A 72,089-nucleotide genomic window follows, 5' to 3' on the forward strand; every position below is an offset into this window, starting at 1 on the left:
AAAGCAAACACTTTCCTGAACAACACAGAAACTAAATGGAAGCAACTGTTTGTTGTGTGTGACATTTCAGTTAACAGCTACCAAAATGCAAAACTTTAAACTCATTTTAAAAAAAAAAAACAGTAGATTTTTGTACAATCTGGTGATCACAGACAAAAATCTGCTAACTGCCTTAGGCAGATGATCTGGTTATGACAGGTCAGAGAAAAAGTCCGTATAGCCCAGTATCCAGCCACAGATTCTCTGAAGAACAGTCTAAGACACAAGACAAGCAAGAAACTTTCTTTAACACAACCCTTTTGGCAAAGTGTGAGTTAGAGGTTCTAGACTTGGCAGTATATCTTTGTGTTTAAAAACCTAAGATTTATCTGCCTTCCTTTAAGTTACAAAGTAGCCTTTGGAAAGTGTTTTATTTTGGGCATCTAGAAGAACCTGTAGCAGTGAGTTCTCCAGCTTAATTACACATTGTCTGAAGAAATACTTCTAAGGATTGTTTTAAACTTGCCAGACGATCATTTCATTAAGTGCTGCAAAGTACTTGTGTTACAAAAAGTAATTAATGTCTTTGCAATATGCCATCCATATTATTATTCCTCCTAGTATCTCACCAAGCAAAAGTAATACTATGCCTGTAGCTGTTCTGTTGCACCACTGTACCTCTTCAGTTCACTTTTTATTCTGGGCTTTTGTTGCACTATTGGGGCTATTCAAGGTGTATACATAAAATACATTTGCATAATAAAAATCAGTGATTTATTTTTTTATTTTCTGTTTCTTTTAGAATAGTTTCTAACACTTTATTTAATTTTTTTGACCAAAAAAAAAAAAGAAATTAAATGGACAAGCAAGGAGATATTGCCAAAAATGACACAAAGCTTTCTGAAGATTACTCATATGTAAATGCATTTAAAAATATAATGCTTCTGTATTCTTCTGTGGCTTAGTATTAATTATTTGAATTATAGCAGGTCCTAGTAATCTTTGCAATATATTTCAGACTTTGGCCAATGACTTTACATTTAGTAACTTCTGTAGAGTCTATTACAAATGTGAGTGTTATATATTGCATTTCATGATGTCTAGTACTACTTTATGTTGCCTTTTTCCCAAAAAACAAATCTTCAAACACTAAAATGGCTATGGATTATTAATACTTTTGCCTATGTGATAAGAACTCTAGCCTGTAAGAGCTGGAAGACATCTAGAATAGTCACAGGTGTCAATACAGTCAGTGTAATACTGGTAGCTATATAATTTCAAAAGAAGCTTGCTTGATAAGCAAACTAATATAATTTTACAGGTTGAGTTTACACAGGGATAGTTGCAGTTGAGACGCACTCTGCCTGTTTTCTGCTGTCCTAATTATTTTATCTTTTCCACAGTATCGTTCCCTCTAGTGATTCTTGTAAGGAAAGAAGCTACCTGATCCCTTAATCCAGATAACATTTTACAAAAGAAGATCCAAATTAGTTTTGCTTACACCAGATGCTTTATGTGCAATTGGGTATCAGACAATAGTGCCTGAAATACGAAACAGGTAAATTCAATGATCTCCTTTGAAAGAATCTCTTACCTGGGGGAACTAAAGTGAAATGAGTTGTTTGCATACTTACTGCCACTCTGCAGTCCTGCCACCTCCCCTCATGCAAACCAATGAATGTGTAAGCTGATTGCCAGATATCCCCAGTGTCAGAGTAACAAGAACTGCAATAAGTATTTGATGGAAGAGAAGCAAAATCAGATTTAGCAGACTGGTTATGGCAGGCAAATATGTTAGAAAATGAACATATTATGCCTACAAGCTTGAACTCATTATGGTAAGCGAGAAGTTTGTATGGATAACAGTTAACAGAAACTGCAGCAAGTACAGTTAGAAAAATATTCCAATAATTAGCTGTATCACTGACTTGCTACATGGCCCTCTTCAAGTTATGCAACTTCTTACTATGTTTCTGTTTAAAATACTGTATTTGCCTACAGTACCACAGAAAAGATTTTAATGTCTAATTTTTTATAGAAAATGGTATGCTTCTATATTTAAAGACCACACTTGTGAACATGTCCTGTGAATCAGCAAGTGTATGGTGATTAGTCAGACTTTGGTAACCTGATCCCAGCTTAAAGAAAATAAAACTGTTGCATATACTGCTACTTTTCAGGCAGCTTATTTTACATATCTACATATGTTTCATAAAAGTACCTAAAATAAATGTTTTAATCATCTGAACATTTTTAGGTTATTTCTATCTTACAGAAATTTTGTATGCTGAATGTGGGAGATACAGATCTGCACAACTTGGCTGATGCAGAAAGCACTGTTCCCTAAAGATACCACATCCTTTAATCCAGCTAGAATTCCCTGGTACATTTGGAAAGTTAGCCAGGTACCATTCCCGGGAAGAAATTTTCATGCAGACACCCTGTTTTGAAGGATAAGAGCATTGAATAGCATGACTGAAGCACTTCCATGCCAGTCACCCTCAGTACTGGAGAACAGTCAGTGGTGTATTCAAGTTACTGTTACGCAGTCAGAGCCTGTAGGAAAAAATGAGGTGTAGCAAGAAGAGAGAAGTGTTACCCTGATTAAAGTTTCTGTAAACAATTCCTAGGTATCCACAAATAGTCAGGAGGTAATGACTCAAGAGACATTACTATCTCCCCCAGATAATCCATAAAATGCAACCTAGATATCCAGGCCCACATGCCAACTGAAATAGCTCATCTCAGTGTCCTTATCCAACTATTATCACCATTTCAGAGGCTGCTGAACACTAAGCACACTTTGGCAATCAAATAATTATTCTTATGAGACAGTCAATTTCAAATTCTCAAGGCTGTTGCTAGAGTCATAACAGAAGCTCCAACCAGATTCCTCCTGATAACTTTTCCTCCCACTCTGCACTCTTCCTGGATGCTGGAGACAGCCATAAGTCCTGAGAACTAGAAAGTAGATAGATTTCATTATTCTACTGTTTTTATGTTTTGTCTATCATAAATCTCCTACAAAGCGCTTTTCTTGCTACAGTTATACCCCATGGGATCTGTTCCCTGCTGGTCAAAGCACTTCACTCATTCTCTGCCTGGTGATCACATCTGTTGAGGGGCCTTCTGCAATCACAGCTTGTGATTTCTTCACTCCAGCCAACAAGCTGCCCACTTCTAAGTTGATTAACAGGTGTGGACCCAATCTTGCATATAGAAGTGAACCTTGTCTTCAAAATCTTCCTTTAGGACTTTCTTCATCAGTTACAGGTACTGTCCTCACCTCACCATGCTTCAGGTAATAGCAGAGTCAAGCAGAAATGGAGAAAAAAACACTTCATCTTTGAGATGTCACAGGTCTTCTGTGCTATGAAGCAGGAACAGAAAGGGCTTTAATCATGGGTTGCTCCTCAGAGGCACAAGAGAAAGCACAAGGGAAGAAACATGATTCCTGTGAAGAAAAGTAAGAGAGAAGAGAGAAAATCAAGAAGAGGGTTGGGTTTTAGTTCGGTTTTTCTTTTTTTCTTTTTTCTTTTTCTTTTTTTTCTTTTCCTTAGACTCATAAATACAGAGGAATAAGAGAGAAAAGGCCAGAAGGAGCACTTGTCCTTAATGCTGAGGGGCATGTAGGAAAAAAGTTTGTTTGGTGAAAGGTACTTTCAATGAACGTGCCTACTGAGTGAGCAGCCAGCTCCCAGGAGTTACCTATAGAGAACCACACAACTCTGTGGCTAGATTGGGATCAGACATTCATATCCTAGACTGAGCCCTGGAATCTGGCACATCTCTTACAGACCAGATGCTGAGATGTGCACACTACTGTCACAGACATGGCATTCAGAATTTGAATTATGTTCTGTTCACAGAGCCTTGCATTTTGCTGGAAAACTAATGAAGATTTTTATGTATTCACAAACACCAACATTTCCAGGATCCTGGAATCTGTCAACCTGCTAATGCCAGGCAATAATCTGGCTAAGTGCTGAAAAAAATTGAGACAAGGATGACTGTGACAATATCTCTATGCACTTTGAATGAAGTGAGTGTGTGCTAAGAATATGCAGAGGAGCAGATATGTCTTAAGAGAGCTTGGAAGATCTCTGCATGGTTATGAAGTTCAGCCTGGAATTTTCAATGCAGGCCTCTGCATTAGATAACTGCAAATCAGAACGTACACTACATGAGAGCTGGGCCCGTGTCAGATGTTGAAAACCTCAGGGATAAGTATAATGGTGAAGCAAAAGGAATACCTTAGAACTTTTAGCCACCAGATGTAGTATACACATCAAGTGAGTGGCAGGACTAAAGTTAGAGAGAGAAAATGCAAGACAAACCACTGAAGCCTTACAGTTCAAGACTCCTAAAATAAGAAATGAAACTCAGTTAAACTGATCTAATTAGTGAACTACTAACACAGCATGGCACAGTGAGCCATACAGCATAGAAGTTACTGGCTTTAATGCAAAAAGTCACTCTGAGAATGTGTTGGTTTGGAAACAGGCAGTATTATTGCATTCCTGGTGCTGCCATTGTCTTTCATAAAGATGAAAACATTTCTGTTATGGATAAAGTGAGCCCTGTTTAATCTGTACCTGTCACAAAGAGATTTTGTGAGGCTTAATTTTTATGTTTGTAAAATACTTCAAATCTCCAGATGAAAGGACACTAAACACAAACCATTATGTTAATAATGATCCTATTTTAACATATCAAAATGATATTACTCAGTTGTAGCACAGTAGAACCTGGAGACTCCAAGAAAAATCATAGGTCCCTTAAGTTGACACTAAGAAGACATAGTAAGAGCTTGTCTGATATCTTAAGCAGTTACAGTGTAAATAGTAAGAGTGGATAAAGGTATAGTGCTACAAGCACATTTCATAAAGCAAGTATACAAGTCAACAGAAAGACTGGAGAAAGATTGCAGATTTTGAAGTCCACAGCCGCTGATCTACTCAGTAGAAAAATGTAACTCTCATTCAAGGAATTTCTTTTAGTACAAGAACACACTAATTATTTACAGAGGTCACAAAAGGAAACACTCCATCTAGGTTCCTCCTCAAAGTTCTTTGCTCCTGCTATTGATACTTTTTCTCCATATTCCACACAGTTCAATATATTAGAATAGTAACTTATTTAAAATAGAAAATTCTTGTGTTGGAAAATCCTCTATTGGAAATACTCTCAAATTTCACAGAACACTTACTAGAATTGTTTCTTCATGCCTACAATTGTGTGGTAATTATTTTTTCTCAATCTTTAAAAAATATTTAAAGTGCTTAGCTCTTCCAATGTATTCTCTTCATGTTACCTGTACCTGATAAATCTTGCAAACCTGGCTAGGGATATCTAAAGCTGAACATTCTTCTGTCTACTATTGGAAAAAAAGGTACCTCAATGATCCTATCACACTGTCAAATATAATTACTAAAATGCAGTCTTAAGCAATCCCTGTTCAAAGAGTGGTGTCTCCTTTTCTTATTATCGTACATCATCACTTTTTCAGATAGCCCTCTAGCAGCTGTGAACAAAGCTTTCCAGCCTCTTATCTATTTCAATCACAATAGGCTGAATCATCATCATCTCTAGCTAGTTTTAGCTGTGCACATGACAGATAATACAAGAGTTTCCTAGAAAAATGATGATTTTTCATCCTAATTTTTTTGATTTGTCCTATGGAATTGAAAATAGTGAGCTTGTTTGGGACTTTGCATTAAAATATTCTCTTGTCTTTAGTAATTGGAAAGTTGTTTAGCTTTTTGTTTTTTTCTCTAAATAGATGATACTAAAAAAGCCACTTCAACCCGCATTCAAATTATTTGGAAATAAGAATAGCCATGTAAGAAGACCATTTCTCATTGGGTTTTCCATGTTTCCAACAATAACTTAATGAATTCTAAGACAGGGCACAATTAAATCTTTCTATTTCTGTTGTGATTTAGGGTATGTGTTTAAAATATTGATGCCATCATAGACGTCACATAGGCAAGGACAAATCACAAGATGCAATTATTTTTCTTATTTTCTGTATTTGCTACTTCCGTCATTAAGAAAGTCTTAGAGGAATTGAGGGAAGAATCTCTTGTACTTAAAGTGTTGAGGCCCTTGGATGAACTTATTCTGCAACAGAAATTCTGAAAGGTTAAGCAAAGCAACAACATGAAATATTTTTTTTCTTTAAAGAATGAAATTGAGATACTACAAAGAATTTGTAATACTCTGGGCCACAAGGTATGGTTGAAGTTTAAATGGGAATTCTAAACCACTTTATTTATGGTCATTGTTTGGCAAGACAAAGGAATCAGTGTTTGAAGAATTCACTGAGAAGTTACCTGGAGCCTGTAGCAGTCCTGCTGTAGGTTTTGGTACTGACCATATATCTCTTCAGGTGGCATGAAGTGTTTAGTTTTCATTTGTCCCCATGTGAATCAGTAATAGAGACCTCGTTCTCCTTGATTCAGAGAATTTTTGTTCCAGGCAATGGTTTGTAATGACTTTTCCTCCATCTTATCTTCAGCCTTAGATGTAAGCTTGCTCCTTATAACTTGATATGTGTACACAAGGTGGAATGCCATTACCAGTTTTTTCTGTAGGAGGTTTGAAAATAGGCAGCAGCTCTGGGGCTGCAAATGCAATTGTCCACCCTGAAGTAGCAGATGTCAATAGGCAGAGGACTTGACAAACATCAGAGTGTCAGGGCTGAGATCAGTTCAGATGTCACCCTCTTTGACACTTGGACTGCCTTCTCCAAAAGTATTCTGAGTACTTTTTGATTGATTTTATCACAATGCCTGCTATGAGGGCCAAATGTATGTATTCAGTGTTCAGTAGCCACAGTGTGATCTGAACAACCCTACACTTCTGATTTCTAACAAAAAGGATTTGCACACACACCTCCTAATTGCAGTGTGACTCCCTCCCAGGCATATTTTTATTATATATATGCCTCTTCCTATCTGTTAATTTGTTGCTGGACAAGAAAAAAATAACACCTGGTATTCCGTGATTATCAGGCAGTGATGTGTACAGTTCCTTGCTTTGTTGTAGTAGTTGCAGTTTGTTTCTTGTTCTTTTTATTTGGAAAAAATAATAATTAAAAAAAAAAAAAAAGAGAGAGAGACAAAGAAAATGGAGCATTTTGAATGAGATAGGGAGGGTAAACAATCTTTATCAGAAAAGATGAAAAAGGGCAACTGAGGATTTCTGAAGAGAACTGAGGTTCACCCTTGCATGAAAACACAGAGAAGCACAAGATGAACAGTCTCAGCAACCAGTGATATACTGTGCCAAGAAGAAATAAGGATTTTATAGATGTGTTTGTTGGCACAAAAAAAAAAATAAATAAATAGTTGAACCCCTAGTTCTACCCACCAAAACCTCACCTGGATAAGTCATAATATCCCTACTCTAGTCTGTATACCAATCTCCTTTATAAATTAATTATTTAACACATCTGCCTTTCTAAATATGTTCTGTGGCCTCCACTTGCTCATTTGTGCAGAGGAAAAAAACATGACACTGAGATTTCAAGTGTTGCAGCAATTAATAAAATGAGAAAGATGCTGTTCTAGGATTTTCAGGGACATTGTACTTCACAGTCTTCAGTTTTACAATCAGGATAACTTAAAATGCATTTATAGTCTTAAGAATGTCAACATGTTTCCATTATCTACTGTGTACATATTATTTTGAACCGACTTCACACAGCAGAATATATTAATGTATTTATTTAGATTCTGATAGAGTGGTCCTTCAGACACTGTTAAGGACTTAAAGCCCTCATAGAAGACATGTAGTGATAAGTATTAAAAAATATTGAAAAAAATCTTCACTTGTTAAAGAAGATTTTCCATGTATTTTCTTTGCTTCATTAGCATTTATTGATTAAGAAAGACAAGAGAAAGAGATAAGACATATCAAACTTATGAAGAGAACACTAAAAGGCATATTTTTGTATATTTCTAAAAAAAAAAAAAAAGTAACAGAATAGAAGGAAAACAAAAAGCTTAGAAGTAAAAGGGAGAAAGAAATATATTTTATCCTGCTTTGAACTCGGTGGGCAGACATGATAGATGACAGATCTTGTACCTTCACTGTTTCTGTCTGAGAGAAGGGTCAGTCTCAAAAAGTGACCTACTACGTGGGGATCTGAAAAATGGATCTTATGGGAGTCATGCCCTTTTACATTATTATGAAAGCGTCCAACGACTAGTACCCAGTCTCTCTCCCTTCAGCTTTCAAATGACTTCAAAGTTGATGTGGCTGGCCCCAGGCAGGCACTCGTTAAGCCATGCCTGTAAAACTGCCTGAAGTACAAGGCTCTTCTGAAAAGGAATTACGTAAAAATGGCATCTTGCTTTTCAGTTGCTCTCTTTTTGCACTCAAAGCCATGCTGTATACTTCTGAAAAAAAATCCTTCCTTCTTTCTTTCCTTCCTTCCTTCCTTCCTTCCTTCCTTCCTTCCTTCCTTCCTTCCTTCCTTCCTTCCTTCCTTCCTTCCTTCCTTCCTTCCTTCCTTCCTTCCTTCCTTCCTTCCTTCCTTCCTTCCTTCCTTCCTTCCTTCCTTCCTTCCTTCCTTCCTTCCTTCCTTCCTTCCTTCCTTCCTTCCTTCCTTCCTTCCTTCCTTCCTTCCTTCCTTCCTTCCTTCCTTCCCTCCTTCCTTCCCTCCTTCCTTCCCTCCTTCCTTCCCTCCTTCCTTCCCTCCTTCCTTCCTTCCTTCCTTCCTTCCTTCCTTCCTTCCTTCCTTTTATTTTCTTAATGGCTTTACCACTAGTGCACAAAGTAAAAAAAAGGGATTACCTTGAACAACAACAATTATTTTATGGCAGAGAGTCACAAGTGGGCAATTAATTCCATTGCCATCATAGTGCAAAGATCAGATATGCTGTAGCATATGATATGACCTGTATAATTCTTTCAGTCATACATTCTCTGTCTATTCCAAATTTAAATGCTCAGATCCCACCTGCTTGCAGGTATATAGTCCCCAGGCCTCTCTCTGCCAGAGATTTTCATCACATTGCCTTTTATCCCTCATTTCAAGGGGAAGGAAATCACTGATTCATTGGGGCAATTTCTTTGTATGTCCTGAAAGTGACAGGACAGAGGAAGTTTACAAGCACTCACAAGAAAATAGAAGCAAATCAAACACCACTTTATTTGCAAGCTGAGGACGTTCGATATGAAAATGAGAAAACTTGTCACTACACAGTATCAAGCTTCTAAGTCTTGTATCACAATATAGCTATCATGTGACTTAATAGGTGTGATTTGACACTCACAAAATCCAAAACATTGCCAAAATTTTATGTAATAAAGTTCTATAAATGTAAAGTCTAGTGAATGATCTACTAAAAATAAGTTATCAAATATCTTTCTTACTTTGTTAAAAAAAAACTTAAATCTTTCTTTTACCTGAAATTATTTTTCAGCTTTTTTGGCCAAGAATTTTCCCTCTGGAGAAAGGAAAAACTGCACATTCTTGTGCAATTAGTCAGAAACTTGTCAGATCCACATAAATAATATCACTTGCAGTATTTTTCTATGCAGTAAGTAGTAGGGTGGGAGGTGAAGAGAAACATAGTGGGAAATGAGAGTGCTCACCTGATTCTTTTGGTATAAGTTTTACTTTGCAGAACCAACACCAGTTGAGAGCCCATATAGAATAAAGTTATTTGTGGAAAATTCTGTCATCCGTAAAGTCAGCAGTAAATGTCTTTTTCCAATTAGCTCAAGTGGCATAGATTTTAAAATTTCTGAAATGTACCAGTGAAAACCTTCAACCTAATGTTATGCAGTATTGTGAAGGTGTTTTTTTCTGTTTCTTAATAATTTGAAATGAATTACCAGCTTTCAAAGAATCACTTTTATGCTGACAAAGTTGAAGCAGTACTGAAAACCTTAAGAAAAAAACAGACATAGTATTTTCTGCGTGTTTCAAATATCTCCTTATGTAGGCTACTTGATTCATGTACAACTTAAAGCTCATGAGTAATTCCATTCAGTGTATAGTATTACTCATACCCTTTAATGAAGATACACATGTAAGTATCTTGATGGCTGTTAAGATTATACAGGGTCAATATAGAGAATTAGGGACTTTTCATGTGGGCTGATCACCAGCTTCCCCTTTTCTTCCCCTCCCTCTAAAGTCAATTTTTGAGTCATTGAAGCCTCTTAGAATTTTAACTCATAGAACAAAAAAAAAATAGTATAAGACAAGGAAGAGAAGGAGTTCTAAAACTGAACCCTTGAATGTTGCTGGACTGTGTGGCAGACTCTGTCGGACAGTGTAACAGGAAAACTAGGCAGACTGACTTACCTTTTCCTATAAAATCTACCCCGCCTTGAATCTGTGTGCTCAAGTTCCTCTGGAGTTTTAAGACTGCGATGCATAACTAATTTTAAAACTAAACAAAATTACCATGTCTTTTTTGGAATGTTATTTGAGTGAACACTTGTGTAAGTCTGGGGCTGTTTAGTTTATATGGCAAATGGAAGAGGGACCCATACTGACACCATGAAACACAAGAGTAATCCCCTGGGAAAGGCCCAGCACAGGTCATTACACCCACTGTCCCTCCATCTGGCTAAACAGAAGCAAAGAAGTTTTCTAGTCTGCCACCTAATTAATAAGAACACAATTCCAGAATTCATTTGCAGCTCAGTACTAATGAGTATATATTGACAGCAAGAGTTTCTATTTTAGACATATTAGTGAATATAATTGTATTCCATTCTCAGTGATTGGCATTTTGGATCACACATCATAAAGAGGGTGGAGATAAAGTTTTCCTCTCTGAAGAAATTCAGTGTTGGATACCAGGGTTCCACAATAACAGCCAAATCAAATTGTTGAAACTTAACACTGTGAAGCACTTTTCTTTCAAATCACTTGATGATTTTGAAAACCTGAATCCATCTCTTACTTTCTGCTTTTTAATCCATATGGAGCATCAGTCCAAACTATGATCTAGAATTAAAACTACTAAAGCACATTGGAAAATCTTCGAACAAAAAGAATGGACAAGAACTAAAGTTAAATATTTATATATATATTTAAAATAGTGTCATCTTTTCTCTTTGTATTTATAGGAATCCAGATGTATAAGCTGTAGTTTCCCACAGGTCTATTAAATTTTTCATTTTTTACCAAACTGGGATGAATTTAGACCATGTAATTTCTTAAGTTGCTCCTAATTATAAAATAGCAGGCAGTGTTTGACTGCATTTTACATTAACAAGTTTTTTTTAAAATACAAACATTCTGGTACTTTTAAATAAAGGGCCTTTACCAATTTCTGTGTTACAGTAGCTCTTCTCTACTTCTGTGTATTGCCTTCAGATGTAGCAACACTGAAGGACAGGGAAATATCATTGCAACTTGGGTGATGCTCTTTAACAAGAGTGTTAAATCCCTCACTAAAGGTGGCATTCTAGAGAACTGCATCACATTATAGTGCAATATCAACACAACATCCAGAGGCTCATATAAACATCAATGAGGGCAACACCAGACATTTTAAAGGCAACAATTCCTTTCAAGTTTCCTACAAGTTTCCAGACTACCTTAAAACCCTAAGCCCTCTGATATGGTGGAATGATTATCTGTGATGAAGCATATGTGTGTATCGCTTCACAAGTGGCAAAGTTGGACAAAATGACATACAAGACAGATGAATATTTTAAAGCATATTCAGGAAGGAAGATTAGTTAGGGAAACAGAATATATATATGTGTTATGAGTAATAACATCCCTCCCTCTGACAATTTACAAATTCACAGTACTGGTCCTCAAATTCTATAAAATTGCTCCTTATAAATACTGTAATGAAATATCAAACCATTACCACAGTATTTTCTCGACTTTTCTAGGTTAATTTACAAATGGTAAACATAAAGTTGTACAGATGTGGCCTCTGTAATTGGAAATACACATTGCAATTCACAGAAATGCACCTTTACCAGAAAGAAGTACACTATCTAAAATATTTTTTTTTTCTGGAAGATCATCCAGAGTCTCTGATTGAGATCTGAGAGTGTTGCATCCTTGTTTGTACTTGCATGCAGCAAGATAATTTTCACTGAATTTGCAATTCCAAGACAAAAGGTGTCAGGAAAATGTCCTTATCACTTATCATGGTGGAATAGACAGATGAATCATCTTGCCTTATGCATGAGCAAAATGAGGAGTTGATGAGAGCAGCAGACTTCCATGGGACATCCCAATAAACACAGTGCCAGAACTCACACTGCCTACAGCAGCATTTGACATCAGGTATCAGCATCAGTCTGCAGTTGATGGTAAAGGGGTTGCTAAAAGTAGGACAAGGCCTAAATTTCACTTTAAGCTACTAAATCAATGTATGCAAATTATATTTAGTAGAATGTCAAAATAGCTTGCTCTGCTCTCTAAGAGCTGGGATTTCCTGAAGCTAGTTTTAGTTCTATACAGTATGATACAATACATGAAATTACAGCAAATAGAGTCACAAATAAATTTTTCATCAAGTTTAGGTCCTGATTCTGTTTCAACCTTACCTGTTCAGTACACAGACATCTATAATCTCAACAGAACACTATATTCCAACATAATATTATACCCTCTAAGCTAAGCTTCTTCATTATCCCCTGATATATCACATCAAAACAATGATACTTGCACATGTAAGTATGAGCATATTGCAGTATTTGATGATTTCATTACACGTTTGCCAGCATGAAAATACATTAATTTACATGCTAGGAGACATTATAGCAAAGATAATCAAGGGTATAGAAATATGGATTCAACCAGCAATCCCCCTTCAACATAGGTATTTTTTTAACAAAATGAGGGCACATTAGTATCTTAGAACTGGAGTTCCCTATACTGAAGAAAATGTCAGTCTACATGGCTAAAGAACAAACCTAATGTAGGTTTGCTAGTTCCAGCATTTGCAACCAAAGAAAAAAATCAATTTGTTTGATGCAGCATGTCCCTTTTATCTTTCAAGTAAATAAAGAAATTTTGATAGTTATTTTTTTAAAAAAGTTATTAATTTATAAAATAACTGCACATACACTTACTGATCTGTTTAAAACAAAATATTCAAATTATATTTGTGTAGGAAAAATGAAACCCTATGAACTCAGCATTTTAAAAAAGCATTTTATCTAACTGTAAAAATAGTAAAACATTTAGAAGAGAATATTGAAAAAAACAGCATTGGTGAAAGCTGCAGTTTGTAATTGCAAAGTTAATTATCTTTCCTAAACCATCAGTTGTCACTTAGATAGACCAGATTCTAGCAGGCTCTCAGGGGACTGACTTTATTTCATTCCTAATGGCTTGGGACCCACCATTTTGCTGTCTCTGAACATTTGGTCACTGAATGCACCATTTATGGAGTATTGTTTAATTAAGGACAAATTAAGAGAACTGTGCACAGAATTTAATTTCATATCCTGTGTAAATTCTTTTAAAGAGGGTACTAACTATAGGCATTATAACTTTTCATTATCTACTGCTTCTACAAGGTATTGACAATTTATTGTTTGCAACAGTTAAGAGTTTTGTTTACCCTTTGGGGAATTCTTCTGGTGCTACAGTTTTTTGCCTCAACATTCCCTTAACCCCCTATATGCCACTTTCACTATTTTGTCATGAGTCTTGTATTAGAAACACACCTTTTTCACATATATTCAAAGACACTTCCACAACAAAACAAAACAAGGTTAGAAGATAAGATGTACTATATAAGTGTGCAGTCAACAGGAATTCCTATGGGACTAGCATAGACTATGTTGTAGGCAGTCAAAATTCACAGAATCTCCTTATGTTTGTGTCTCTGAACAGAAAGTGAGAATATACATAGAGCTAGAGTATTGCTGTGCAGAACTTCCCTCTCTCTCGGCAGAGATGCTTGCACAGTTTGGACGTAGTTTCCATTAACTGGCTCTTCAGCTACTGCATGTCACCTGAGCAAGGTTCCTTTTTCTTCTCCCTCACGCTCACTGAGTCCTTCAGCTTGAGCTTCACAATTGGTTTGGACTTTAATGCAGCACAATTGCTGGAATTTCACCAGCATAAAGAAATACATATTTATTGAAATAAACTATATGATGTCTAGCTATATTTATATTTACTAAGTATAAAATTATTGCATCAGGAGTGAAGAACCAATTCTGTTTTATAATCATAAAAGCATATAGCTTGAAAGCAGATATTGCTAGTCTTTGAAAGAAACAATCTGTCTCCAAACAGAAAACCGTGTTTCTAGAATGTTTTAAAAATCAGAGAAGCACACTCCAGAACAAAGGAATTTCAGACAGTACAAAGCACAGCTTATGTCCTGTAAAAATATTTCTAACCTCTGTCTAGAGCACAATAATTAAGCACAAGTAACTGCCAAACATACTTGGTGCATTTTACAGGATGAGTAGAAGAAATAAAAATGAAGGCTCTTCTCAGCAAAGAAGTCTTCTATGTGAGGCAGAAACAGTTACAAAAGCTCAAATACAATCATTGTCCTTATGCTAAACCAATGACAGTATCTGATTTGTTCAGGAAGGTTGTATAAGTATAATCAGAGACATTAAGTCAGCAAAGAATGTTGCTGTTATGAAGAAAGGAAGATTGTGCTTTCGTTCCACGGTAGGTATCTTTGCTTTGCTTCGGGTTACCTGCTATTGCTTCAGCCCGTGGCTGTTTTGTCTGAAGAACTTGGATATTCACCTTGTCTCTCTCTTCATAGTTTTGGTACTTCCAAGAGGAGAACAGTAAATTGCAAGGACTAAAAAGTGACAACAGCTGTAGGAAATACCAACCAGGTTCACCAGTAGACAAATATTCCAGTTTAAATTGCTTTCATACCCATATTCCAATAAAATGGCCTTAACCACTGCCCTAGGATTTAGATGTGGCAGAGGACAGCAGAAGAGTCTGCTCTCTGTCTTACACAATTAAACCTGTTCTAATATTTCACTCACTCCCTTAAAGATACAAGATGCTTGATGTATACCAATACTGCAAAGCAAATTAGTTTAGAATCCTAATAAAATTAATGCTGTTTTCACATCTTTACTTCCTAATTTATTTTTTATAATGGTGCCAAAGCTGATACTGTAAAACATTAGTATATATTTAAAAGCTCAGAGCATAAAGCACTGTTGTGTTTTTTCTCTCTAGATATAGCTGCCTATTGCTGAGGAAACTGGATCTTGAAAAAAACGTGTCTTGGCAGAGAATGAAGCATTTAATTTTTTTTTTTTAAGGAAGCTCATTTGTCTGCTCAGAAAAAGCATATGAAATTTCACTGCAAAAGCAATTATAAGACAAAATTAGCACTAAGAATGAAAGGACTATCTTAATGATGACTGTAGTACCACTGGCGTGACATTATAACACCATAAGAATTATACAGCATCCCAAACCTGTCAAATGAGATTTAGGAATATAGTTCAGAAGTTATCCTCCATTGAGTTACTGTCCATAATCCTGATACAAATCCTGTAAATTGTTCGTGTGAGGTAGTCCATATGCTAAGGGTAACATATAATTTCGAAGCTGTCAGTTTTAATTTCTGTTTTATTAATTTTCCCATAAGTCTACAGACATACATTTCAGAGGATATATATCAGGTAGGTTGTATCCACACAAAGGAGCAGTACAGCTATGGCTTATTCTGATACACTTCACCATGAAGAGTTCACACACTGGAAGGATTAAGGGCAAATGTTATGTCTTGAACAACAGGTTGGAAGATTTTAAAAACCTGGAGGACCAGCGATGTAGGACAAGGGTGTAAAGCATAGAATTAAGAGGGAGACATGGATTTTTATGAGTATGCTGAGGAGGAACAGAGGGCTGTGTATTTGAATAACAGGACTGACCCTGCTCCAGCTTCTCAGTCCTACCATTACAATCCCTCCCTTAAAGAAAAATTGTGACAGTTAGTTTATTCATTTCTTTGACAAAGCAGCTATGAGCACTCTATCTGGAAGAAAGAGAATACCTAGATATCTTGTTAAAATACAGTCTGTGACTGACTGATTTGTTGAAAGAAGAATGATATAAGAAATTATATAGAAGAAATGGCGCAATACTTGTCCTACAGTTTAAAGCAATCCAGTAAACATAAAAGTCTGTAGGAACCAATTGCCATTTGTTTTCTTTTCCAATATGGTGGTTTCAGAGGATTGTCATCCGCTGCAACAAGGCTGTGAGTACCTGAGCTAACACATGTAAAACAAAATCAGTTCTTTTTCCACTATGCTCCATTTTGCATTGTAAAGCCTTACATCTAAGATGCAAGATTAATCAGACTCACTGAACCCTGAATTTCCACATGTTCTAAGAGAAACAGCTTGACAGGAAAGCTGAGTTGGTGGCTGACCCCATGTAGGCTTTCTTTACCTTTGATGTGCCTTTCCCATCTTTAATTCTCATGGGAAAGACAAGGGTACTCTGACACAGGCTCACTAGGTGCATCTACACTTCCAAATGGAATAGGACAAGTGACTAAAAACGGGAATCTTGATTCTTCACACTGCTTAATTACTCTCTGACCTTTGATTGTGATGGACTTCACCTAGATTCAGATATCATCCTGTACATAGTTCATTCTCAATACAGCTTCCAAAAGACATATGATGACAATACCAGGTGTGCTTCTCTCTACACTGCATTATAAGCCACTTTTCCACGTGTACTCTTTTCAGCAATTCCACATCCCCTCACAACAAAAAAACAAACCAAAATAAAAACACCAAACTGCAGAAGTCATATATAAGGCTTCATAATGGTGTAGGATACTATTAATGGTAACATTATAGTATTAGCCCCTACTATGACTTATAAGTTCTTTTTTATTTGAACTAACTTGGCAACACAGAAACTGAAGAAAGGAATTTTTTCCAATAGCATCACTTGGTTTCTATTGACCATTTCTGATATGAATCACTGAAACAGACTAACAGTAGAATCAAACTAATTTTTAGATAACAGTCAATGTAACAGAGACAATTAAATAATGATTGCTTTTAAAATTTGCTGGCACCATGGATTAAATTTACTAAAATGTTTGTATTTAGGTGAACAATGCAGTATGTAAAATACTACTGTAAAATAAATTAATATATTAAAGATAATTATGTTACAATGAAAATGGGACTTGATAATTTACTAAAAATTACTATGAATAAATCTATTTTTTTTCAAGAGCAACTCAAAGTCCAAGGTTCTTTAATCTTTCCTGTCTTTCACTCTCCCTCAGATAATTCTTCTATAGAATAATTGAGTAGTACTTATGTCTACATGTCAGCTCTCAGACTCCAAACATGCTTTAGACCATCTTGTGACCAGAAACATAAACCTTGAAACTTTCATCCAGTGGTTTAGCTCTAGATTTCTACGAACACTGAGCTACTGCTTAAGATCAAAGCACTGGCTCTCTATAAAGTAGCATCTGGGCTCCGCAGCTAAGTTTTAAACCTTGGATATTTCACTATCACATGAAAATCAATCACATGGAGAGCTGCTGTCATTTTGTTTCTCCCACGTACTAAGCTTGCTTACAAGTAGAACTGCCCTCTCCCTGTCTTTGCATCTAAGGCAGGCAGACACAATGAATGAGAGCAATTTCAATTAACACAATTTTATTTCAAGAATATCAGCATTTTCTGTTAATGATCTTGCAAACCACTTTCTCTAAAACTCTAATATTTTCAAATAATTTGTACAGATTTTTCCGTCTTCTAAAACACTACCAGGAAGACTTGTCAACAATTCACTGTAGGCATAGAGACTTGCATTCTGAATGTCAGAATTCCTCTGCAACTAAAATTTGGATACTTGATCCTGCAGTTCCAGCTCCATCACTTAAAAAAATATCAAACAGACATAAATGTTTTGAGTAGGAGTACATTAAAAAAAAAAATAATTATAAGGACATTTCACAAGGATGGTGGAGATCTTTCTCCCAGGTTCTACAACTCACCTTTCCCAAGGTATAGGTTAGAATGCCAAACTTGTGAGGTGAAGAAAAGAACTGCTCTCTCATGACCTTTAGGAAAAAGATTACTTGGGTCTAGGCTTAAGATTCACAACTGAGACTCCCAAGTAAAAGAGAAGCCATTCTGCTGCTGCTATATAACTTGGCTATCTCTCCAAATATTTACGCCTTGAAATTAATTTTTTTAATTAACACTTCTAGCTTAGAAACTGAAGAGATTCATCATTCAACACATTTTTATTTTTTTTTCTAAATTCTGGCATCCTCCTTTAATAGAGGAACTACATTCTCAAATCTGGGTGGAAAGGCATCTCAGTTTAGCCATGATAGTCACAATCATTCTGAGGCTGCAGTCTTTCAACGGCATGTCAAACTAAGGCTTGTTAATTTTAAAAAAGACTAAATTTAATGTTGTTATTATACTGATAGTGTCTCCTTTGCTGCAGAAAAAAATACAGTACAGCATTCCTTGAAACAAGTGGAGGTATGGAGGATTTTTAATTCAACTAAAACAACAGTTTACCTGACTGTGTTCTCAGCCACAAACTGTGGGAATGCTTCCCTACAGCTTGGCAGGTGTGATTTGGAGATAATTGCAGCAAAGGGAGGGGGGCATCACAGGCTCGTAATTCTCCTAGAGAGACTGCAGATCTTTTTTCCTTTTGTGTAACCTTGTATGATAATTAGTTCAATTCCACCTTTCTGCTAAAGTAGTTCTTACAGTTGGGTGTCTGTGGTTAATTGATACTGTTCTGGATTGATGCAGGTTCTGTACTAGTTACAAGGAACAGGCAGAAATAATTTTTAAAGTTGAAACTAAATCTGGATTCACTACAATCTTGGCATTTTGTTTTGATGATTTGCTAAATGGTTAATCTGTCTGCTGTCCTCTTCAAAGAGTTCAGATGTGATGGAACTTTAAAATTGAAAACCTCTTCTCAAGAAGAAATATAGATTTACACACTGCAAAATTTAAAGCAGAACTGAAAAACTGAGTGAAAAAAATAAATTTCCAGTAATCTCTCAACTGCTATAAATAAAGATATGATAAAATAGTCAGGGTGACCTTGACAGTTTAGTGCAAAAACTTGCTCTCAGCATTCATTACATGGATTCGGAAGCAAAGCTCTATCATCAATAGCCCTAAATATGTCCACAGACTAGAATGAAGTTGAATCTCAGATACAGATCCTATAACTAACCATCTGGATATTAGTTCCTCTGTTTTGCAAGGAACTTTAGCAGGTGCCTAAATTTATCTTTTAAGTATTCATGGACAAAAAGTTAAGCATGTTCATAGGAACTTTGGCTGAACTGCTGGCTGCATATCCAGACAATAAATCTATTTATAGACACATACGTATATAGGACATATGACACCAATAATCCATATTGTATATGCTAACTCAGCTGAAGTCTTCTCAGCAGTGTAGGCAGAATCAGTTTTATGGAGGCAGCAATATGGGTCACACCAGATGGGAGAAAGAGGCTAAAAAGATTCAGTGAAGGTTTCAGCGGACAGAACAGACGGGTTGTGGGGGTAGAGAATGGGATTTCTGGAGTAAGACTGCAGTTTGCAACTCAAAGGTCAATAAAGGTCCATGATATTCTGGGTGCAAAGTGATTGAGAAGGCTAAAAAGGCTGGAGAAGCTATGGGAGGCTTTAGTGGGGCCATGGATCACAGTAGTGACAGCTCTTCTCTCCTTCTGCTGTTCTGAAAGCTTGCCCCTTTTCACGGTTCATCTTCTTTTTCCTCACTTTTCTGAAGCACGGGATTTCCACCTGCCACCCTCCACTTGTCACCCACAGACCCGTCCTCATCTACAACCCTTTCCCTGATTGGAAGGCGTGCAGTATCCTGTCCTGCCACAGAGGCCAAGCCCTGCTTCCACTGAGCTAAGCAGCATCAGAACATTGAAAAAGATGGGTGCCAGAGAGGTTTTTTCTCCTTTCTGAAGGAAAGACAGACAGAAAAGTGACTCATTTCTTTAAGAAGCTGTACATCCCTAGGTTACGTCCTGTTTGTTCACTGTTAGCAACAGCAGGAGAGGAAGACGGCTGTATAATGCGGGAAACAAAGACCTGCTGTTCAGCCTGGAAAGCCAGGCCCCATCTTTGGCATAGATGAAGCACACAGTCTGCTGCCTAAGCTGCTGCCTACCTTGTCTTTTGGCTTAATACAACTCCGTATGTGAGTGTGAGTGTTGTGTATATATACATATGTGTGTATGTATATAGTTTAATCCAAGAAATAATGATAAAAACACAATAATGAGCTTCCAAGTATTATCAAGCCTATTAAGCTCCAAATAGTTCATTGAGGACCAATTTCTAAGTGCTAAATAGTACAGCTAGATTTTGCTTTTATGCAAAAATCAATGCAAACACATGAATCATTTGAGAAGTGTGCTGCAGCCTTCCAAAGTCAGTTTCTAATTAGCAATCCATTGATCCAAATAGTTAGTACTACAAATAACACAAGGGAAAAAAATTGTTCTACTAAATGTATGGAAAAAGAGTCAATTCTTTTGCCCTTTACCATTAATTTCACTTCTTTCCAGCACTGAAGAAAGTGTCAAAGGTTTATTTTCACTGTTTTCAGCAATGATCCTCCTTTCATTCTGTCTCATCAGTTACAAAACTTACTTGGATTGTGCATGAGAATAAACATACTAAAGAAAGTAGATCAGAGAAAACTAGACTTTGCAGGAATATCTTTCTTACTACAAGAGTTCTTCCCCTCTTGGAGAGGGGAATTGACCTAGACTGTATTATCCCACTACAAAAATGTACATTTGTCCTGTTGTTTCCACAGACATTTACAATGGTGGAAATCTGGAATTAAAACCAACAAAAGCTCAGACTTTAACAGGTTTTACTTATTTTCCCCTCAGTATAAAGGACATTAATATGTGTAAATCTTTTATATATGACTGTCAGTCACTTGTAGAAATGTTTAACTCCTTCCTATAGGAAGCTAGGGTCCATTGCATCTGAAAGACCTGAATGTCTTCCAGAAGTAAAGGAGATTGCAGATTTCACCACGGATATTATTTCAATATGAGAACACAAATCCTAAAAACTTTTCTTGTTGAGATCCCCTTTTTAGATTTTCTGCACTTTCTGGGAAAACACAGGGGTTTTCTAAGACTGAACTGAATCCTATAAAATGCCTGAAGACAGTCAGCATATAGTTAAATACTGCACAGTAGCAGCTCTGTAAGTCTTGCACTTTTTCTGGTTAAATAATGAATGGTCCAGTATTGGTTAAAATTGAGGTCTGCTACAAAGGAACCATTATTCAGTCTGTCTTCAGTGACCTATGGGGCCACCACCAGTTTGTGTAGTGTATTATACATTTGACATTGTTCAATCCCTGACTTTTATTCACCTACAAATTGCAAATTATACAAAGGCTTAAAAGTAATTGCTACATTTTGGGGCAAATGGAACTATTTTAAAAATGCAATGAAACTGTGATTTTTATTCTGTAAAGAAAGCCAGACTTAACTTCTGTATTCACAGAAAAGCATAAAACCATGCAGCATTAGTCTCAAAACTCAGTGAAACATACCATTTAAAGGACAGCTTGAGATACTTTTTTAATTCATAACTTCAATGCATGCAGCAAAAAGCTGAGATTTCCCTCTTTATTAGTATCTGGACATTCAGTTATTTGCTTAGAAAGAAATGGCTTATTTGAGAATTTAGTGGAGTATTTCCGTCGAAATACTGAGCTTATTAGAATCACAATCTTAATCATCAAACAATATTTTCATAACTTCAAAATCATATGGCTTCTCAAGGAATTTGGAAAAGTATTTTAAAAATATTTTTTGCTGGCCCTTTTAAGTGCTAAATAACTCTCATTTTTTACATGACTCCATGTGTCTGCTCACAATCAAATTCCAAAACTTAGCTGAACAGAATTTTCACATAATTAATTGTAGCTCTAAGGAAACTGATCAACTAATTAACTAACATGAATATATAGCTGAAATTAAGGAGAAGTCCCTGAGCTTAGCAGAAAATACTAACAGTAATCCTATCCCTGAATCTTTATTATGACTTTTTATCTAGTGTTGATAATATTGGTTTTATCCTGAAACAAGGTATAATCACATAGGTTGAAAATGAAATCAAAGTTTGATAGAAGGTACAACATGACATAAGGAATCTTAGTTGTGCTGTAACTTCTTTGCTCTCAAGACTGCTTGCCCTAAACTAAGTCAGATTGATCAAAAGCCATCGCTGTGTTTCTGTGCTACATCTTGTAGCACATCTCATAGACACTGAACACAGTACATGGTGTTCAGAAATTGTATTATTATGTTGAAATTCTACAAACCCCACAGAAATCCCTGGAAAAAATGTAATTTTCTATTAAATTCCATGACATTTACTACAATTTCTGTTCACTCTAGCGTCCCTCTTTTGCTCTGTATAACTTTTCTAATGATGAAACCAATAACTGTAATTTTTATCTGGCTTTAGTGAAAATAACTATTTTAAGCATTTTCTAACACAACTTTCTTACACTGTCATTCCTCTGAAAAAAATGTTGATTACTTAGTAGGAAATAAAGGAAAAAGAAATTTGTCCCTCTGTTTTCAATTCAACTTATACACCCTCAAAGACAGAAAAATGAGCTGCAATGAAAAAAAACCAAAACAAAATAAAAAATAAAAAAAGTTCCAGCAGTCTGATCTCAGCAGTGATGAAAACATATCCTGTTTCTGTATTTAGAGATCATCAGAAAAATGATCAGACTTATTAATGTGTATAATTCAAAATAACACTTGTAAATTTTCTCTGTATTATTGTAACACAGGTATGTACATAACATTTCTTTCTGAATTCATCTTCTGCTCAGTGACAATATAGAAAAATATCCTTTGCATCTTGATTTACTGTAAAATCTACCAAGGCAATAAACTTAAGTTTACTTCCCTCAGTTATTTTGATACAGAATTCCCTAAACTTCTGATATGCCTGCAGGATTCATGCATTTTTTCTAGTATTCAGGAAGGCACAGCAGAAAGTGTTTTAGGAAACAGCCTGTTGGTCTAATGAGATATTTTGTACCAGGATGTCTCTAAGCCAAACATTAGGTTGACATTTCTATTGAAACACAGAATTTCTGTTCTGTTTCCTCAGCTATGAACTGTAAGATTGAGGCACAAATGCAATTAAGGCTGAAAATCTGCCCAGCAAGTAGCATTCCTATGAATTCTTGAGAAGCCAACAGAATCTTTTGATAGCAGAATTTCAGTGGCCATCTTTTAAAGCTCAGCATTTGACCAGAATTGCATAACTGCAGAGTAACTCAGTTGAAAGGGACTCATAAGGATCATCAATTGTCATGCAACTATCTACAATTAAGTAGTGGAAGCAACAAGAATCAAAAGGTTTTAATTTCTGAAAATGTAAAAGAATACTTCTGAAATCTCTAAGAAAATTACTATTTCTTGTTTTAAACACACAGAGAACCTTGAGGGTCTCAATTACTAAGCCAATTGTCAGTATTATCACGTTCAACAGTGTGTGGATACTTGTTTACTTATATAATATATATGCCTGTAGTGCCTTTAAGTATTTTGACAATTACTTCAAGTGTAAATAAAAAATAAAAATAAAAAAAAGAAACCTAAACAGAGTTTTCTTTAGAGACTTTGAAACATTAAGATCAAAGAAACCACCTGGTACTGTTGTCAAATTACAGGGAGCCAAGACTGTTTTACAAGCACAATATTCATAACAAAATTTCTGATACTTTTTTCCATGACGCAATGCTCTAAGAAGCCCGTTAGTTCACATTTTAGCTGCAGAGAAGTTATGTGAGGTTTAGGCTGGCACTGATAATTAACAAAAAAACTTAGAAGCACATTACTACAGATTCTTCTTATAGTAAGATATTTGATAACATGGAACAAATAAAACTCTTAAGGGATTCCTGCCTTTGACATCTTTAACCATCCAAAGGTGAGAGGAAAAGAAAAAAAACTGAACAACTTTTTAAAAAAATCGTATTTTAAAATGTCTCATGCGTAAGAGACTTAGCATTATAACCTTCCCCTCTGCTTCTGCAGTCACAAGGGAATAGAAGCAAGCAGCTCAGAAGTGGGGAAATACAAGTTGTGGTATATGATTTGTTTTCCAAACCTAAGGAAGCATTATAACAACTGTAGCATAAGTGAATATTCTCTGTCCAGCTCAGGTAAGGAATGAAAAAATAGTGCTGTCCTTTAATAGGGACATTAGCCAAAAATCCTCAAAATGTCAGTGTTTTAAATCATTGTACACTCTACACAGTACAACCTTTCTTAAATTTGTATTGTTGATGTAACCAGACAAACTACTTCTGTGCTAGATCTTCTAATATATTATTTTGGAATTATACTTTATTGAATAGCAATACTCAACAAGATTTTGGGAACACATAGAGACGACATTTGAGTATTTTCCATTATTTAATTCAACAAAAACAAGAACAGAAACTGAGTTTTTCAAAAGGTTTAAATATCATCATAAAAAGGTTTGAATCTATAATGCGAGGCCCCTCCAAAATACTAACATGTTATCAGTGAAACCAGGAGTAGCAACAACATTTTGCTTTGTTTCTGTAAAATTTCAGCGGACAAAACCTCTAGGAATCTGTAAAAACCAAGTGTTTCCGTCTCATTTCTTTTACATTTTGACTGGGCAATTATCAATGTATTTTATATGAGCCCATCAAGACATTTAGTATTTGCCTTCACAGTTATATGAAGAGTAAAAGAACATCAACCTTATAAAGCAGCCAAGGAAAGTTAAATGTAAAGTGAAGGTGTTAAAGTCAAGGTATTTCCAGGAGAGACAGGTAAGTGATTATACATTGGTAAGACCTTATCTGTAATACCATATACAACTATGCCCACTAAGAACCTCAGACTATAAAAGGTGAAAAACAGCTATGTGATATACAAGAAATATGTGAGAATGCTAGAAAGGATTTCTTTGCTTATCCTAATAAAACAAAGGCTGAAATAGGGTACATACTGCCATCCGTAAACACAACATTGGGAAACACCTAACATTGAATGTTAAACTTGATGTTGTCAGAAGAATAAACTCTTATGTTTTGGCCAGGAACAAAATCCTTTCAGTAATTAAAAGATATTTCACAGGGTTACATAAAGTAGCATCTGGAACTATCCTTCAAGTAGAGCAATGATTGCAAAAATATCCTTGATAGATCTCAATCCTTTTAGTAAGGCATGATGTGCTGTGTTCCCCCTAATAGCAGGGCAGTGGTCCCAGTGACTCAACTTTTCTTCCTTTCTGCCTCTACCTTTCCTTAATTTAATTCAGCTGAAATGTACAACAGCAGCCCAAATAACACCTGAGCAGCTGTGTTTGTCACTGCTTCCTCAGCGGTGTTTCGTGAACAGAGTGAAACAGAAATAGTGGAGGCAGTTATTACAACACAAAAGTTAAAATAAATGTAGAGTTGTTCTGTTATTAACATGCCTCACTAAGGAAACACTGTAGCACTGACAAATAGGAGGTAGTTGACCTTTATGTAGTTATACTATATTTTTTTTAAGTGCATATATATACATATATGCACACAAGATTTTAGTAAGCATCAGTTGGCAATTCTATTTTGTTATTCAAATAGATTTTATCTCACAATGTTGATTTCTCACGTTTATTTCTACTCACTGTGCATAGAATTGACTGCATTATGCCAGCGTTTGCCATGTTAACTGTTTCTAAAGGTTACTGAATACGTAATCATTTATGATACAAAAAAGTACTTGCATTTCACTCCCCAAGAAACTGAGTTCTGAGTCACTGGTACCTCCTTCTGCTGTAATCTAGAAGTAAAAAATAACCCCCAAATGTACAGGCTAGAAAAAGAGGAATCAACTAGATCTGCCATTCTTCTTGATTTGTGTATCAAAGAGCTGTGAAGATGTTACTCCCTTGCAGTTGCAAGACAGTGCTCATATGCCCTTCTGCAAAAACTTTACAGAAACATCCTGACCTCTTCAGATGCATTTTGTTTAACTGTTTTCAGTTGAATAATGAAAGCCAAAGGCTTCTAATGCATCTCCTAATTAAGACAAACAGCATTAATTTCCATTTTTAAATGTTATGTATTATTTTGCCTCCATCTTTCTTCTTTTTTTGCTTTTCACTGTATCCCAACCATCAAATATAAGACTTCTGATTCTCCTACAAACAAAGGCCTGCACAGCTGTTACTTTGCAATAAGCACATTGTGGGCCCCATCCAAAGCTCATTGAAGTCACAGTCTTTCAATTGACTTCAAAAGGCTTTGGATAGACTCTTTTTTCAAGCTATATCTTAATCTGTGATGCATTTTCAAAGCTGAAAACCTTTACTGCAGTGATGTTTCTGCAGTTTAGTCTAACAGGAGATACTAGAAAGATGTGCAACCAAAAATGAACAGAGTTAACTTTTCACAAAGAGTTAATATGAACTGTACTTTTATGATACTGCTGCCAACTACTTTTAATATCCTAATAATGTTTTGTTACTCTATGACAATACAGAATAATTTTAAATCCCCATTCATAAGGACTCCAATTATAATCTAATTCAGCTCAGATTAACTATGCTTTGATGGCAATTTCCTTACAAAAAAAAAATAGCCTAAGATAATGTGCTGCAAACATAGTTTCAATGTTAATAAGAGGCAGTTTAAGAGCCTAGAGAAGTTAATTCTGACTAGATTTTCATTGCAGTGATAAACAGAACATAAAGCACCTCAATTACATATTTAATATAAAAAATGAAGTTGTAACATACGATATTAATTGTTGACTGTTATTATACTATTGTTAACTTCACTTTAGATATCCTACTCTTTCAATAAGCAAAATTCTGATTTTGCTACTTCTGCACAACTGTGACACAGTTGAAATCAGTGTTAGCTGTGTCACGACAGACACATCTGCTTCATACCATGATTTCTTTGCTATGAAAAACTACAGTAGCTTTCATTGTTTAAAACTGCAGCAGCTGTAAGTCGGACATTTTAGTTCACTAAGGCTTCAGCTGAGCTTTGCACTGAAAATTATTCAAGTAAACTTTCATGACAGCTTTTGATCTGTACTATATCTTACAACATTCTTTTATAGCCATAAGTTGTTTTCTTGCAAAAAAATTGTAAAAGTATATGGAGCTACATTGCTTATGCCAGCTGAATATTTGATCCAAAAGTTCTGACATTGAGGCCCTGGCACAAGGGCAAACCATAAATCTAAATGAAAAATCAGAATAAAGATATCTGCTGAAGGCTTTAATCTCAGTGAAATCACTAAGTCAAACCCTTTCACTAGAGCACAAGGATTATTGTGTATCTTTAATATTAATGTCTACTTAACATATTTTTCATACCTCTGAAAAATAGTAATTATTTTCTAAACTTTATACTTTCTTTTAACTTACTCGAGAAGAAACTCATGAATGAGTGAAATCTTCTGACTGGTACATCACAGTGACAACCAGAATTTCATTTCTTGAAAAATTCTGTCAATTTGGCTTTTGCTTTCCAGAGGAATAAATTTTTAAAAAAAAGAAAAAAAAAAGGAATTCTTCTAAAATTCTTTTATGCGAAAGAGTGACCAGAAAGTAGCCTGGTTATGATTGACAGCCATGGTTAAAGAGACCCACATGGAATTTTGATCTGTTTTGTATAAAGCAGAGACTAGTGCATTCGTCTCCCTTACCCCCAAGTAGGCTGGATAACTAATTGCAGGGAAAAAAGTCTCCTCTAAAAGGCTTCTAGTAGTTTTCAGAAATAAATATTGATTAAACCAAATTAATTCAATAATGGTTGTAAAGTGGATCAAATTCTCCAAGATACAGAAGACCTAGACCTGAATTCCCATTCAGAATCAGACATGGAGTAGAATTTTCATCTTGTATCTTCTCTAAAAAGCATCTTAACCACTCCAGTTAAGACAAATGAGTTTTCTCTGACTCCACAAATTCAGCCATTGACAGAAGAAATCTATTTAAACATACTTCAATATAATACTTTTTGCTTTTGATGATCCAAACCAATCCAAACACAAACACAATTCTGTTCCAGGTGAACAACTCCTAGTTGTATCTCAGATTGCGCTTATGCTCTGCTCAAGATATCTTTACATATCTCTTCTTATCAATAGCTCTACCAAATACCTTCATCTGCACAATCCAATCCACTCTACTGAAACTATCACATTTTGAATAAACATTGAGTTTATTTCATCTTTCCAAATCGTTGATTGTGCATTTACTTTTCAAACACATTCCTTTCTCAGTGGCATTACTGAAATTAAACGTTGCCATTTTATCCAAATTTGAATCAACAAGTGACTTCTATAACTTTTTTTTCAAAATAGTAGAAATCTAATCCATTTTGAAAGGAAAATGTGGATGCTGATGAACCAGATTTTAAAATAACAGAATAAAAGGGCTTATTTATGCTGTAAACTATGAAGTATGTCCCTTTTTTTCCTGTCATTTTCAAAGTCCTTTTAGTATTGAGAATAAGGTTTTTCAAAAGAATTATTCATTGGTGATAAAAGAGAGAACAAAAGCCTTCCGAGCTTTGGTTGCTAGGCCCCAACTCCTGGGAGGGAGAGGGTTATATGGCTGGCCAGCAGATGGAGACACAGTATTTTTCTTGAAAGAAGAATTCCTGTTCGAGGTCCAGGTAAAGTCCTACTGACTGATTTGGCAATTCATCAGTTTAACAGGTTAGCTCAATCCAAACGCAAATCCATCCTCCGGGTTTTCTCAACCATAGGTTTTTCTGGATTGCAGCTACTGCAGCTCTAAATACTCTAATTACTTGGACAGTGGCATTTTTAATGTAAAGCATAAAGTTCTAGATACATTTGTATAACAATGAACTAGATATATGTTTAACCTCTTTATCATCTTTCTATGATGGACATTTCTTAGAAATAATAGATTATTTGTAATTCTATTAATCTACATGTGTTCCATTATAATGGAATCACATTTCCTAGACTCACTTGCTCATGTTTTTGAGTGTAAATTTTATTAATCCAAACACCTGGGTTTTTGCTCAGCTGAACACTGTCAAATAACTTCATTTGTATGTCTGAAATGAATATTTGGGAGGACATTTGGTGTGAGAAACCCACCCATTCCAGTTTGAAATTCAAGTTCTCTCAATATTCCTTAATTTCAAAATGTTTTTCCACGAATATTCTCACCATAAATTAAATAATTTTAATATCCACTGAAAACATGAATCTAAAATGTATCAATTGATTTTTTTTGTTAAAAAGGAATAGCGGTATAACAGATTGTCCATGGAGTACAACCATTAAGAATCTGAAAATGATTCTTCAGCAAGCTCAGAACTCTTGACTCCAGGCACTCAAAACACAGTTTTATTAGTTGTGTCGAATAGCATCAGCGCTTTCTCAAATTCTCCCCTTGATCCAGAGAAGCACTCAAGCTAGTCATTCTCTCAAAAGAAATAAACTAGCTAAAGTGTGGCCTATTCATGCTCAAAATAAGCTGTAAGTGGTGTATCAATTATTCTAGACATTTGGGTGTCTATTGACTAGAACACTAGAATGTGATTCCCCTTTAGTTGCCATATAGAAATTTAAAGTTAACTTATATCCTAAATTCAGGAGAAGAGTAAGAATGTTTTCTCAAGTCAGAAAATATCTAAAAACCTGAAGGATCAATAACAAGAAGGGCTTCTAAAGATGACTGGAATAAAGAATTCTATATTCATAGAGGCTCAATTCAGCTTTAGAGCACCAGAACTCAAACCATTCATTGCTAAATAGATCATACTGATGCGTAGCACCAAGTGTGAGAGAGATGATGGTAGCTTGTGATTAGAGACATAAGGGAGGAAAAAGTGTCAGATCAGCATGCTTCTGAGCATGCAGTAGACACTTAAACTTTCTCTTTTCTATAAAATACTTATTTCATAGCACAATAGAGAAGGGAGTAAAAATCAATCAGACAAAGTAGTATTTTTCCAAAACTGGCAAAATCAAGCTCGTCAAGCTCTCATCAAGAAATGTCATCTGAGATTTGGTTGAGGATGATTTTCCTAAAGCAGTACATATGATCCATTATACTTCCATGAATTAGTGTAATATCAAATACAGAGCAACTTGGGGTTTTATGTTATTAACTCTTGCAGAGTCCTCCTGTAGCACACTACCTAGAAACAGAAAATGTAGTCACCATGAGGACAAGACCTCTGGAGTCCACAGCAGGTCTAGAAGCTATGACAAATCCTGTAACATTAAAGCTTAGTTTTCTGTTTCTCACGACTTTTCACAAAAGTATCTCCCTTATTTTAACAGGAGCATTGAAAAGATGCTAAAGCACAGAACACAGGTGAATATCTTTATTACCCTGACATGGGCTCATGCACATAGTTCCTCTTTCCTCCCTTTTCTCAAAAGCTATCAGTTTTCTTAGGAAATTAAATTTTACATTTTGGTCAATTCTGTTCTTGAAAGCCATGGGCTAATGTCTTATTACAAGCTAAGAGTGTTGGGGTTATTCAGATAGAGAGAAAGCAGCCCCTGAAGGGGCCTACAAGAAATCTGGGGAGGGATTTCATATAAGAGCATTTATCAGCAGGACAAGGGATAATGGTTTTAAACTGAAAGGGGTTAGATTTAGGTTAGACATTAGGAAGAAATTTTTCAGTGTGAGGGTAATGAGACAGTGGAACAGGTTGTCCAGAGAGGTTGTGGATACCCCATCACTCGAAGTGTTCGAGGCCATGTTAGACAGAATTTTAAACAGCCTGGTCTAGTGGCAAGTGTCCCTGTCCCTGGCAGGGGGCTGAAACTAGATGAGCTTTAAGGTTCCTTCCAGCCCAAACTATTCTATGATTCTATTTGCTACAGCTTAGTGGAAGTTCAGAAATCTAGTGGCTGTATCAACAATAGTAAGTGGTATGGCACAACAGGAGAAAAGATGCTCAGCCAAATACAGCTGGTGCTAAGGACATGGCATCTACACTGTATTAATTTCAGAAGGACTTTTGGAATGGCTCTATTCTGGTCCCATAGGCTGAACATCAATTAGCAATTTATATGTATTCAGTGTACTCCTAGCCATCATCTTCCACTCAAGTTTCAACCAAAAGAAACCCTTTGTACATTCTCTGGGCCACTAAGCAGTGTGAAACAAAGCAATTTAAATTAGACAACAAGGAGATTGTAGCAATGCTCTCCTAATCTGAACTAGAGTACTAACATAGGTGTAGCTACTTGTTACCTGCCATACTGTCAAGAGAGGGATTACAGTTACTGATTAAAATCTAGAAGAACACATAGAGATAAAGTTTGCAACTAAATTAATGTAGCCATTTCAGAGGGACAATAAATAAATTTGGATATGTGTGCAGATGTATAACCTAGCTAAGTCTCAGCTGAGGAGGTCAAACACATCCATGATTCAAGGCAGAACAGAGAGCAAAAGTTTTGTGCTGCTGTTATCAAAATCAATTCCATTATAACCAAGTTGGAAATTACATACAAGTGTTCAGCAGAGACACAACTTCATAGGTTATTTTATCACAAACTTTCCTCCAGTGTAGTCTGACATGAGATAACAACATGAACCAGGGGTGCAAAAATGGATTGTAAAAAGACTGCTAGGAAACATGCATAAAATAGAGTTGAAAGCTAGTAGAAATGGAAGAGCAAGTAAGAAATGGAAGCAGGAGTTAAGGAAAGACTACTGAGATTCTCTGAGCAAATAAACCGTGACTAAAAGCAATGAGAAGCCAATGGAAGAATAAAAGACGAGGCTGGAAAGGGACAAGGTGGCAGGAGTGAAGCAGGCTGCAAAACACTCTTTGCCCCTCTGTTTTTTTCCTAGCATATTATCCAGCTTCCCAAAGTTCAAGTGTGGTGTTTCAGTGACTGACAGCTGTAGTCTTTTTGGATAGTCAATGGTTCTGTTCATCCCTATCTCCTAAAAGCACAAGAGATTAAGGGAGAACGTATAAAGAACATTACCTTAGATATAAACTTAGTGCATGGCTTGCAGTTTCTGCAAATTTTTAAAAAGCTCCTCAGGAGATTTAAGATAAAGAATAAGGTATTCTCTAACCTACTTGCATAGTTGTCTTTTTGAAAATATTCAACAATTTTTTCTAAAAAATAATAATAGTAACTTCAGGTAGCCTAAACTCTTCAAACCTTTGGGGAAATGGCATGTGCATAGTACTTGCTTTATATTGGATAAAGTATTAAAAGTTGTTTTCTTTTGTCACTTCATTGAAATTTTGCTAATAATAACAAACACTACTTAGAAGTCCTTTCAAAGTACAAAAATAATGTTCATTAGTGGATACATTTGCTCACAAAAAGAACACGGGTAGAATTTCTTTTATTAATATTGAAAAGACTATGTCATCAAAGTCATTATTAGTCATTGAATTACTTTAGTTTATGTTCTGATAGATCTTAAGACAGACTTTTCACTTTTACTACCATAATATCCTAAGACATTATTAATTTTATTATTGTTATTATTATCATTGATGTTTGGCTCGTTCTTTTTGTTCTTGTTGTTCTTGTTGATATTATTGTTATTGTTATTATCATCCTAATTGAAAAAAATAAGGACCAATGCCAACTATCACAGTATTTGGCTCTTCAAGAAATCTTGAGGAGTACTGAAGTATAAGAACTATGATTTTTGTATACTGCATATTTTCATTTTAGTGTCAGTCCTAAAGCTTCATCTGCTTTTGGACCGCAAATATCTGTCAGTGTTTGCTTTTCCATTAAATTCTCTACATATAAGAAGAAAAAAAGGTGGTGTAAGAGCTATGACGATGTTCAGGTCATCCATGAATTCTCTAATGGTAGAGAAACCTCAAAAAACTAGCTGTTGTTGGAGTGGAACAAATCAGACTTAAAGGGCTGGTGAATCTGATTTTACAATTTCTGCATTTTGCCTTCAGCAAATACTACTGAACAAATCCTTTTTCCCCCCAAAGGGATAGCTAGAACTGATTTTGGTTTGAATCTATGTGAATATTTTTACTTCATACAAATAAAAGTGATTAAGCTATGATTTGAATAATTTTGTCAAATCAGTCTTAAACAACAAAATTGATTTTGAGTTATTCAAGCAAACACATGAAAACAGAGATAGCAATAACTTCTCACTTTCCTAATATTTCAAGCATTTTTTTAGTTTTTTAAAAATACCAGGAAAATGAGCTTTGCTGTAGCAGCTTCAGCAGGGAATACATATGTATTTATGTCTACATTCTAACTCTTTAGAAAGGTTTAAAGCTGATTATAAGCAATGATGTTTAAGAAAGTAGTATAAGTTAACCTTTCTGACCATCAACACAGAGGCATTTCTTGTTCTGTGGTCACACTTCAGTTACAATAAAGTATGCTTATGGAATACACAGTCAAAAGTTGTTGTCAATTATTTAGTATTCCCATAAACCATTAGATGGTCAAAAATATCTTTAATTGATTCCATCTCTACCTACACTACTTATTATTTATTAGTATAACAAACTTCTCCATGGGAACAGCTAATTGTACCTCCCTAGTGGCCACTTCAAGTGGAATAAGCATTGCACAGTGCTGCCTAAGATACTGCTGAAAGGTCTTTGGCATTTGGGATTTGATTAAAACTGTATTACATGTACACATCAGCAAACATTGCTAAAACAAAACACTAATTTAAAAAATCCTTCTGCCATACTGCTTAACACAATTGAAAACCCCTGCATGCATGGAAAGAGGAGGGTGGGATAGTCTGATATCTCTTTTTTTTTTTTTTTCCACTCAGACAATCATTTTGTAATAGAAATAATGTAGCATTCTCTTGTACAATGATAAGGGAAAGCGTGAACCCTACCAGCTGCACTGTGGGAGAGACCTTTTCCTCTGACATGCATGTAGCACAGCTAGCTACTGCTGTCTACGCTGCATGTTTTTGTTTCCAGGGTTTTTTTAAAGGCATAATTGTTAATCTGTTCTATAGTAGAAAAGACAGATGTTATGGAAATAGTAAACCACACAGCCTTCAGATTTTTCTGTGACAAGATATTCCATAGGCAATGTTTCATAAAGGAAGATTTGGACAATAAAGCATCCATTTTGAGACATGCAGGTGAGTTGTAAATACTACTGAACAATATCAACATAATATCATTGCAAGAAATTACAACACTTAATTAAAGTGTTGAAAACAGTATGTAAGAAGTAGCAAGCAATTTCTACAGTGACCAATACAAAGTTTTTGCAAATATATATTAAGCTGATTATTGGGATAAAATTTAACAAAAAATGAACAAGTATTCTTTTCACAGAAAATAATTTGTGTTCCTTTGTCACGTTTAGAGAGACTTTGTTGAAATGAACAATCTGTAAATCTCCAGAGATAGCATTCAAAATATATCTGTCTGATTCAGATTAATTTTTTTTAGGCAATTGCAAAGTGACACCTTTCAGAAACTGGATTCTGACCCTGCAGAAAGGGGACCCACATTCCTTTCTGATTCCCAGACTGCATATCTGAAAGTGGATTTACACTATAAGTGCAGCACTGAATTAAGGTCATAGGAAGAGCAAAACAATAAAGTAATCTTATTGTGAACTGCATTATGAATTTGTAAAGAATGGTCATGGATAACACAGTCCAAAGTACCTCAAAGGCATAAGTAGAGCATCAGTAGTCTTACAAGTAAAAAGAAACTCTGGCAAAATACTGACCAACCTGCAAGTAAAACCACCATCATTGTTTGCAATTCAAGGTGCCAAGTCCCAAGCCACATGTTGACCATGGTGCATTACTGTCTATATAGTCCTTTAATTCAAATTGTCTTTCTTTCATTTGAAATTTCCTGCTTAACAAAATGAGAAGAAATTTTTGCTTTTCTTGCCCTATCTTTCATTTTTGCAGGGTTTAAGAGGAAAGAATAAAGCACTGACAAATGTTATTTATCTCCAAAATTCTGATTCTTGTGGAATCATTACCAATATCATTGGAATTAAACTGAAATTAAATCTGATGTTACCTATTGTCCATGTAGGTCCCTCTGATGGAGAAAGCTGGCATACTAGGAGGTGATATTTTATGCTATCTCACATCCAGGTAGACTTTCTGCTTATGTGCAGGTCAACTTCATTGTACATACACTGTAGAGTTGCTCTGCACATGCGTAAGGCACACAGTACATTTCACAGTATATTTGCAGTAGGTCTGTCCATACAAATATAAAATTTTCGGCATTTGCTGTGGAATAGCCTTCAAATTGGATGCCCCAGCCACATCAGATCACATCTGGAGGTGGCAGAGAGGCCAATGTCCACTGCAGCAAACAGCTCGCAGGGGATGTTGGAAAGGGAATACGTTCTTATCTTAGCATCGCTAACACAGCATTAAATGTAATTTTAGGACTAATGTTCCACTTTATGCCTTCAACTATTTTTAAAAGAATATTGGCCATTTAGATAATTCCATTAGCTTATTTTCTGGAAAATCTTCCAGCATAATGTTGAACCTGTTTGTAACAGGCATCAGAGTATAACACATAACATCATGCCCTAGTGCCCACACCTGTTCTCCTGATTTCTCCTTAAAGACCAGTGGCAGCAGTGTATAGGAATTATATATATGACGCATCTTAATTTATTTTTACCCATTGCAGTTGATAGATAGGTTGCATCCATATAAATCTGAAGTAACTTTCTGATGCCTTGGTATCTATTAAGAATTAAGAAAATAAGGTAAGTTTAGAATCATCCCTGCTTCTTAATTCTTGTTCTTTTTGAGTTTTATCTACGGTGACCAACCCTTCTATTAACTTCCAAAAATGTATGAGAGATGTAAAAGTCTTTTAACAGATTTGCTTATTTATTTATTTATTTTAAAACTACAGTCCAGGCTTTTCAGCATTTTAGTAATCAGTTTTACTCAGAGTTGTATTTCAGAATCTACTAAAATCCACTGGTTTGTTTCAATAATGTTTCTCTCAAGGGAAGGAGGAGCTAGAACACTGGTTTATAATTGATCCCACTATTACTGTTATGGACACTGTTTTGACAACAGCAGACTGACTCCACCAATACTTACTGTATGATCTTTGCTGTGTCTTTTAGTCACCATATGACTAAAGCAATAAAAGTAAGATATTATTCTATGCCTTCACCATAGATGGTTTATGAGGTATAATTTTATTAGCTTGTTGTAAAAGTAGAACTAATAAAAAAAGATCAGAACATTCATGTTATAAAATTCTCAATGTATGTTTTAACCCTTTTGATGTAATGATAAACTACAAATACACAAACATTTTATGAAAACGGACAACTTACTGAATTCAAGATACTCATAAACAAATGAGCATTACAGTGAGAATGGAACAAAAGAATCCCTGAAAAGGCATCCCTGAAATGGATGAGCTTTAGAACTAGGGAGGAAATGTTCTCTTTAGCTTGACAAGAAATTTAAAAACATAAATGCCTCTGATTATTAGTTCAAACAAACTTCTTTTTTTGACCTATCACTTAATTTAAAAACTTTCACATATAACCTGAAAAATGCAACTTTATGTGTTCTAAATACTTAATAATAAGAGAAAGTCTCTGTAAAACTCAGGAAAACTACTTTATTTTGTACAGATTAACATATTTGGCTCAGTCATAATGGTAGAAATATGGAAACCCAGAGGGAATTGTTCCATGTTATTAGGACTTACTATAAATAAAATATGAAGCATATATTCCAAGAACAAATCTCCACTATGATTACAAAGAGATATCTAAATGAAGAGAGAATTGTCTTGCTTACAGAGCATACTGAAACAGAAAATAATCGTAAACAAAAAGCTTCACTCATATAACTTTTTCTGAAGATGTTAATGATTTTTACAATAGAATACTATTTTCAGTCTTGAAAGACCTATCTCTAATCGATGTCTCAGATAGTTTCTGTATTCATTTACACCAATATGTGTTTTAATATGGATCACAATGCATAAAAAAGAAAAGAACAAGCTAAAAAAAATAATATATATATAAAAAGAAAGACCCAGAAAAAAAAAAAACCCAATGCAGGTTTTCCAAGTACACAAAAGGTGTGCTTAAAAGCTGTAGCTGAACGTCCTTCTTAGGTTTAAAAGAGTAGTAACTAACACAAGATACTGAGAACACTACAAGAGGTAAGAAGAATGTTCAAGAGTAATGGAGAGAGTTATAAATTTCAATAAATTATGTCACCCAAATCAATCACAACCAATTGTTTTTTAGTAAAGAATCTGGATTTTTTAAAAATTGAAGACTTTCATACGTAGGAATACTTCTACCTCTATATATTATGCTGTGCTATTAGTAATGTTAAACAAATTGAAAACAATCTTTTTGATATAGCCTTTTAGTTGTTCCTCAATAATAATACTAAAATAAAAAACTGTATTATAAAAAAAAGAGGTTTCCCAAATCATGGCGTTTTCTAAGACATTTTTTAATTTTTTCTGCCCATTACATCTCAGCAATAAAATATTATGCCTTATCAAATAGTGGCCTATTTACAACCAAGACAAACCACATGTATCTGAATGGAAATTCCCTTGAAACAAAGGTACTTTCTTCCACTATTCTTGCCTCTCAGTGGCAGAAAAGGTTCAAGGGATCTTCAACTCCCTACCAAGATCCTTGCCTTTCTCTGAGCAACTTTCAAGCAGCAAACACATTCTTTGTCATATTCTGAGAAGCAAGAGAAAGTGATGAGTTTCCATTTATTCCTAATCCAAAAATTCTAATTTAATTAATTTTGTGTTTCACTGCCTAGCCTGGGGTCAGGTTACGCATCCATTTATTCCCTAAGCCAGTTTTCATGTATCAATCATTTGTTTGTCACTTTTCCTTCATCACACCAGTGCACCTCCACAGCTTCTTTTATCACCTGGAAATTGGATACAGCAGGGCTCAAAGTCTTCTCATTCACATGACAGAAGAAATCAACACCATTTTTTCACATAAAAGTCCTTTCCTTAATAACACCTCAAAATCCCCTACAAAGAGACAAAACAGAGATGAGGTGACCTTAGAAGAAGAATCCCACAAATGACACAGGAGCTGTCTATCTTTCCATTCTGTACATGAAGCAACACAGGGCCACGTTCATCCTAATGGGTAAGAAACACAAGAAAGCAAAAATAATTACGGGTAGTAACTGAAGTAAGAAAGACACTGTGTGAGATGGGTTGCGAAGTGCTCATCATTAAAATCAAAAAAGTAGTGCTAGCACACTTCTTGTATATATGCTAAACATACAAATAAGTCTATAAAGATGTAACAATGAGGTATTGTTACCAACTTAAGAGTTCAATTGTCAAGTTCAAATATTTAATGGAGAGGTTACTGCTACTCAGTTCTTAATCACTAAAAATATTGCTGTCTTCTCCCTTGGGGAAAAAAAAAAAGTCAGATGACCATTCTCTTGGTTTAAAATATCCTAAATTTAGGCTTTGATATTACTTTTTAAATTAAAAGTAAATCAGTGAAGTTCTTCTTTAGTTTATGCTTCAGTGGTTTTGGGAAGTTATTCCTCGATGGTAAGCTGATGCTGTAATATCCATCACAGTTTTTGATATGGCCAAGTTGAAAAATACTGGTCAACAGAAAGCTATTCCCATTTTTTAGCCTTTAATTCTAGAAGATAACATCTAAAAGGATTTCAGAGATATCTCTCATATTTACCCTGAGGCATCAGTTCATATTTCAGAAATTATCTACTTTAGAGAATTCAATTATCCCACCTTTCTGGTGCAGAGTATAAAAAGGAATACCCACAATTTTCCATTTCCTTCTCTTATGAAACAATGATCATAAAATAACATTTAAAATGTACTAATATAAAAATATTTACACATGTGTATATACATATACAGTGGTATGTACACATGCACACATATGGATTCCCCTCAGACTAAAGTTTATGTCTTCTCCTTAATTGCAACCCACAATGGAAATGTTTTCCTTCTGGAGATGACAATGACTATCTGATCTCATTGATTTACAGGCACTGCAAGTGGCTCAATAGCTGCAGAGAAGCAAAGGGAGTGCAGAGGTTTCAGTGCCCATTATTTCTCTGCAACTCAGATGTAGGGAGTAACAAGAACAAAACTGCTCCCATTGAAATCAGGCCACATATGAATAGATAACTTGTGTAACTGATGGCTTCTAGAGGATATTAAAAAAATACAATAAAGAAGACTGAAATGACTTCAGAGAGCACTGGAGAAACTGGCTACAGATCTACATCTTGGCTGTAACAAGTTTTATCTCCCATTCACTGATCCATCCTTCCATACATACATCCACACTTCCACCTATTAGCACCCACAGAAGGATATAGCTCACACATCCTTTAGTTGATTCAGCAGATTTTTGTGGATAGTATAATTGTCAGCCAGCTTTGGAGCCATAAGGTCAAAATGCCTCATGTCTTTAAAGGAATGTTTTCCAGTGTCACATAACAATGTTAACCAAATAACACACAATAATAAGTCAAAACCTATCCTTTCACCTACTGCTGGACAAATATTCTGTATCCAAGAATATACCTGTGAAGAATTCTACACTAACCATAAAAGAGGTAAGTCTCATAAAATAATACTGGAAATATTCTGTCTGTTCTATATGTGTGTTGTCCTCTATGCCTGCCATGAGGTAGAGGAATAATAAAACAAAACTTCAGAGGCGAAAAAGAAGTACAATAGATTACGAGCAACAACTTCCTACCTACCTCCTTCAGAACACTAGCTGACTGCTAGAACCTACTTGTAGTGGGAGAGGGAATGATTGTTATTCTTTTATACATGAAGTAATGATTGTATTTGTCATTGTATAATGACCCTCTTTTAAAGGGTTTGAGATCAGAGGTTAGCCAGCTAAGCATGCTTATAAACTAGTCTGCTGAAGTGATTTCCAGATCCAGCATGCTGTGAATAGGAGCAGTGACAGAGAAACGCAGTTGCAATCGACTCAAGTGACACACTGCATGAACTACAGTGTGCACCAGTGGTAGTGATGGGAGAGGCTATGACTGACTTATGCATTATCACTTGCTGACTGCACTGGCTTTAGGAAGGACTTTTTCTTGAGTAAGGTTCTACTCACTGTGAGTAAAGGGAGCAGAATCTGATCCAAAGGGATTTAAGAAAACTTGTGGGTTTGCTTATTGTTCCAGTCATGGTTTTACTGCTTTCCCATTTAAAACTAGGTCTAAATCAAGTGGCATTTCCAAAGAAATAGCTATGATAATTTGTGGTAAGCTGATTAATAGCACTTACGCAAATTTCAATGACCACAAAGTTGTGAATGTGTCTGTGTGACTGATCTTCTTCTTATAAAGTAAATGAGTCTTCTTTCACATGTTTAATAATACTCAGAATTTTTTTCTTCCCTTTCTCCCCTCTGCATTCACTCGCAAGTTCTCTCCTTCTCTCATTTGTTGTTGTTGTGGCAAAGTTATTTTTTTCTTCACTATTTCCACTCACCCACAGTTAATCATTTATGGCCTTTTCCACTACAAACATGTAGAAAACACGTAAAAAGGAAGCCTGTTATCACACAATCAGCAACTCCGATTCTAGCTTGATCAGAACTGACATCATTGTGGTTTCATTAGTGATATTAGATAAGTGTGATCTATTTTAAAACTCTTTTTCTTACTTTTGCAATGTCAAAAAAGATACTCACCCTGCCCCAACTGGTTCTGTTTAACAGTGAGAGGACTACATAAAAGATTCCTTTCAATTATAATCTTGAGACCATTTTACATGCAAAGCAAATGAAACCTACACATCTCTCACCACCTTTATCAACCCATCCAGACAAAGGGTCAGAAGCATTACAACCTTTGACATGTTAACTTATTTTTCTCTCTTTACAGCCTATAGCAGCTTTTAAAATGTAGAGGATGTACGTGCAAACAAGTAAGTTTTGCAACATAACTGCAGAGAATTTCTCCCACTGACAAGATCTGCAGATGCAGATAATGTTCTCCCTCTTGTGTTTCATGTTATATGTTCTAGCCCAGGTTTGGCAGGTATCACACCTAATGCAATCTGTGCAGGGGAAAAAAAAATAATAATAAAAAAATAAAGGCACTTATCTCAGGAAATTTTCTCTTTATTCTTAATATTTTAATTGTTTTATGTCTACAGTTCCAATAAGTGAATGAGTCAGAACACTCTGAAGTGGGCAATCTGGGAACCCCTTAGGAAACTAGCTTTTTACCTACTAAAAAAAGCATTATTAATTTTAAGTTATCTATTTTTCATTGTGTAGTGTTTCTACAGCACTGTTAGAAAGAAATGGACCAGACCCTGGCCACAAATATGATTCTTCAGGTTTGCCTTTTTTGAAGGAATTTTTTCTCCTATTGTATTCATGAAAACTAATGTCCTGAGTTTCAGTAAGACCCTGTTTTTTCCTCAGAAAGAGAAACATACTTTCACAGAACCAGAAGGAGCAAGGCATTAATCTTGAGAGGAACCTGAGAAAACCCCAAGATCCTAACAAAGCCAAGGGAGATGGAACTTTATGATCTTCTTAGGGCAGGACCCAGGGGAAGTTTTTTAAAACCTGTATGGGTGCTTAAGAGTGTACCTACCAGAATGTTTTAATAGTCTAGGTAACAATTAAATACTTGATGTTTAAATTAAGCTATTGTTTGCCATTAGATGTGAAGGTAGATCAGGAGAATAAACATTCTGTATCTTGACTGATTTCTCATCTCTTTCCATGGGTACTTTGTGCTAGCCCCTGTCAGAGACAGATAAGTGATTAGATGGAGCTGGTATAAGTCAGTGTGGTAGCTCTTCTCGGCTTAATCAACTTGGACTCCAAAGCTCAGGATCACAAGGAAGGATATTTGTAGCTGCTGCAAGTTTGTACCCTGAAGTTATACCTCAGAGACCCAGAATTAAAAAGATTAATGGATGTTCTTATACCAAGTGGCTGGGAAGTGAGTGGGATCCCAAGATAGGTCCAATTTAAATATGGAAGTGGTCATGCACTAGGCCTCATCAGTACTACTTATATAAATAATAATTAGAATGCTAAGTGAGAAGACTTTGGAAAAGAAGACAGACGGGATGTAAGGTAACATAAAGTTTTCATATGTATTATTTGGTGTGATATTCACAGTGAATAGTATGTTAAATCTTTCATAGAAGCTGTATTCATTCTACAAAGAAGAGAGGGAGGGAAAGTTCCTTCTTTCCATAAAAGAGAGGAAATTAAGCTAGAGAAGATGAAACATTGATTCTAGATTAATATAGAATTCAGTCATATATGCAAATGATTTAGATATAAAGGAATATTCAATCTGGGTAGGTAGCAACATGCAGAAAAGCAGCTCTCCTCCACAACAGCTCTAGCGCAAAACAGCACAGTTCAGCTCCTCCTCCCTTGACAAAAAGAAAGGCCATCTGGAGATTTACTGTAAGTACATCTTTTTCTTCAAATTGAGTGACTTAAAATACCAGGAGAGATTAAGAAAGAAAGTATTGAATTAAAAAGGCAAACTGAAACCTAGTAATGGTGAACACTGCAGCCCCAAATAGGCACTGGCCAAAGTCAAGACAGCAACACTGAATTCTCCGTATGGAGGCAAAGCAAGAACCCCTCTGTAGCCCCATTAACTTTAAAATCTCAGCTGGATATACCACTTGTGCAGACATTGCATCTCTCCCTTACTCATATATGTATCTTTCCATAGTCACCTCCTTCCGTTTACCTATAACCTCTATTCTCATACAGACACACCTATTCTTTGATCTTCATTCAGGTCTTTCCCCCACTCGCATACACTTCTCATCAGAACAGATGAGATACATCTGACTAGAGGAAGGGTTTCTGTCTGAAATGAGAGTTCAGCTACATGAAGGAAGAGGCTGAGTCTTTGAGAGAGGAAGAGATACAATTTTTTTTTTAACAATACAGTGGTTTTGGGAAACAGATACATGTCTGACTGGGAGAGGGGGTGGGAACAGTTAAGTGAGAAGAGCTACAAAGGTATTTTCATACAGGTGAAGATAAACACTGTAAACCATTAAAGTCTAATTTTGGAAAAACTTCTTAGAAGCCATTCCTGGCTGATTATTCTCCAGTAATAAATGAATAGAATAGTAAATGTTATTAGAATAATTTACTATTCATCAAGACTAAAAAATGAAGAGAATAATTCATTATTCCCACATCCTTGTTCTTTGCAAGCTCTGGCAAGCTAACTAATGCACCAGGAGTGTCTCAGGAAGAACAGGGAAACAATGCACACAAAATTTGGAAAAGAGGCTTCCATTTTAGGTGAAAAGTTCACATATCCAGCAGCATTTTCCAACCATGCTACTGACAAGAACTACCATTTGAGCCATGTGCATCTCATCAGACTATAAAACTTATTAGGCTTGTTATTGCACAGAAATAAAAAATTATGGAATAGGACATTGATTTTTTTCATACTGCTTGTATTTTTTTCAAAATAATTACATTATTTCCTGGTTATACTTTTGTTAGTGTAAGCAGGTTAAAGAAACTGAAATTGTATTGCCACAAGTAATAGAAATAAAAAAAATAAATATAGCCTATGATTCTCTTGCCCAATTTTCTGGCTCCCAATATTTTGTACATCTATATAATGTTTGTAATTTGTATTTTCATAAATATAGGATGCAAAAAGACTTTCTTCCACCAAACAACATACAAATCCTTTCTTCTCTCACATGCTCCCTCGACAGTTTTCTCTGCATGAAAGCCACAGTTATCTCCACAGACTCACCATGTGCTGTCTCCCAGAGCTTCTTTGGTTTCATGCTCAAACTGCTAACCACGCTACTCTTCACCAGCAGCCAAAGGTCACAGTCTAATCATATCAACTGAACCTGTCTAGAATGTCTATGGATATAATGGGGATTCACAACAGTAAGTGTAAGTTTCTAGATCTTCCCATTCTGACATTGTTTACTAGTATGGGCCATGAATGTCTACATGTTAAGGTCCATGTTCTGCTTTTTGCAGGTTCTAGGGCTTTGGTATCAGCAAATGTTTCTTCTGTCAGAACCAGCCTATTAGATGAGATCTAGGATTCTAGGGTTTCTCGAGGGGTTGTAGTAAATCCATTAAAAAAAAAAAAAAAAAAAAAAAAAAAAAAAAGGCCCAGAAATATACAGTGAAAGGTTTCGGTTTTTTTCAGATGTGTGAAAAAAACTTACTTCATTCTAGGTTAATGTTGTGATATTTTGTATTATAGAAGGCTAAAACAATACATTGATTGTTGATCAGTTTACAGCAGAGTATTAAGAATCCTCATAACCTTGGGCAAGTTATTTAGTGTTTCTATGAGTCAGCTTCTAAAATGTAAAATAGAAAAAAATCTTTCTTTATCTTACTGCCTATCTCTCTTCTTTGCCCTCAGTTTAAACTTCAAGTTCATTGGGTTCAGGACTACCTCTTAACGTGCATCTTGTAGACAGACAGTCTTGCAGGGGTTCTGCAATGAGCTTAGCTCACCTCTGCCTTGGGATTTGACTGTGCTTTGCAATCTGTTTCACATAGCAGGTAAGCATCAGCTTGGCTTCATTCTCAGATCTCTCTAGACTATAGAAAATGGTAATAAGCAAGCTTAAGCTAATCCTCCATATACATAGATGTCTCTAAAAGAAGATGGTTAACTCATGTTTATAATAACCAATGATCATTAAAAAAAAATAAAAAAATAAAATAAAAGGTTGTGACTCAGAGAGCAAGATTCCCATTCTGCTGTGTCATAAACCAGCATCTTCAGACTCTGGCTAAACCAGACATCGGGCTATTGCAATTGAAAACTGAAAGCCAGTAGAAAGATGTAAAGAGGAGGCTAACACTATTAAAGAGAATTAGTAAAACAATACTTGAAATGCAGGGAACAATGATTTTCCAGTGATCATGAGATGAGAACCTGTTCAAGTCCTTTAGTTACATATAGCTGTGAAGGGCTATCTCTTTTAAATTTTATACGCACATCCTAAAAACTAAAGAGATGTTCACAAAACTTCTTAACATATGAGCTCAGCTTGTCCCAGCTATAAAAGGGAATCTTTTTAGAGTAGAGTGTATATTATTTACTGGGTTTTTCAAGGAAAATGGAATTTTTCCATTTTTGAAAAGTGTTCCTATCCTAACCCAGGCCAAAAAAAAGTTGCTTTCTTAACATTTTCATGACCTGGACATCACAAACATTTCACATGAGTCAAAACATTTTGTTTAGCCTCCTCATTATAAAAAAACAACAAACCGACACACACAAAAAACCTAGCCAAAAACAAACAAAAACATTCTTACTCGAAAATGTCACTTTATCTCAGTCTCCTTAATAACATTGTGTTTTTTAAATGTAAATATGCAACGTTTCAGTACTTTATTCTTTAAAAATCTTTAATCAGGAAAGGGTCTAAACAGACTTTTTTGTAGTCTGGTTTCATGAATCATCACCTTTTGGTAAAAACAAAGTTGGTAAAAAAAAAATTTCCTATGAATTCAACTGGTTAGCTAACTTCCCTTATCTTTTCTGCACCATCTGACCTATATTTTTATTCTGTGTTTCACAGAACTTTCTGCTTAAGGGTAGACTGATAATTTACTTGATCCTTTCCTTAATTTTCTCAGAGGAGGGATATAAAATGCGGTGATATTTCCTCTTATTTTAACAGTGGTTAAATACCTTCTGAAATAAATGGAGGGGGCAGGGAGGCTGAGAAGAATCTTCATGTAGCATCACTCTCAGTTTTGGCATATTCAAGGACTTTCATAATCGTTTTTATTACACTAAATACTTGAAAATACACTAAATACTTGAAAATAGTAGGGAATATTTTAAAAAGGACAAAAACTAAGGAAACTCTCACGTGTTAAGTTGATCTCATCTAGATCAAGATTGTCCCAGCTAAAACAGGACAGCTGATGTGAACATGATAATGAATCAACACTAGAACGTATGAGAAAATGAAAGTCTTTCATACCATCCCTGGGGGAAGGCAAACTTAAAAGCAATAGGCAAAAAGAGTCAATGTATGAAGTATGCCATGGGTATGGAATGCTTGCAGATGCACCTCATATAGCCATTACACCTGACAAAGCAATCCTCACAATCTTTTTCTTGGAATGAGTCTCAACAAATTCATAACTAAAAGTACCCAAAAACTGTGTGAGAGAGAGTCGGAAATTCCAAATTCTGCAGCTGATGGTCAGTTGCTATAAATTCGGTATGCTGCACGTGAATTTTTTTTCTTAATGAGTATCTAGAAGTATGAATCAAAAAACTGAGCCTTGGAGCTGAGTCCTGGTTTTGTTAACTCAAGATCTAGTACCAAAAATGATACCACTTTCTGTTTCATGAGTTTGCTTCTTACCATGCAGGAATGAAATACACTTTTTTAGTTGTCTTTTAAGTAAATATGCCATTTCTACTTTTATTTTCTATCTTCTTTTTTTTTTTTTCATTTTCATACAGATATGTTTTGCAGTCCTCAAGTCTGCAAGCAGTAGAAAAACAAGCGCTACACCAACTTGTTTATCACAGTTATCAATGCACTTGTTTGTGTGAGATTTCCTGTGTTAACAGAAAGGGAACATACTAATAATAGATGACAAATACATGTTTTTTTATTTTGTGCAACTGGTCTTACTATTTATATTTTGTACAAATTAAGTTGCTGTGTGCTTGGAAAGAAAACACTGAGAAATCCAAATCTAAAGGGAAACAATGTATCTGTCAATAGAGTCACCTTCTCATCAACAACTAGATTTCATTGAAGACAAAAAGAACACATTTAGACACCTGCAACTGCAAGATAAAAATCTATTAATTTTTATTAAAGGTCAAAGATGTGCTTCAGTAAATTCAGAGGAAAATGGGTTAAAGTAAACCTGCAATTTCACAGCAGCAACAACAAAATCAGGTAAACTATTTTTAGGTATTATTTTGAGCTGATATTTGGGAATAAGTCACCAAGGAGTATGTTTTCTTCCCTAGTATGTCTATACATTCATCAACAAAACCAGTTTATTTCCCAAATACATACACACATTCTCCCTTAATGATCCTAATAAATATTTATTTCTTAAGTGTCCTAGGTTTATTTATCTTTCTTATAAAAATTTTTAAAATGTAAAAGTGCTCAAGTCTAATAATTTTTATGAGGTTACATTTTGACATTTAATCTCAAATTTGGCCACATGGAGAGCTTAGCATCACACCTGTATTACCTTAGTTACATAGCAGAAGGACACTTTTCACTTGAAAGTCACTTTGTTCCGAATGTTAACAGCCTTCTGCTCCACACCTCAGATAGTATTTAACAATGCCTCCACAAACCTTTGCCACTTAGCTTTTTGCTTCCATTACCAAATTCCCTTATGATTACTTCTCTTCCTTCTAGGCTTAGCTGGACATGTTTGATATTCCACAAACAGAATAGCCTATCCCCATACAGACCAAAAACATACTGAGGTTGGCCATCCAAGGATTTTATTACCTTCAAGGGAGAATTTGGAAGTAAAGTACCATTCTTAACAGATCTCTTCTAGCCAAATAATTCCTAAGCTGAAACAATGACATCTAAGTCAAATGTTATGGTAAGATGTTATGCTAATTCTCTGGGAAATAAATAAATATATAAACAGATTTTTCTCAGACTGGAAAAATACCTTGAGCCGGATTTTCTATTTTAGACATGAATGCCTCATATATTCTTGCAAATATATTATATATGCATGCAAATCAGGCCTTTACATCTGCCTACTTCAAGGTGTAGATATTTGTCTATATATGTGTAAATCAGCAGGTATCCATGACTAACACTGAAAAATAGGTACATTTAAAAAGGCATCCATGTCCTTAAATCTGAAATTTCTCCTGTATTTTGGGCAATATTAAAAGCTGATTTGTGGGTTTTAACCTGGAACTGAAGCTGGACTGTGGGAAATACCTAAGAAGTCTGACTTTATTGTTGAGACTCTAAGACCATGTGACCAAGGTGAATCTTGACTGCTTTGTGCATGAGAGAATTCAGATCTGTGGAACTAGACTAAAAATAAATGCACTTCCAAGCAAATAAATAAAAGCAGAGTCCCTCTATGTGAATTGTATGAAATTATTTTCTGGCTGAACTTATTACCTGAAAAGCTGGAGGAAATATATGTAGCCACCATAAAAATGGCCAGTGGGACTACTTAGGAAATTTATTTTTTCATAAATACTGATGTTTTCAGGATGTTTTAAGAGAAGACAGGTCTTTTCACAAAATCTGAATGAAAAATATCTAAAACTGCCTAAAACAGGAATAGGAAAAACATCCGTCCATGACAGGTGAGTGGACAGACTTGCATTCATGCTATAGGATGCTATGTCTCTCTCATTTTCCCCAATAACTGTTTATACAAAGTATATTCCCTAATAATTCCAAGTAAATCAATGCCCAGCAAAAATCTCTTTCCAGAGTATTTTCCAAGGAACATTTCTGCCTTCTTTTAGGTTTTCCCAGCTAGTCAAAACACCACTAAAGGGGACTAAGTTCTTTAACCAAATTTCTGAGAAAAAAAGAGTAAGATCCTCTTCCCCCTTTAAAAGGGGAATGTGTGCAATGGAACTAGCAATGATTATTTCTGGTTAAGTCAGTAGCCTTTCAAGATGTGAAAGTCCCCTCCTATTGCTGTCTGCTTCTGCTCCCCTCTCAGTAGTCCCTTAGCCCAGAAGAAATGACAGCAAATAGGTAATGGAAATTAAAATCAATTCTCAAAACATTTGAATAGTAAAAATGGCATTTGAACAGCAATACAGATAGAAAGAATGCTTCTGAGATCTATCTAATTGTGGTAAAGGCTTTTTAATGAGAAATTGTATGTCTCTGTGCTGCTTCATAATTCACTGTGCCATTCTAGATGCCTCCATATCTTAAGTACAATAAAATTTTAGTAGGATTTTGAACACTCCCTAAGTTAACAGGTAAGTCAATTTAATGCCATAAAAACAGATGTAACTCTTGAGATTTTAATTAATTTAATCAGGTGTAACCATTTCTTCTAAAGTTCTGTGGTATTTTCTATCATGCTAAAAAGCATTACTGCGTACCAAACGCATGGTTACAGGCAGCAGCAGCTACCGATTTCATTTCATGTACCTGTTGCTGAGCAGTAAAGTCATTCTGCACAAGACAACACAGGCTTGGGAAACTACAGAAACCCCTGCAATGACCAAAAAGTGCTCATATTTGGCTTTTGTGAATCGACTATAGCAAAACCACATAATTTTGATGGCAAAGGGGATAGATTTTCTTTTTTATATAAGTTTTTAGACTTCTTCTAGGCTAAAATAGTAATTTACTTATACTGTCATGCCTAGAGCTGAAAGTTTGCTATTGATTTTAACTAGAAATCATGTATTTTTCACAGTCTCTTATGGGTACCTAAAATCCAGCTTCAACATCCAGAAGAAAACATGGCCATTAATCCTTTGAGTTGAAAGGGAAAAAACGTTGATCAGATTCACCCTGCACCGCTTTGATGGCAACACCATAAGCTCCTTTAGCAGTTGCCTGCCTTTGGTGGACCAAAAACAAATAAGACTCTGAAACTATTTTTCCATTTCTCCTGCAAGATTTTTTTTCGGTAGGCAAGAGTTATCACCAGTGCTGCTGTAGTCCTTAGGCCATACTCATTGTTCAAGTCTCACTAAATACACATCTGCTCATGGTTTTTTTTTCTTCCCAAATGAAATGATCTATTGTTTATTTTATACTCTACTGTGCACCCTCCTACATGCCCACCCACTATTTACCTCATGTGGTAATATAGCAGAAAAACAAGTTTTTCAGTTGTCTGGGAGTTTATTTTATGGTATCACTAGTCTGCATTTTATTAACCGAGGCCCAGGCAAGACATGAGATTGTCAATGTTTTTGAATTTATTGCAAGTTTTATAATATTTTGTGAAGAAAAATTAAAAAAAAATAAATAAAGAGCTTGGGAATGATAACATCTCAGATACTGGAGCTCATTATTTAAAAGCCTGATTCGTGATTTTGAACACTTGTGATTAGCAAGATGGGTAGTTTAGCAGAATTTGCCTGGGTTTTATTGACTTCCTGTGGGGATAAAATAGGGCAGAAAGATACATCATTTGCATAAAATGGGAACATGCAGTAATGTTTGTATGAAGCCCTTTAGAAATCTATTTTTTTCCTTATTTTCTGTATTAATTGTTTACCTCTGTACTAATAGATTTTTGCCTTTTATATGCAGCCTAAATCGAGGTAGGATATTAATCTTCCCATAAACCCAATCCTTGAAAAAAAATGTACTTCTTGCTTTGAGTTGTTCCAATTTACCTATTCTTATTCAATCTTGGAAAACTTCAAAACCATCTAGGCTTCCTGAGGAGAAAAAACTCATTATCTATCATGAATAAAGTTAACCTTGTCTTTTGAAATGTTATTATACATTGAATAGAATGGTAGAGAGACATATTTTACTCATATTATTACTCTTTCTGTTTCATATCCCGTGTTTTCTGTCTTTACCTCAACATGTTACCTTAATTACTTTTGATGAAACAGTTTTCCAACTGCAGTTGTTTAGCTTCTTTAAAGAAAAGGGGGTTGATTGGCATTTGTAAAGGAAGGTGTATTTCAAAAAATATTTAAAGAGAGAAAATGTCTGTTATGTAACTAAAAAAAAATCTAAAAATGGAAACTGTTTTTAGTTATTAATATGGAATTTTTAGAGCATGAAACAAATGGATCCTATCATGCATGAATCAGCATGAACTACTGAACATACCTTTTTATTCATTGCTGCATAAATATTGTGGGACCAACCATGATTTCTAGTGAATTAAGGAAAAAAAAAATCAAAAGGCTATAGAAACAGAAAAAAATACTTGGGCCTAATAGCAAATTTTCTGACATGCCTTGATAGTAATGACAAAACCTAGAAAGTACCATTTGTATTGTCTAAAGGAGCTTCCTGTCTGGATGCTGTTTGAGTACTCTTTATTCATCCACATTTGTAAGTTTTGTCCTGATGACTGAAGGAATGAGAAAGCAAAGCTATGATAACAAGCTCAATCTGCTCACTAAGAGTTGCACAGAATGTGTGTGTGAGACATTCACTGAGTGTATTTATAAGATCTGTCTACACTGTTTGTCAGTTTTCTCTTGAGACCCACGATCATCCTTTGACACAAGCAAAGTGAAAGCGCCCCAAGGTGAAGGCACCTTGTCTGTATCTATGCTGCTTGACCCAGACATGAGTTCTTCAGACATGCTGATTATTCTACAAGCCTTTCCAGCACCCCTGAGAAATCTCAGGTAGCCCTTGAGTTGTGCCCCACTTGTGATCCCTCAGGCTGTTTGCTGTAAGGAATTCTGTCTGCCTCTCACCATTATCTACCAGCTCTTCTGATTATCAGGAAAATGTGGGAAGGAGGGAGAGAACATGAATCCAGACCCCTAGGCTATCAGCCTTTTCCAGTTTCCAAAGAGCTGTCTATACCTGTATCTGGCAGCATAAAATAAAACAGCATAACAAATACCTGCCTCACAGGCTTAGCCTGCCTGTATCCTTGAAGGAACATGATGGCCTTTCCCACTGGAGATGGGACAACAATCATATCCCACAGTCACTGTCCAAAAATCCCTACCTGAAAATCCTCTTGAGGAAAGCTTTGCAGGTTTGCCTTAGAACAGCAGAGCCCATGAGAGTCCTCAGCAGGGCTGGAAGAGATGTAAAATCCTCACGGAGTTTTTCTGTGGAGGAAAATTGTGAATTTGGAGGCAATGCAAGAGCACTGAGTCAGGAGATAAGCTGTGGGTTGTGAGAAATTGTGCCAACATGGCAACTAGGAGCTGTACAAGCAGGAGGAACAGGGCAGCGGGTCAGATGATACGGGACAAGGTGCAGGGACCATATGATCTTCTTTCCCAGGACATCCAAGTTTTTGGAAGCAGGCTGACCTCTTACCGGTTCAGAAGTGATGCAACTAAACATGCCTCTGCCAGGTTTTGGGAAAGCTGGGTACCAGGCCCAAGCTGACCTCCCTGCACCACAGGCCTGTGGTCAGAGCCCCCAAGAGACAAGGTGGCTGCGGCACGGGAAGGGGATGGCTGAGCGTCCGTCAGACCATGGGCCAGGGAAGCTGCTGCCAGGCAGAGTGGGAACGTCTGGCGACGTGACAGAGGAGGTGAGGCAGGGAAGGAGAGCCTAGCACCCCTCAGGGCCGAAGGAAAGGGGAATGAAACCGTCACAACTGCGCAAGTCTGTCTGCACAAGGGTCCCCTCCTGGCCACTGGCTGGGGCCAGTGACACTCATAGCCTGTCCCTGTGGGCTCTGAGGAGGGGTTCCTGGCAGCGTGCATGAAGGCCGTCCTGCACAGCATGTAGGGTGGCAGTACCAGCAGCTGAATACATTTCCAATGTAGGTATTTTTATGTGGCAATAGGTTCTTTCAGGGGCACTGGGCTGCTGGCAGCCTAAGGCAGGGATTTGGACAGGGAAAGGCTGAGTATCGTCCCCACAGCACCTGGGCCACAGAGCTCTGAAAATGTCCCTAAGGGCCACCTGAGACAGAGGGGAAGGACACCTGAGACCAAAGGGGAGGTGGGCAGCCAGGCAGCTTGGTGTCAACAGGCTGGCTGTGGGGTGATCTTACAAGATAATACAGAGGCAACCACAGAAATCAAGGTATTAAGACTAGTGCTCTGGAGGTGTTAATTTTTTGAGTACACACAGACATTGTGCATACGTAAAAATAAATTGTCTTCTCTTCCCAAGGCGTGTAAAAAGCAAACTAGCAGTTACATAGAACAGTATACAAAGTTTTCTTATTCCTTTACCCACTGAAAACTTTACATATGTAACATAGTATGGTGTATGTGCTTGCAAAACATATATTTACATCATTAGTCATTCACAGAATAATGAATAAATTAAAATCTGAATCTTTCTAATTTCAAGATTAAGCAGTCCTGTTTGTGTTTTTTTTGCTTAAAGAGAAATGCATAGGTCAGACTTTATATCTGGGATTAACATTAGTCTCTCAGTTTCACACATAGATTATAATCTTAATACTTTGTGGCTAAACCTCACTGCATCAAATAAAGGGATAGAAATCCCCCTTATCCAGTCTCATTTGTTCTTCACTGATGAATATCCTACAGTCATCTGCAGAGCACCTGTCACCACCAACAAAATTCAGACCTGAGGCTTTTTATTCTCATAACTCTGTTAAAAAATATAAAAGCAGAAGTGGAGGAGAAAAATACAATGAAGAGCAGCAAAGAGGATCTTTCCAGTGCTAGTTCCATGAAAAATTCCTATGAGAAGTTTTGCCAGGGTTGAAAAAAACAAAACACCCTTCTACAAGTACAAGTGGAAGGAAGCACCAATCATCTAAGTGTGTCACATGGGAAACTCCACATTCCTGCCAAATAAAGAAATCTGGCAGCATGCTAAATAAAATGTAATCTCATTTTTTTCTAAATCAAAGAAATGCGATTGCTAATAAAACCCTAGAAAGCCTAGGAAGGCTTTCCTAGCAGTGGGCAGCTCAACTCTAGAGAAGGGAAAAGATATCTATAAAATGAGGCAAAGGGTTGATTTCTCTTGATTTGTGATTGGAGTATTTACAGAAATGCTTTCTTTCCTGAAAGTCAAGAGAAAAACTATAGTCAGTTGGGGCAAGGCTTTTATAGCTCTTTTGCTCTGCAAATACATAAGACTTAAGGCTGTGTTAGGCTGTTGCTGTCTTTAAGTGGCTAGATTAATTCAACACTTTTTTCCATCTACCTAGTGGATTCTCAGTTGGATACTCAAAAAAAAATAAATCTTATTTCTTTGAATATTTTGCTGTGATGCAACCAATTTGTTGTTGCCATATCTTTTTTTTGTTAATAAAGACAACACAGCCCAATATTTTATGTGTGAGGGGTATGAGTACTCATATTTGTGTCTAGCTGGATTTAATGTTCTAGCAGTAAATTAAGTATCATGTTAGGAAAAATAAGCTGCATTTTGCTTCCAAAAGATAGACTTAATCAATTCTTTCTGAAAAAAACCTTTATTTTATTAGCTGATTTAAGTAAAATCTAGGTTTTAAAATATAATTGAGAGCTAGGTGTTGAAGACTTTCTAAAACTGAATTAATTTACATGTTCATACATGGAACTACTTGGAAAACTTCAGGAGAGTTATTTAATGATACATTTTGTTGGAAGTCCATTACCTAACAAAAGCAGATATTACTACCCAGAATGAAAGATGCTGTGGCTTTATATAGTGGGGTTTTTTGTCTTCCATGTATTTATCTTTTCCTTCAAATTCTAATCTGAAATATTAATATTAAGGGAAAATCTTACCAATTTATTTATTTCACTGGATCAGCTTTTTCTCCATTCCTCAGCATAAGCATTGCATTGGTCATCTTTTCAACTTATTATTGTTAGCCTGGTAATACTTACTAAGGGTCTTTGTTATCATACCTACAATTGTATGTATTTTTTTTTCAGAATCAAGGGAAAGACCTTGCACACTTCTCCTAACTGGAGTTCAGTAATCTCCTGACATTCCCAGTTCTGATTTCCCTATCTTTAATCTAACTAATAATCTTGTCCTGATGGTTAAAATCATCATCCTAACTTAAACCAAAGCACTCCTTGCATTACTGGAGCCAAATCTAGATTATGCGTTATCTTTAAATCCAGTTCCTGACCTTGAAGCCCACTTTTCCTTTCCCTGCTCTTGTCTGCTTTGTATAAACTGAAGAACTTTTTTTGCCTGAAGATTCTGCCTTTAAGGCAGATAAAGATCCAAGCCACCGCAGAAAGCTTTGCGATGAATGCCAATGCCTTGAACTGCACTCAGAAACTAATTAGCAGTTGGTGTAGTAACAAGTCAAGAAGCTGTTAATTCACACCAAAAAAAGAGTCAAGTCTACCTGAGTAATTCATTGACAACACAATCTTTTATACAGATGTTTACAACTGGCACACACATACAGTACCTATGTACACACACATCTGTCATGACTATATATGTATACACACTCTAGTTTACAGGTGATACTATCTCACTGAAATACAACAAAGTATAATTTCTTGAGTAGAACTTTCCCTGGTTTAAGAAGACAGTACTTATTTTCCTGGGAAATTGGAGCATAGGAGGTTCCATGTGAATATCTGGAAGAACTTCTTTCCTGTGAGAGTGACAGAGCCCTGGAACAGGCTTCCCAGAGAGGCTGTGGAGTCTCCTTCACTGGAGACATTCAAAACCCACCTGGACACATTCCTGTATGATGTGCTCTGGGTGACCCTGCTCTGGCAGGGGGTTGGACTAGATGATCTTTTGAGGTCCCTTCCAACTCCTAAGGTTCTTTGATTCTGTGAAAGATGTACAGATGATGGACCCAGTCACTCTTAGGATCCTGCAGGGATGACTGTTGGTATGTCATTGAGGAACACACTACTTTACTGCTACTTTAGGTAACAGATCTTCTTTATGTCTTTATTTCCAGCAACAAAAAGGAGTGAGTCTTCCCTCATGAACCTTTGAGAAGAGATCATCTTCGTGAGCAATAATTCATGCCAAAAGATATGGAGATAATACATATCAGGATTTGCTGCATTAGTGTAAAAAATTGAGATTTATCATGTCTTCTCATGACAGTAGGTTATACAGGTTCACTGTGCTGCAGCGTTTCACTTATGGCAATGTTACTGCTTATAATTTCAGCTAAAGCACAGCAGTATATCTTAATAGGTCCTGTGCACTGTTGTTGGGCACTCCAAGGTACCCTGCTCTGTTGTCATGCTCCCTGCTGCTCCGTGGACCCTGAGAGTTTCTATGTACTGTCCTCTGAATTCCTTTCAGAAAGTAATGCAACTGTGTGGCTTACGGTCAAGGCGGGTATTCCCCATGATTCTTTTTACTCCATATGTGTTAGCACCATTTTCAAAGAGCTGCTAAGTAGCATGAAGAGAACACCAGTGAATATCACATTATCCCTGAATGAATATAAACAAATTGCCGCCAGCCAATGTGTAGTCAAATGATAGCCTGTACCTTAGGGCACTGAGGGTTTACAAGATCACTGAAAACACATTGTTCCTCCACCTACATATTTTCTTCAAGTAAATGTGCTGTGTGTTATATTGCTTTCAGACACAGACAGCAAAATCTAACTACTGCGTCAAGTAATCAGTCTCAGATCTTCAGGATGTCAAAAGCCAATTTCTAGTACAGTGCTGAGTTCCTCTTGGAGTGGTAGCAACAGAAATCTGCATATGAGTTACCTTCAGCACGAAGAATCACATGGAAACCTCTCAATAAATGTTCTGCTGCTTATCAGTAGCTAGTCTGGTGCTTGGTTTGGGGCAGGCAGATAAAACGCCACAGGGTTTTTTTGTGACAATGAGTACAGTTCTGAAGAAGACACTATCCTCCTACGTCACCAAATGTTCCACAAAGACAGTTGTAGGTCCACACATAGGTAGTCATGGAAGTGTTTGTATAGTTAGGGTTGTATACTCACGCTTGTAGCAACTGATGGAGCACAGAATTTTTATTTTTAAGTTCCATCTCTTGTAATGCACAGACACATGCAGTTGATGATCCATAATACCTCAATGCTTGATTAATCAATGCTAGGTTACTATTCCTGTGGAGGTTCTAGAAATGTTTTAGACAGAGGAACCCTAGGCAGTTTTTCTTATTTTATTTGAGAAATTGAATTTCTTCTGTGATGGCATTACTCTTTTCCCTAGTCATCTTGAAGATCCAAATTATATTTTGTCTCATTGATTCTTGAAGATTTTGCTGGACACCTGCAGAAGTAAGAACATAAGAACATTTGTGTCAGGGCAAGCAGCCTGTTTCTGACAAGTCCAGGGGCAGATATGCTGAAAAGGGTATAAGAACAAGACAAAACTGCAGCACTACTTCCCCTTGTAGCTCAGAAATGTGTTAATGCTAGAAAAACTTTAGTGGAGTCTTATTTCATGCACCTCAAGTGGTGGTGAAGTTCAAACAGTGTATTTAAAACATGTAGGAATAGATGTAAGATACTGAAGCTAGAAGTTGAAAAGAAGTATTTTGCCACTGTGATATGAATTTACTTTTCTTATAATTACTCTGATAGGATCAAAGAAGAAATATTTTTGTATAAATTGGAGCAATAAGTAAGCATCTGGTAAGCATTTCTCCTAGGTGCTTTACTTGGCATACTATAGCCTATCTGGAACTATTCTGCTTTCTGGAGAATGACCTGGTATAGAATTTATGCATGTAGCTAAGATACAATTTCAGGCATGACCATTGCACAAACACGCATAGTACAGCTGAGTGAACACCCTATGCTAGAATTGTATGAGGAGATCCTGGCTCAGCTCTAGCATTTAAGAAAGATGACTTGTTAGATGGGTCAGAACATTCTCAGAGAAGTATAGGGCACTCAGTTAAGCAAAGAGCTGACCCTAGTACCCAATAAAGTCATGTGGAATAACCTGGGAGGACTTAGTCACCTATTAGTTATTCTGTGAGTTTATATCCCTTTGTACTTTGCAGGCAAGTCCAGCCCAAATCTCAGTAAAACTATTTGCAAACATGTTTTAGTATCTTGCATTAAAATGCCGTAAGATTTGAAAAAAATAAGCGTTATATGCAAAGAGAAAGCCTTTTACCATGAAAAAACTTTAGCTTATTTACCACAAATATGAAGTGCACAGTGAACCTCGCAGACCAGGAGTTAATTATTCTGTTTTGTTTCCACTGAGAACCCAACACACAGACTTTTTGGTAAGAACAAGTAGGAAGTTCTGTGGCTTTCATCTTTGCTTGGATAATTCCCTCTTTTACTCAAAAAAAAACAAACAAAAAAACCAAAACACGAAGAGTATAATATGTAGAAGAGTATGTTTGTCTTTATGGCTACCTGTATACTGGGTCAATGCAATATTCCCTTTGTACATGTTAGCATCATTTGTTTCCCTTGTTGATACAATGATTTTGTTCTTGTTGTTGTCAGTAGCAAGGGTGATAATGGATTTGTTATTCATGGAATTATCTATCTATGACTGGGAAGCAGACCTGACTGTAGCACTCGTATTTCTATAATGTATCTGTAATTATGCATTCAGGAAATTTGACAGCAAAATGTCAAAACAAAAGCAGATTTGCTCTGTTGAAGGTACGTGAAGACTAACAGCGCTACATACGAATCTCATATGTGGTTTAGACAAGCTATTCACTGTAACAAAAAAAATAGCCTTTTGAATTACTTTTAGCCTTCCACACCTCATGTTAAAAGGTTATTGTGGTGCCCTGTCACTTACTTATCAGCAGACTAGGGAGCAAAGATGAACAAGAGTCACCAAAAGAGTTAAAGGAAACGATCACTTCAAAAGACTGATTTCCTGTAGCTTTGAAAAGTGAGGGTTTCCTTCAGTAGCATTAATAGTTATAGCTGAGTACACCTCCCACTTCACAGGCATTGCTAACACCCATGTGATGCATTAGTGATTTTCACACAAGAGTATGTCTGCTTGCTTGTTGGAGCTACAGTAGTGCTCACAGGAGACTGCACCAAGCTCCAAAAAGAAGTGGTGACAAATTCCCTCGCTCTTTGTGAGGGACAGTATATTCCTTTCTCTCACCCTCCAAACCTACAGTGTGACAGATTCATACATCAATGTTTATGAATCACCAAACAGGCAGTGGGAGTTAATTCTATGAAAAAATTAGGTCATACAGTTCAGATTACGGCTGAAAGTGGAGTTTAATTGTTTACCTAAGAGGAAGTTAACACCAAAAGGGTTTTGCTCACTGAAAGCCTTCAGGTTTAATGCATTAAATTTTTGAAAAAGGTACCATTTCAGTACTGTTATATGCAGTATAACAAATTTGCAATTAGCACTAACATCAGGCTGAATCTTTTGCTAGAGTCTTTTGCACAGGTTGTTAGAAAAGACTAACAGGGAAATTAGGTTTTCTTGCTATAGAAGCAGGTGTGACTTCTGTACCTGCACTGAAGGTTTCCAGCAGACTCATGTGTAAAGAGCCATCTGAGCATTCAGTCTGGAAAATCTATGGTGGCTGTCACGCAGCACACTCTCTTTTCACCTTCGTAAGTCTTATTTTGCTTTTGACAGTTGGTAAGTCATCTTTTTAATGGCTCACCACAGTTTTAATGCACAACTTCAGACCAAATTGTTTGAAACCATGACTTAATTCATGGAATCTATTAAAAAATGTGTTGACAGCCTTCATTCCAGGAAGAAAATGTTAATTACTTGTATCACAGTAGCACTCAAGATTCAGGCCATATTGCCCTAGATTATAGATATGCATAGTTCCTGCATCTGACTGGTTTTATCTCAAAATGGAATTGACTGATGTGAAGTACTGCTACACTTACTTCGCAAGCCACAGAAATAGCTGTTATTGTATGGGTGAGGAATGGTGCCAAAGGCATGGTAAGTGAACTGCCTAAGGTCAGAGAGGTCTTATGGCCGTGTCTCCTGAGCCTTTCTCAGGCACAATAAAAAATTATCACCTTTCCTGAGGACATAAAAACTGGTTGTTCATATCTGGTGATTTGTACTCTGAAGTTCAAATTTGAGATATTCTTGGGTCTCAGAAAAAAACACTTTTCAAGTCCACCAAACCCAAAATGCTTCCAACTGGGCATCTAAAATCTGGGGCACCCAAATCAGTGGCTGTTTGTGAACATTTGCTCTTACAACTGTGATTTGACCTATATAAGAGAGTAATTCAGAAAATGTCTGGAGTCTTATTTTGTTCAACAGATCTGTAACTGATATGGGCTAATGAAATACCATTCACCATAGTTCCTAGCCAGATTCACAACAACTTCTTGGTCCATCTGTTCACTGAAGATGCGGCATTTTACATATCTCTTTGTACCCATATTTGTAAAGTCTGTATTTAACTTCCTTCTCTATATTTATGGTACTTTGTCAGTCAGAAATACAGAATGAGTGAATTTAAGAAATTGAAAATAATATAGATTTGGTACAGTAAGAACATAATACCCCCTCTCAAAAAAAAACCAAACCAAACCAAACCAAACCAAAACAAAGAGCAAATAACAGCTCCCCAAACCTCCCCCTCAAAAAAAACCCCAACACCCATTCTATGTTTGAATATTTTCTGAATAATCTTTTGCTATTCAAAAATACATATTTATGTGAATTCACTTCAGAGTCCTTGCTCTTCTACCAATAATGAACCACAAATAGCTAAAGTGAACAGCACATGAATAACGAATAGCTTAAGTATTAATCATTCAAAATATTCACTTAGTACTTAGAATTTTTAACTACTTTAAAAGTATGACAACTTTGTCAGCTAATGACATCTTCAGCAAAAAGGAAATGAAATGAATAAGTAAGGGGTTTTTTTTAATGTAATTTCTGTGGATGGTTATTTCTAAGCTTTTACATATATTTTTCTTTCAGATACTGGTTACATGTTGGAACAATAATAATATTTTTAAAATATGCTGCTCATTTATTCATTAGGATATCTGATTAATAAGGTGGGTTTCTCTGTTTATAAAATATAAATAAAGGCAAGGTCTCTTTACATTATTTTTTTTGCCAAAAATACCATTTAGTGTACATGTAAATGAAGCAATAATGCTTAAGAAAACCTGTTAAGTCATAAGCATTAAAACATTTTTATTGGTAGAAAAGATCTACATGAAAGAGTTAAGCTTGTTTTCAGCACTGTGGCTGTTTTCATTTATTGTCTTAACTGCCAGGAAATGAAGCCTGATTATAAAAGACTGATGGAAAAAGTAAGTTAAAGGAGCCAGTAATTCATTTATGAATTTTTAAACAGATATATGTACAGGTAACACTCTTTTTTATACCTAGTCAGTCTTTATAGAAAGTATGTAGATATATTTACATGCAATGAACAAAAATTTGAATCCTCAAAGTTGTATTGTCCCAGTGATTTACTTTTCTTTCTTTTTTGAGTAACAGGCTGCTGGTGTAAAGGGGTTAACTGCAGTTTCTAAATGAAAAAGTGTTTTATTGTGTCAAGTGTCAGGAAGTGAGTAGAGGTGCAGAGGAAAGAGAGAGCGAGAGAATAAGATTGTTAGAGTTGATACCATGAAGTGTAACACAGATTCAAAGATGACAGAGCAGGTGAGGTCTTTGAAATGCAACCATCACAATAAAAAAAAGAGAAGAAAAAGAAAGAAAAAGAATCACCCCAATCCAATGCTATCAAAATAAAGAGCAACAAACTTTACTGTATGGAACTGACTGAAACAATTTTTCATAAAATCCTTTCAAGTAAGCATTGAGTAAAATAGTAAGGATATCATGCGGAATTTCCATAGGAAGTGTGTAACTTCTCTTTAGCAAGTATCTTGCAGTTCCCTGTTCTGCCTTATAGAATGAAATTAGAAACATAAATTGCACGGACTTTTGGCCCTACACATATTATTGCTTTGACTGCTCCTTTTATCTTGTCAGATATCGCGTACTTTGACAAGTGTATCTGTGCTTACCATAGTAGCTTCTTTAGTAGTGCACATAAATGTACATATTTGCCCCAATACAGTATCATATAATAGGCATGCTTTTGTTTTAATCTAAAACTTCTTTGTGGCCGTCCAAGGAAATGTTCACAGAAAATTTTCCTTCTATTCTTTTCTCCTGGTGCCACAGTATTTCACCTCATAGGCAGCACATTATTACTCTTCTTAACTATCTTGGCTACCTGCATCCCATTGCTTTTGCTGCCTAAAGGCAACATCTTGCAGTCAGGATTACTCAGACAAAACTCACGTTGAAATTGAGTGTTACTCACATAAGACTAACAGCCTCTTGTCTGGTTATGCAAAGAACTGGTATAGAAGGTGGGCCAAGCTTTCAGCTGGTATAAATCAACATAGCTCCACTACAACAGAACAGAATTAGCATGCTTCAGCCAAGGAAGTGGTGCTGCATGTGCTACACTTTCATACTATAAAAGAGTAAAAGAGGTATTATATCAGGAAACAGGTGATGCTAGAGAGCCCTTGTCAATTAAAAAAGAAAGAAGAAAGAAAGAAAGAAAGAAAAAGAAAGAAAGAAAGAAAGAAAGAAAGAAAGAAAGAAAGAAAGAAAGAAAGAAAGAAAGAAAGAAAGAAAGAAAGAAAGAAAGAAAGAAAGAAAGAAAGAAAGAGAGAGAGAGAGAGAGAAAGAAAGAAAGAGAGAGAGAGAGAGAGAAAGAAAGAAAGAAAGAAAGAAAGAAAGAAAGAAAGAAAGAAAGAAAGAAAGAAAGAAAGAAAGAAAGAAAGAAAGAAAGAAAGAAAGAAAGAAAGAAAGAAAGCCTGCTCCACAGCGGTGGGACTCCTTTGGTCCAAATATTGTGTCTACTTCTGATGAGAGAACATATAACAAGCCATATTTCATCAAAGAGCAAACTTTGCAGGGCTCATACAAGATTCATTCCTGTTTTCATTACATGTCAGATTCCTAGCAATTTCTTTTGCTGTTAACGTACTAAGAGCTGTGTTGCATCTTATGAAATCTATTTAAGTTTCAGAGTAGGGAAGAGGAGTACTGTGAACTTCTCAAGAAAAGGGTTAGAAAGGAAGACACCAGAAGTCAGTGTGAAAAATTTGCACTATCCAGAATAACAGAGAGCATGTCAGACTGCTAAAAGAGAGAAGCAAGGCACACTGACAAAACTTTAAAAAAAATAAAAAAAGGAAAATTTTAAAGCTCAAATATCTACATGCTACCAAGTATTCTGAAACAAAAACAGTTTTAAAAGTTTGTCAAAATAGGGAGCTACTTGTCAAGTTTCAGTAATTCATATACCGTTTGTTTAAGTGAGAAGTCAACATGGATGATGCTCTAATAACATTTAACTTGTCATACATAAGCAATTCAATATCACATTTTCTTATGCCACAAGCATTGGTCTCAGCTTACCTATAATCGAAAACCAGGACAAAGGGCTGAAGAAAGTTTATAAAATATGGACATTTTCTAGAGTAGAGAATTTCTACCCCGATGTCTGGTTTTTAAACAAATGTGATGAAAATAAGAGTCTGTTTAATTACTATTTAAGACCAAATTAAAGCTAACTACTGCAGAAGATATTGTTGTAGGGCTCCATGAAGTGCAGTGCAATAAGTTCTAGTTTATTTTTATTGATGTCTACTACTGGCAAAGTATCTAACTTGGGAAATTTATTATGGGGAATGAGTTCCTTTGTCCTGAAATCTATGCACCCCTATGAACAATTTGGCCATGTAACATGTTTTCAAAGAGCTTTCTAAAGTAGATATAACAACTGACCATCTCTCTACGCACTACACTACTCACTAAATATTTATCATACAGTTCTTTTCATGGCTATTAATAGATAAATTTAATTGCTTTAAGCAGGAGAGGTGGGACTTAATGATCTGTGGAAGTCTCTTCCAACTTCAACCATTCTGTTATTCTGTGATCTTTTCAAAGGCTCAGTTCAAATTCAAATGGTCTGAACTCCTCATTTACTCTTATGTACAGAGTTTTTTAATAGTGAGATGTCTTTGACAACATGGAGTTAACTTGTGAACTTTCTGTTTCTGTAGTACTTGTACAATAGCATTTGGCTTGAAAAACCCAGAATAACTGTTGGGATTCTTGGATTCAAAATCCATGTCTTGATTCTTGTATTTCTATTGTTTTAAATTGTATTTCTCTTTTTATTCTGTTTCTACCTGTGTTCTCTCTTGTATCCTGCTGTTTTTCAGTATCTTTGACTTCTATAGTAAAGAGCACTATTTCCATGCTGTATTTTCTTCTTCTTGGCCAAGAGTACGTTCAATGAATTTGCAAGCAACTTCTCAAATTCTGATAAAACTAATGGCATGAAAAGTTCCCAGAGTTCCTTAATTAGGCAACTAAATGTGCCTAGCCTATCACCAGGTTATATGTTTTCTGCTGCTCCTCTCTCTGCCAGCTTTTTCTAATAAACAGCTTTTAGATCTGATGTGTGACAGAAGTATCCATATTTCTCTGGTGGAAAAAGACTACTTAATTATAATAGAGTGCATTGGATAAGTACATAAAGTGAGCAAGAACTTGATCTCACATTAAAAGGATATAAGACAGTTGAGTTTAAGAAGTTCTATTTCATAGACAGACTGCTGAACTTTATGCAGGATATAAAGGATGTTTCACAGCAAAAAAGGACTACCCTAGATAACAGATCTGCCCTCAGTACCCAGGTCTCTGGGTACAATTGCCTTCAGTGGACTTTGTGTGAAAAGAAGCTCTGCAGGAAGACAATAGAGCTCTTGCTGTTCTGTGATTTCTCACCAGAATTACAGCAATTATGTTTATTTCCTAGTGTCCACTGAGCTCAGCACCTGCCTGCCTCTCTCCACTACCTTCTTTGTAGTGAATCTTAGCTAAATCAGAAGAGGATTCTTATGCATTCCAGGGAGCATTGTGCAGCAGGATGTTACATGTGCAATAGCCATGCTTGTCTATCTGGATGCATGTCTTCATATTTACAAAGGAATTGGATGCTGCAGTGCTGGGTACCACTGACAAGCTTCAGCTTGAATCACATAGATTAAAGCCAGGGATATTCACAAAAATAGTTAAATATTTTAAGTAATGACAGACAGCAATATAATAGTGAACAAGAATAAAATAGAGATCATCCTCTGGAGTGTTTTATAACTTAACTAAAGGTATCACGGATAGCAGAGACTTTACAGGCTGTCAGCATTAACATTAGCAGTTTTTAACCATGACCTGAGCTCTGACAAGCTGTTTCCACACTGTCAGTCTCTCTGCTTGAGCTGGCAAGTCATATATAGTAAAACTGTCCAGACTTTATCTGTGCAGTTACTTGAAAAGCCTATCTGGTGCATTTGCCTGTCCCACCAGTATGAGGAGAGCCTGGAAAAGTCTGAGTGACCTGTTAATCTGAGCAATTTTATTGGATAGTTAAAAACAAAACATCAACATGCATTACCAGGTCAGCTTGAGAATCCTCACTGCCTTTCTATTTCAGCAGCTTTTTTTAGAAAACACCTCACTGCCACTTAGAAAACAGGCATGATTAAAATGCTATTTATTAAAAAGTTAAATAAAAAGAATTTTGCCACTTGTCCACTAAAATGCTCATTCAAATAAGTTTGTTGAATAAAAAGTACTAATGATTTAGAGGTATGTGTATTCTGGATTTTCAATATCATGCGGCCCTTTTGTTATGCCTGTGAACACAGTAACACCTCAAATCCTACCTGTGGACATGCTGTTGTGCACTTGTAATTGCACAGGAAGGAGACCTGAGTGTGTGGGATCACCAGTGAGTTGCAGCATGACAGTCTTGTCAGGTCCCCAATCTGGACAGCATGCTAAACAACAGGGAACTCAGATGCTCATCAATCTAGATACAGCAAGCAATACTTAAATACTTCTACAAATCCTGAGCTCACTCTATTGTGCTGAGTTATATCTGAACAAATTCTTTCCTTCCTCCTTTAACCAAAAGTGGTAGTGCATTTTCTGTATTTTCATTAAGAATAAGGTTATTTTTACAGTATCTTGCAGCACAAACCTCTGTCTGAACTGTATGAACAAAGTTTACAATTATATATGGAAAACCTGGAAGGTCCAGACTATAAGGTGAAAATTCTAGATGATAAATTATACAAAATGCTTGCTTAAAATAATGTCAAAATAATCCACACTAAGTACTTTTATTTCCCTCACAATAGCTGGACCTTAGAAGACTCAAGCTAGGTACCTGACATCTTTCCAAATACATATGATACCATTATTTTCAAGTAGAGTTCTTACTATTATGAATACAAATATTTGCCTATGAATAAAAATACTCATCCCTTTATCCAGCCTCTTGTTACCCCCTCAGCATTCAGCCCCTCTCTCCACTTGAAGAACTGATGCATTAAGCCACCTATGAAGGCACTGCCCACTCTGACAACTTAATAGTACAGAAGAACCACAAGGCACTGAGACAGGGATGATTTTTTCATCTTCCCTATTTAAAGAAACAAATCCAATATATATGATAAAGCAGACAGATTGAGCCTACCTGTAGAGCACTGAAGGCAATCCTGAAGCTATTAGATTGTAGACAACAGTAACAAGAGGCTTACTGTATTGAAATCTGCAAACTAAATAAGTGTGAGTATAAACCTGCCACTAAGAACTATGGATATGAACTTCTATATGATTACTACTTACATCCATTTGTTAGTAGAGAGAAAACCTTGAAGCACAGAATTTTAAACTCAGAAATAACTACTCATACTAAAGTGATGATGTTCTTCAGACTTAAATGCTTTAAGCAGAACTTGTTTTCTAGGAGACTTTATAAATAGAAAAATTGTTGTTCTCTCATGCACTGGCTTTCCATTAAGTCTCCACTACAGAAAAGTAAGCAATGAGAAGTCAGAAGCAGAAGGCTATAGAAGGGAAAAGTTATGCAAGCTTATGGTTTTTGGGGGAGGAAGTGTCTGTAAAATTTCGTTGTTCGCAATATCAGTTTAGCATTGCTGGAGATTTCTTTTTTTTTTTTTTTTTCTCCAATATTCTTTCAAGGAGTAAATGCCAACTAGTCCCCACTGTTGATAAAATTCTGAATATTAGGTCCACTGCAAAACAAGCTTCTTTGTGATCTTGGTGTAGGAATGTGAGGTCTCAATATCATAGTAGTTACTTTCATGGGTTTGTAGGCATTAAACATGTTTTGCTTTGTATACTTCCCCAAGTCCTGTTCCATCTCACAATGGAAGAGTTGGAAGCTCTCTTTCCTTTGAGCTTCGATGAAACAAAATAAACTCAGAAGTGGTATTTTCTGATCTCTAAGATTCTTTCACTACAGTCCCAAATCAGTTCAAAGAAATCTAAAATAAAAGCCAAATAAGTTGCTAATGACATTTCAATTGCATATATAAAATGGTATGATGGTCCACCTCTAAAAAACCTGAGTGTTTTTTATTGAATGCAATTGAAGAGATTGATTAAATGTCGGTTTTAAACTCAAAAAAGATTCTCTCATTCTTATTTCAATAATATTATTGATCTGTGCATCTGAAAGCGATATCTTTTCTCCCATATCTAGTTGATTCAAGACAGTGACCGGTTAATTTTTTTGGTTTTTTTTGTCCAAATGATCAATGAGCACCATGACATCCTAAGCCTGAATCTTCCAATGGACCTCATATGCTGAGACACAAGTTGTCAACTGTACTCATGTCAGAATTCTCTGTGTAAAATAGGTGAACTCTGGTTATTACAATTGGACAATACTATTTGAAATGTAATCTTTGAAAAGCCATTTTGAATTTATGAATTGAAAGTATTATAGAATTGCCAAACTCTATATCATTATCTGACAATGAAGAGCCACAACAATGCCACTGGATCTAAAAGCACTAGTTCAAAATGTTGAATCTTAATTTTCAGTTTCTAAATGTAAACAGAATTAACAGTAGCAAACTATCTTCATCTATCTATGGATTGGAAGGCAAAATCAAATCATCCATGAAACAAAGCTTTTTGAAATGCAATTCCATCAGCAAACTTCAGGGTTCCCTCTTAATCTGAAAATCTGATGTTGAACTCTGTATGTATGTACAGTGGAATGTAACAAAAGAAATGACAAATGAACCATTTAGAGCAACCATGCAGAAACTGGCTGGAGCAGATATTTAGACTTGTCTTAAAGTACATTCCTACGTATGTGTGCTGTTACCTCTGAAAGGTATGCTACTAATGATTACTAAGGTCTTTGTGTCCTCATTCACCCAAACAACAGAACAAGCAATTGATAATTCAAAAAGTCCATGCCTTTCACATGGAGAATTATTGGCAGGGGAATGTAAGATGGGCAAGGTTTTGTTTTGTTTTTTCCTTTTTATATTTTGTACGGCTTATGTGTAGATCTAGTCAGGTTCAAGAAGCATTTTTTAATCAGTTTTATTCTGCTTTCTTTTCTTTTTTTTTTTTTTTTTTCCTAAGGTTACCTTTGTATGTGTAAGTTTTTACTGTGCACCCACAAGGAAAATAAAAGCCAGTGACCTTGAAAGGAAAGCACTGGAGGGGAAAATTTTTTTGATCCTAGGGTTTCTTCTCAGTGTCATTGCAGAGTTATTACAAAGATCACTTTTTGGAGCAAGTTGTTCAGACATCAGGCTACTGTGAGACAGTGAAGCCAAAAGACAAAACAACAGCAGATACTAGAACTGGCCACAGCAAACTTTGTGCTGGAGAGGTTATTGCTTTGAAGATTGTCAACCCACGAACGTGTTGAAATCTGTATTTGCTGCTTTGCAAGAAATTTCTTCACAAAATGTCCTTTGCCAGAAGCTAGGAAAAGGGGGCGAACAAAATTCTTATTACAGGCCAACTTCATCAATTTGTAAGTAGAATGGCAGCAACAGGTCGGCAAACTTCTGTACTCTGAATACTGCTTTCCAAGTGAAGGACAGTAATTAGCTGAAAAATGCAAGGTTCCTGAGATGTTCTTTAACATTTCCGTATTTATTTACAGTGAAGAAGAGTGTGTTATAAATCTCAATAGTGGCTTATATTAATGAGGGCTCCTCTAATCTCTTCCATGCTGGAAATAAGGTGTTAATAGTTCTAAAATGAAATAGTACCTAAACCACAACTCAGTCATTTTCTTCATAGTTCAAAGTTATTTGCATAAGATGTATCACCCTTTGCAAATATTTACTTTGCTATAGCCAAAGACACTGCAAATTATATGTGATGGGTTTGAACTCCTGTCTTTCACACTTGTCTTTGAGTCTGTGTCTTTCACTCTTGCTGCGTTTCAGAAAGATGAAGAGAGAAAAATAATTTCTTTCTTGAATAAGATCCAACATGGACTTCAAAGTGAAAGACCTGAATTCTACCTATAAAATTTGATTACAGCTGGATTAAAAAGATGAGGGGGGGAAAGGAGCTATATTCATGGGCTCATTACAGGCACAAAAAAGGGGATGCTCACACAGACCATAGAGAATTTAAAAGATTTATTTATGATGTATTACTGTAATTTTTAATTTAGACATGCAAATTTTTTAATTTGCACTGACTGCTTTGCCTTAATGGTTTTGATTAATACTTGGAGGTAGTGTTTGTGAAAGAGATTTATACTGTGATTCATCTGCAAAATAATCAAATCATTACCAGCTAATGACAAAGCTGTGAAAAATGATATAGATATTGTGTAACTTCCAGCTATTGCAGTGCACGTGAAGGTACCCAGTACTTTCAGCAAATGTGGACTTGCGTTAATAACTGCTCAGAAGTTTGCTCTAGGTCTCTTCTAATTTGTTAACAAAAAATATTGATCTTAATAAAGCTGTCTGATAAAAGTAGCAGTAATTAACTTCCCTGAACCCTAATTTCTAGTGAACATGCCAAGGCTGAAGACATGCCTTCTCTTGATCCAGAAAGGAAACCCCATAGAAATTTCTGCCTGTCCCTGCATCTTACTCAAGTACTCACAAACCATAAGGTCGTGTGATAGACAGAAGAGTACTCAACAACAAAAGGAGTAAATAATGTCTGTGGCTTTCATTATTAAAACTAAAATTAAATTATTGCCTGTAGCTTTCTAAGCATTTTGCAATTAGATCTTTCTCGGTTCCTATCATGTAATTCTCTCTTCACTTTACTTTCTGGGAAATATTTTACTGCAAGATTAATGAAATAATTACTGGGCTGTTAACATACAATAATTTTTGCTACACAAGTGCATATACACAGATGTACATGCATAAACACGCATGCACGCAATGTCCAGAGTCTTGGAACTGTCTTTGACTGGAGATGATCTCAAAATAACCCCGTGCATTTAGCTAGCAAAATTTTCTTTTTCTTGTCTTCAAGCTGCTTTTTATGGAGTGATAACATGTTTTCTTTTCTTTTTTTCTTTTTTCCTTAAAGAGTAGATGAATCAGAACTTTCTTCTGAAAAACAGGAAGAAAACAGGAAGAGAAACTAGTTGCCTACCAGCTTGTGAATTTACACCTGTAAACCAATCTAGATCAAGAGATGTAAACTAGGGTAGATCTATCCAAAACAGTACAGTTACATGGTGTAAAACCAGCTGTTAATCTGGTCCCACTGGTTCCATGGATCTAAGGCTGTAGTTTCACCTGTGCACTTCAATTCAGTTTAACTACATGTTGCTGCCTCTCTCCTTCTCCTTGCAGTAGCATACCTTGCTGATGCTTCACTTGTATTCAGTGCTGATTTAGTTCAGAAAACTAACACATAAAACCCACCATTATTACAGTTAGTTTATTAATGTGACTCACTCTTCCGCTGCACAATTGCTATAGTGGAGGCCAGGAAAGTAAGATGAGGATGTGGGTGGGGAGAGCAGCAGACTGCCCTTTGGACACCAAACTTCTTGTTAAATCAGGTCAAGCAATAAAGTCCCCTTTATTACTCCATAGCCTACAGTGGGATCTCAAGTAATATGCAAGTCTCACAGAACACTTCCACATTCTCTAAGCTCTCATTTTCTAAGTGGAGCCACTGTCAGACCTCTTCATGATCATAAGTCTATCCTCTGATTTTTCTGACTGTGTGATTCATGCTCCCTATCTGTTTTTTCGCAACAGCCTCTAAAACTTCAACAGCCGGCTTATGGATTGACAGTAACATCTTCTTTTCTGCCAAACCTACTTATAAAAATGCTTGGTTGTCTGATACAATGATTCAGCTATTATCACTTGAATATCAAAACCTAGCCAACTCCCTACCTTGGAGGAATGCCAGTCTGCGGTATATACACTCAGTTTTTTGATCCAGTGAGTCTGTACAAACTATGTACCCTTTTCTGAGCACAAGCTTCAAGTGTCTGAGTTCACATATCAACTTAGACAACTGACAGGTGAGCAAACTCAAGCCTGACCTACTGCCAGTGAAACAAATTCTTCCTTTACAGGCAGGGTTCACACCAAAGCCAGTCCTACAACACAGCTGACTTTCCCCATCAGGGGAAGCAGTCTAGAGGCTGAGCCAAATTCTAACTGTGAGTAGTTAAGGAAGTTGGGCTTAAATGTGAGCTAAATTAACATGATAGAACAGAAGTGTCTACTGAGTCCCTAAATCCCTTCTGTTGAACTAGAGCTATGCCACACTTGAAGAGGACTTGTCTCTAAAGCATGTTCAGTTGTGAACACCAAGTCTGCCCACTTTGCCATTAAGCTTGAAACTCCATAGTTCTGCTTTCCTCAAGGTCCTTTGCAGTTCCCCAACTGTTTATTCATTCTGCCTTGGCTTTTTCATTGCTGTGGCTGCTCCTGCTCTCTCACTATTCTGAGTAAGAAGAATTCTACAGAAACAGAGACTTGTGGGGAAAGTGGAATAAATGAAAGCAGGAGGCAATCTGAAGTTTAAGAATCATCTGCACAAACATGTCAAAGAAAAATATGTTTGTTCTACCTAAACACACAGTGACACAATGTGAATTACCTTAGGAACTGCCTAGATGGTGCTGTGCGGTGGCTAGCTGGCTGTGTGCTGCTGTATCTGCTCAACTTGCATTACTGAGAATGTCTTGGAGTGGAAATCTGTTAGTAACATTTTGTCACCTCCCATTCTGCATTACTTATCCGTGCTACCAAACAATTAATGAGGTTTAATTATAAGAACCCATCATATTGCTGATTAACACTTTTATTGAGGTCAGTGTAACAGCCTACAATTACTAAAAAATGGTTCATTTTCTCTCCTGAAAAAAGGACTAGCCTAAAATTACTGACCTGTGACTTCATGAAACCCACTGGTTTCAATACCTAGCAGTAATTTGGTCCAGAGGACTGTGTGCACTTATTTTTTTAGCCTACTTGACCTGCAATAAAATGGAGTATCGTCAGGCATATTCATTCAGAGCTGTGGCTAGATCTGCAAAATGATTTGACAAATGCTAAATGCTGGAAATATTTCAATACCTAACTTTCAGACACTGTTTTAAAAAGTTATGCAGACTGGCTTCT

The sequence above is a fragment of the Chaetura pelagica genome, unplaced genomic scaffold, assembly GCF_000747805.2.
Source record: "Chaetura pelagica isolate M959 unplaced genomic scaffold, ChaPel_1.0 scaffold10, whole genome shotgun sequence".
NCBI classification, from domain to species: domain Eukaryota; kingdom Metazoa; phylum Chordata; class Aves; order Apodiformes; family Apodidae; genus Chaetura; species Chaetura pelagica.